This window comes from Halichoeres trimaculatus, unplaced genomic scaffold (assembly GCF_033239565.1).
Source record: "Halichoeres trimaculatus isolate MK-OKI-2021-1 unplaced genomic scaffold, fHalTri1.1 fHalTri1_scaffold_16, whole genome shotgun sequence".
Lineage (NCBI taxonomy): Eukaryota > Metazoa > Chordata > Actinopteri > Labriformes > Labridae > Halichoeres > Halichoeres trimaculatus.
Genome location: NW_027437194.1, coordinates 27577028 through 27630502, shown reverse-complemented (window position 1 = coordinate 27630502; position 53475 = coordinate 27577028). Strand labels below are relative to the sequence as shown.

The following is a 53475-nucleotide window of genomic DNA, read 5'->3' as shown; positions in this document are numbered from 1 at the left end:
GAAACTTTGGTCCCCAAAAGAGATAAACTGCACATCCTTGAAAATGCAAATCTTATCTAATCAAGTCTTTCCAGATTTCAAAATGCAAAACAGGCTTTGTATGTTTTCTAAATCACTGTGCAGGTTGAGAACTCTGCCAGTGAGATACGTTAAGTTGAGGAGGCTCATGATGCAACAGCCTGGCAATAAAATTCATTAGTGCAGGTATGAACGTGTCTGCATTGTTGAGGTGAGATGTTAATATGAAGTAAATCAGAGTATGATGAGCTACCTGTTTCTTTGTAATGGACCAAAATCAATCACTTAAATGTTCATTATTTATTTTAGACATTTAGTTATTTCTATGTCAACAAACAGGAAAACAGAAAAGTGAGAGATTGAAAAGACTATGACAGAGATACTCACTCATAGGTATGTTTGTAGCACCAATATGTGGACAATATCCTTTGAAGTATTGACCCAAAGCAGGTTATGGCTCCAGTTTAAAGGCTAGGAAAGAATGTGGGCAAGGGTATGTAGTCTTCAAAAAGTCAACACAGGGACATCTAGTGGACAAGCTCCATTATTACATGTCATTTATTCGGGAATTGTATTTAAATTTACACACACATAAAAACAAACTAAACAAAGCAAATAAGTCAACAGAAAGCATGTGGGTTTGGACATAGTAGAAACCTTAAAATTACCAAGGACTACACCTAGCAAAGGTTCAAAGGACAATACAAATCTTTCAAAACAATGTTAATTAATTTTAATTCTTCAGTTCACATAAAATCTGAGAATCTAAGATAGAAATAAAACTTAATTACCAATTATTAAAAAAAGGACATTGTATCATTGTGGATCAACAATTTTTACGAGCACTTATATTTGGAAAACTAAAACAGAATTTGCCTCCACATACAAGTCCCGACACTACAAAATACTTGATTTTACTTGCCCAATGTTTTATTTACTTGCTTACATAACTTAACTCAGCTCAATATCTTACTTCAGAGACATACATCCATGTACCCTACATGTAAGAACAAAGCTATCCTTTAAATAACCAGAGTGATTGGTTTAAGGAAATCGGTTGAGAAGAAATCTCTTAATATCTTTCATCAGATTTCCATGAATCAGATTTCACAAAATGATAACAGTGGCTCATTGATTTTGTTTGATAATACAACCTTTAATCTATGTCAAAGTGCAGCAGAGGTGAAAAAGTGAACTTTTTAACTTCTTTTCATGAATGCAATTGTTCTCTGAAACCTCTGGGTTTGTTTACACCCAGATAACCTGAGCTCAAGCCCTTTTCAAATAGGTCATGTAAACATTGTATCTAAATCAAAATCAAGGTTTGGACTTAATTTTAAATTATTCTGAATACACATCAAGAGAGGGGACACAGATAAAGCTGTTTAAACACTGCTTGTGCAAGCAAAGAGATCGTCTCCTGAATACCATGTAAACAACTTCTTCATGTTTGTTCTTAGCCTATCCTTTTATTAGAATCATGTGCAAATTTTTATCCAACATTGATTTTACCGATTTAAACAACTTTAAACAAAGCACATTTATGCACATTTGTACACATATGTGATCACATCCATGTGCACAAACATAGATGTGATCACACAAACAAAATCTCTGGTACAATAATAAGGATAAAGAAATACCCACCCTATAAATTGAAACTAATTATTATTCAGGGATAAAATGAGTAGGAGTATTATTAACAGGTATAACAACAATTATTATTACAATACCTGCAAATTATACATATAGAAATAAATCGAAATAGATAAACAAGATTGAGAAAAGAAAAATAGTTCTTGCACTGGAAGTCTGAGTTGGGGCGGTAACCGACTATATTCTCCGATGATTTTCAAACAAGAGTATATACGATTGGTGATAAGATAAACAAAATGACCTATTTAAGCCAAAATCAAAACAAAAGTCCGCAAACAAACGACTGCGGTTTCATAACGACGTCACGGACATGTGATTACAGCCAAAGAGCAACTGAGTACAAGATAGCTATTTACTCAGCGACAACGACGTGTCGTGGAAAACAACATGATTTCGTCTTACTCACGATTGAATCTAAAGTCTTGTCTTAATATTTTACAATACAAATTTCTTAACATTTTGAAGAATATAAGTGAAGTACTGTTAAGTTTTCGGCTCGGTTCGGTGCCCCGGGAAGCCGCCCTCAGTCGTAGAAAGCGGAAGTGGTGAGGGAGAATTGTCTTATGCCGGATGTGACTCTTTGCTTCATCGAGCAAGTTCCTCGGCCATCAAAACAAACACGCACTGTGGCTAATGTCATTGACGGAGATAGCCGTCTGTGCTAAATTACAGCCTGCTGTGTCATCATGCCACTGAAATCATGTTGTGTATACATCACCGGACTTTTTTCTTTACTGTTTTTGATCCTGGGAATTTCTTTGGTCCTCTCCAGCGTGTTTCCTCACTTTTTAGAGTCGGTGGTTGAAAAGGTAAGCGTATGACACCAATGTTGTGTGACAACGCCAGACTAGCTTTATAAAAATGAAGTTGCTTTATTCATTTTAGATATAGGTTATGCTGGCTGCCTTTAACCGAGGAAGCAGAGACAAACTGTGCCGTTTTGAATGCGTCAGTTTTGCTCAATTATGGGTTAAATGCGATTAATTTATGCCTCCCATTTGAAAGTGTATCATGTAAAAATTAAGTAAAACACAAGCTGGCAGCTTCTGCTAGTACCTTGTAATACAACTATGAGTCTAAAAACATGTCGGGCATTCAGGGTGTGGTGTTTCAACTCTACACTGAATATCCTTTTGTCTGTTTTAATTGTGACAACAGATATTTATTTTAAAATTTTATACGAGCAATAGTCTCTATATTTTTCACATTTATTATCCTCACCTGACCGTATACGGGTTAAATAAAGGCACTTATACATTGCAAACCCACATGGTGATTTCATTATGCAGCAGTGGCTTTTGTCATATGATGGGAGGAAAGCCAAGTCAGCAGCAGATTATTTCGTCTGAAGTCATGCCTTTTTTTTCTTTACTGTGCAGAACAAGGTAACCCACTGCTCTTTGTCCCCTTTAGGAAGTAGTTTTGAAGAATGGCACTGAGGCATTCAAGGCCTGGGAGAATCCACCAGCCCCTATTTACATGCAGTTTTACTTTTTCAATGTGACCAATCCCATGGAGGTGCTGGATGGTGATCGGCCTGCTGTGGTAGAGGTCGGGCCATATACATACAGGTGAGAGCAGAACAGAAACAAAGGTGAGAATGTGGTGGGAGAGCTTAAAACAGAACCACATATACATACAGATCCACAACTACTTTTTGGGTGGTTGAACTTGTTGTCTCACAGCATTTACAAGTCCCATGTTCAGGTGGAACAAGCCCAACCAGCCCTCAAGGCAGAAAAGTGCCTGGGAGCAGATGATCAGATCCAGTAAAACACAGAAAGAATAGTGAGAGCCACAGGTAATTAAAGAAATGAATGAAAACATGCACAGTCATACAGAAGTCCATAAGACTTCATGAGACCTCTTCGAACAAAACTTCAGTTTTCAAGTTTGGGGTCAAATTCCTGCCCAGAATAAAGATGCTAACTTTTCTGAGTGTGAGATTTAAAAAGTAACAGCAGCGAAGTCCCACAGGGTCAGTTCAGGTCGTTATCATATCGAAATGAGACTTAAGGTCTTTTTGCAAAGTTTTATTTGGGATTTATTTTTTCCATTGAGGGATGATTGTGCTCCAGTATTTGGTTTGCTTGGGGCCATTTAATCGCCCTTATCTCAGTGCTGAAACTTGAAGCTTTGCACAATAGTTTGTTTCACTGAAAAACAAGAATTACATCACTGAGATGTCTATATTGGTTCTTCCCTGTTTCCCAAAGCATTTCTCTGTGTAAAAGGACAGCTGTGTCACAGTTTTTTATTTGCCTTAGTTAGAGCGCTGTGATCTATACTGACACACTTCTGGGAGTTTCTGCTATTTATAAACCTAGATATGGTAAATATTGCACTCTTGCTATGAATGTCTTCTCTTTAAAGTTGAAGCAGTTTACCACACCTCGTGTAGGTTTGGGTGATAGACTTTGTTCTTTTTGGAGAAAGTTTCAGATGTTCAGTGAATGCATCACATGAGCCGCAACATTGCTCAACAACTGCAAAAATGCTTACTTATGAGTTTCAAAGTCACACTAACTTGAATCAAGAAGCAAAATTAGAAATAGGAGAAGCCTTTTTGTTTTTCATCGTGGTAAATCAGAATAAATAGACGGGCATCATTTTTATAACTTCATAATTTGTAAATTACAGCATTTCTCTGTGCTGTACGCTGCAGATAAAGCATGTTTTTTTAGCTCTGGATTTACTTTTATCTTCCTCAGGGAGTACCGGCCCATGGAGCAGGTGAACTTTGACAGTAATGGCACTAAGGTCGGAGCAGTCAACCCAAAGACGTACATATTTCAACGAAACATGTCCCGAGGTCCTGAGAGCGAGCTCATCAGGACTGTCAACATCCCTGCAGTGGTGAGCCACAGAAATACAGGATTTACAGCTGATGTGTACATGTTTAAAGAAATCAGATTTGTAATAATCCAGAATTTATAGCACAGCTTGCTATAATTTCATTTGCAAATTGATGAATTTACTTTGTCAAACTCTGGTGAAACTTTGTGGTTTATCCTTTAGATATTTTGCCTTAAGACGTACAGTACATGATTCATTTTGGTGTGAAATCTTTTTTTTGACTCTCTTGGGATTTAGTTGATCATATTACGTGTTGTCTTGATAACAATCATTTTTTCCACTCCTTGTAGTCGGTGATGGACAAATTCAAAGATGATTTTATCGTAGCCAATCTGATCGCCTCCTACATGAGGTCCACGGGCACAGGTCTGTTCACCACGCACACAGTGGGAGAGCTGCTGTGGGGGTATGAAGACAGTCTGCTCAAAGCCCTCAGAAATTTTGAGCCTGATCTGGACGACGTGTTTGGACTTTTTTATAAGGTGCAGTTGAAGCTGTTAACTTTATTTTACATTTTGTGGCATTAAGTGATATAACGAAAGTTTCATAAGTTCATTGTAGAGTTTTTAAAGTCTGCTTGTTTTCTTCTCACAGACTAACGCTTCCAACGATGGCAGCTATGTGTTTTTCACCGGCCAGGGAAACTACAAGGACTTTGCGAGAGTGGACACATGGAAGGGTGACAGGTAATCATCTCTGTTCACTTCAGAGACACAACAACAGTGAAAGAGAGGGAAGTTTATCAGACAATTGCTGATTACTTGAGATTCAGATAGATTAGAGCAGGATTACACAATGACTCTATCAGCACCAGACAGAAATGTCATCAATGTTGATTTGTCTCTTTAATCAACACAACACAATTACAAGACGCAGTTTCCAGTGTATTGTTCCTGCCTTAAAAACTCACAATAAAGATAAACACAATCAATCACAGTTAGTGTGAAAATATCCATTATTATTTAGTCAAAGCTGTGATTTTATTACCCATGCTTCATCACTGTACATTGTAGGTTTTTGAATTTGTTCTGTTGTGAGATCTCTATTTTTAATCCCTTATTCCACCCTTTGCATGCATACTTAGATTTCTCTATAGAAAATTGTTGAGGTGTCCCAGTCCGATATTGATATCGGATATCGGTCCGATATCAGCAAAAAAACAAGTATCAGTATCAATAATTAATAACAAATGGGTCAGTTTTTCCTCATACCTACTGTTGCTGACTACTGTTCTTTGTTTGAATAATATCACTTAATCAAGCCTTTCTAACATGACAAACATACTACAAAATAAGTAATAAAAGTATGCATGTTTAAAGCTGATATCGTATCGGATTAATATCGGTATCGGCCAGTACTCAATGCTGCAGTATGGGCATCATATCGGAAGTGAAAATGTAATATCGGGACATTCCTAGAAAATTGTCCCCAGGCTCCATTTGAGCAGAATAATTGAAGCTTTTTTTGTAAACATATGTTTATTGATTTTTATGCTGAACAGTTTATGTGTAAACATATAAAAACAAATATGAAACACTTATTCCCACCCAGACCCAAAGGGGCAGAATGTCAAATATACTAAACAAACCAATCAGAAAAGAAAACATTGTAGAGATTTGTTTGCCTTGAATGAATTAAGAATAGATAAAAGTTGTGTTTAAACTGTCAGAGTACATTTATTCAAACATTTTCAGAACATTTATACACTGACATACACTTATACATGAACTAAAATAAAGTAAAAATGACTATTATTACTATTGTGTTACACTGTTGAGAAAATTTCAGGAATCTTGACACTTGATGAAAGAGACTCAGGAGACTCAGATGGCTTAAGTTGAAATAGTTTATATAGCTCGATTGAGGAGAAAATGACAGACAGTACACATGGGTGTCCAGTGTAATGCAGAGTCAATTCTAACAGACCAGTCCATGTGCTCAGTATTTATCATTCTTGAGATTGGGATTGCTAGGTCTATCTATGAGCCAATGGGTTCAGCTCAGCTTGGGAACTCAATGTGAGAAACAGTGTTCAAGGAGACAGAAACGTGTGAATCAGATCCAACCCAACTAGGAAACACACTGTCTCTGTGTACAGATGACTTTAAGGTAAATACAGGTATTATTGTGACACATATAGAGGCAATTTAGAGAATTGACTAAGGAAAGTCATAAAGCAATATGAAAATTCCACCACACTCACAGAATAAAAAGACAATGACATTTGCATCATGATTTCAGTACTCAATATTTCTGATTAAATTTTGAAATGTCTCTCAGACTTTATCAAATAGCATGGGTAAGCTTTTAAAGAGGCACATATGCTGTTCTTCCAACCAATGACCAAGGGAGGGGCAAGTCAGTTTACTTTTTTTTTTGTCTTTGTCACAGTTTTCTGGAAACAAACCTCACAGGTACATTTTCGGGTTAAAAACAGTCAAGGCCGAAGTGACCTGAGAAACAAAACTCACCACTGATCTCTTAAATTTTTTAATCTCTATAAATTTTCTTCAGCTGGGGTATGAGATGTCTGGATATGCCCTGCAGTTAAACTAAGTTCAGGGACATTAAGGTCAGTCTTATTCAGAGTCAAAGGGGCAATGTATGTTCTCATAATCCAGTTGTATTGTATTAACCTCAGATGTCATTGATGTATGTATTGTGCCTGATTCATCAACTAAAATTTCCTCTCAAAACTCTTGAATCCACTTCAGTCTCTTACTTCCACTATTGTCTTTACAACCATCAGAATGGAGACCGCTTATTGTAAATTTGCAAAATGTTTTCTTTCCCAAGACCTGATGGCCGGGGTGACATTTGTTTAGATTTACAGTTTGTAGAAACAGATTGTCTTCTTGCTTTATGCTGCTGGAGGCCACAAAGTGACGTCATCATTCAAGTAGAGTTTCATTCTAGATGAAAACCTTAAACTCTCAGTGATGTTTTTTGTTTTTACCACAACAGCCAAAATTGTTTGAAGACTGTGTCAAAAGAAGAAGTTTAAGTTAATCTTTTTTTCTTTATCTTTGTGTCTTTTCATCCTCATTGTTTTACAGTCTTCTGTTGTGTTTGTCAGTGAACTATGACACAGATTAACAGTTCTGGGTTTGTTCCTTTTCTTACTTCTCTATTAAAGGACTAATCAGAAGACGTCACATTCACTGAGATAACTGTCAGTTAAACATGAAGCCTTGGCCTTGAGGTGGCTAGCTTAGACTGAACAAATTACTTTTGGGTTCACATGCAAATGACATTTATTCAGTTAAGAAAACCCGTTGCTCCGTCAGTAGTAAAAGTTAAATAGTAAAAGACAACAAGTTTATAGTAAAACAGCTGATTTTTGGTCATTTTAAATGCTTGAAGACAGTAGTAATGATGATTTGTTTGTGTTTGGATGCAGCTCGCTGAACTGGTGGACAACTGACGAGTGCAACATGATCAACGGAACCAACGGAGCATCTTTCCATCCGGTCGTCACGAAGGATGAGACGCTCTACATGTTCTCCTCTGACCTCTGCAGGTCAGCGCACTGCAAAGAGGAACACACACACAACTGAGGCTGTTCACACATCACTGAGCATGTACCAGAGATGATATGCACATCGTTTTATGTACATTTAGATCTGAAGTTCAAAGCAATCTTCTTTTTTTTTTATACAGAAGTTTCTTTATGACGTATCAGTTTAAAAACTTTGTGGCACTGCTTTGAACAGATAGCATCAGCTCCCTGTTCATAAATCAGAGCTATGAGTGCAACAGATGCAGCTAGTGAAAGATGCAAACAATGATTTTACACATTCAGTATGAGGAAAGCACTTTGTGTTTTGATGCTTGACAGAAAAAAAGAGAAATGGATTTCGGGGAAGAAAGCACCTCTTGTCTAGAAACTTGAATGAAATAAGATCAGATATAAAAGGCTTTAACTGATAATGTAAGGTTTATGTAACTCAAAGGGCAGAACCAGATGAGTCTGCATCAGAAAAGAACTGTTTGCTTTGTTAAAAACTGGCTTTACCCCTGTTCCTCAGGTCTATCTACGCTGTTTTCGAGAAGGACGTGTCAGTGAAAGGGATCCCAGGGTATCGCTTCAGTCCACCCAGTGAGGTCTTTGCCAATCTGACTGTGAACCCAGCCAACGCGGGTTACTGTGTCCCTGCTGGGAACTGCCTGGGCTCTGGAGTCCTGAATGTCAGCGTGTGCAAACAGGGTGGGAAGCTAAACTGTGTCATGGAGCTCAAGACATTTTTTTTTATCATGAATGTAGTCTCATGATCTTTTGTGAATCTGTGCTGCTGATTTTTTGATTATTTATTATTTCTAACAAAATCGTTTTTTGTTTTCAGGAGCTCCCATCATAATGTCGTCACCACACTTCTATCTGGCAGATGAGAAATTTGTGGAGGATGTTTTTGGAATGAGGCCCAGGAAGGAGCTGCATGAGACTGTAATTGACATCAACCCGGTAAGAATTTTCGATTTACGTCCTAAAGCTCTCCTTTTTGCATGTTTTTGTCTAAAGTCAAGTTTTACACTGAAATGCTGGTTTAGCTCCTGACTAGTGCAGCACGATTTGGGGAAAAGGTGCGATTGGCGATTAGGTGGACAATATTGCGATTGCGACTGTACTTGCGATTCAATAAAAAAAGTTGTGTCATAAGTCTACAGACTTGCTTGGTTATCATGGAGAAAAATCAAGAAAAAAGCAGAGATGGTTTACTGAGGATTTTAGTTGTGTAATAATTCTCAAAATATCCAAACTTACTGTATACAAACAACAATGTACAGCACAACAGTACTGTTTTGTTTGTATTCAAAATAGCACATTTATGCCACTTTTGCTTTGCATGTTTTGAAAATTACATCTTTTTGCTGTGTCATACAACCGGTAACCAAAATAACACCAAATAACAGAGGTAGAGTTTCTTTTTGCCTTGAGCGCCTCACTTACTTCTTTGTGCTCCATCTTGTCTGATTAAACTGCCGTACCAGGGGGGCAGGTAGTCACATGACAAGTTGAAACAGTGACTGATTAGTCATCTCATGCTCGCTCTCTTACTCAGTCACACACACACACACACACACACACACACACACATCACTCACACAAACACGCTCATTTTTTTACATTTTAAAAAGATAATTTTACAATCCCACCTCTTTTGCAATTATGTAATTGCATGTGCTGACATTGCGATTGCGATTGCGATAATCGTGCAGCTCTACTCCAGACTTAAGCCACGTTTCCACCAAGCAGACTGGTTCTGTTTGCCTCGGTACGGCGCGCTTTTTGCGGCGTTTCCACTGACTCATCCCAGGGCAGATCCCTAAAAACTGAGACGAGCCGACCTACTTTTTTGGGGCTCTTTCATATGGGTGCCAGACTGAACCGATCCACTCTCGGAAGGTGGAGCAACACACTGCAGTCTGTTGATTGGTCAAAAGAATCATCACTCACCCCGACAGCGGCTGCATTTCTCCTGGTGGCACACAGACTTCTCTGAAACTAAGCTTGATTGCACTTTGTAACAGAGAGGACGAAATCACAGAGAGGACGAAATGCTACATGTCTTCCATCTGTGCTCTTTGTTTACTGTGTCGCGTTTTCTTCTTTGTTGGATTTAATAGCGCGGTAAACTGCTACGGCGTTGCGCTATTGTTTAACAGCTGCGGCTTTCAGCATGTGGCTTACACGCCGCCTCCACGAGAGGGTACAGTTTGCTGTGGAAACACAAACGGGATCAGGCTTAACTGTACCAAACCGTCCCAAACCGTACTGAACCGACCCGGACTGCTTGGTGGAAAAGCGGCTTTAAACACCTCACACAAAGAAGCTGTCCAAAAACTTCAGATCATTCCCCACATTCTGTTTCCAGTTTCCTTCTGCTCCATCATCCTATCCTTAAGAGAAAGGAAAAACAGACTTAAAAAACCACAATGTTAGAATACAGTTAAGTTATAGCTGTCTGTCTGGGTTTTATTATTTTAATTTTTTTTAATTGTTTTTTTTAATCAAACTTTTTTAATGCGCTTACAAAAGTTGTAAACATATTGTTACAGTGGTAAACAAAAAAGAGAAATTATTAATATTAATATTGTATTAATTGTTGAATTAAAATAAAAAAAAGGTTTAAAAAGTTTAATAGACCCTAGGTAAAATTAGGTGCTTCCAGTCTTTGAAATTAAAAAGTTTTAGAAAACTTTTAAAGTAGTAAAAGTTTTAAAGTAACATGTCAAGATGTTTTTTTCAGAAAACTGAAATATGGACTCAGAGTTTTTCCCACTTAAAGAGCATATTGCAGGTTGAAGACAACTGTTAAGAAATTGATAGGAAAATAACTTAAAAACAATATCCTGAAATAAATTCCTAAATTAATAAACCACAGGGTCTCCTGGAGACGTTTTAGTACGAGTTTTTGTACTTTCGCATTAAAAACCAGCATTTGAACATGACGTCACAGGGGGGTCCCTCTGCTTCTGCCTCTGTTTAACATTAATAAACATGGATCAAACTGTCACTCCTGTCAATGAAGAGGAAGAAAATCTGTTTTCCTAGCCATATGATGGTCCTCAGGGTTATAATTATGAGCCTGTTAGGAAAGATGGAGAGCAGGAACAGGGCAGGATTAGGAGGAATAATGGCGGTAGGAGAGCAGAGGAGTTGTTGTGTGAGGAGAACCAGAGGAGAACCAGAGCAGGTGTCCCAGTGAGTGAGCGCTGTTAGCTAGTCATATGTAGCCTAATGCTGTGTTCACATCAACATTTAAAGTTTGAAATCAGACACTGACTTCAAAAATAAGTATTACATGTAAGAGCTGATCACTTAGCAATCCGCTTTGAGCCGTCATGATAAATCCCCTTAGAGAAATACAGAGAGGCCTATCAGAGGTCTATCCACTGATCTAGAGCCAGAAAACCAAGACTTCGCTACAGTGCTCAGCTTACGTTTCTGTCAGGTTGAATCTCGGGCTGCATCTCTGACAATCCCTGTTCACGTTTATCATTGGGAGCCGAGCTTGAGGCTGCTGGTGAAGCTGCAGTTATCTGACGGGACAGTAGCCGTGTCAGTCTCACCCGGCTCCAGTGTCCCATCCTAAACTCCATCCATAGACTTTATAAAATAGACTTCATCATATCAATTTTCCTGTGGAGAAACAGGCACCAAGGATGACTGCGTTTTGTGTGACCGATGCAGAAATAAAGCCACATATAGTCAGCTGCACAAAACGAATCCAAGCACAAAAGCTAACTCACAGAGTCCGAAAAAGTGGACTGGATGCCCTGTTAAGCTAATACTTCTGCATCCATCCACCCAAACACATTTTAATCATCTTTAAGAAAGGTCAAATTAAATGATAATTTGGCAGAAACACAATAAACACCACCTGAAATGCCCAACCTCACTCATGACAACCTGTTATTCACATTTGCTCAAAGTGGAGTAGAGGAATGTGAGCCCCTTTTGTTACGACAAATGAAGCAATGGTGTAAAATGAGCGTTTTTAAACAGTTATACTAAAAACTACGGAAGCGTATTGCATTCACTTGAAGAAAAAAAAACTCAGGTTTTTCAGAGTAATTTATTCTTCGGTTTGTTTTTTGTGGTAATTAATTTTGTTTTCCTGATTAATATTTTTTTATTGGTTTGTTTTTTTGTTATAATTTTTTCTGTTTTTATGAGTAATTTTTTGTGGTAATTAATTTAGTTTTTCTGATACATATTTTTTTATTGGTTTGTTTTTTGTTATAATTTTTTCTGTTTTTATTGGTTTGTTTTTTGTGGTTATTAATTTAGTTTTTCTGATAAATATTTTTTTATTGATTTGTTTTTTGTTAAAATTTTTTCTGTTTTTCGTGGTAATTTTTTCCTCCTGTTTTTAGGAGTAATTTTTTTTCATGAAGTATCGAGCTACTTCGAAATCCCGCGAGAACCTGCAGACACTCCCGTGGATGTGTGGTGGCTCCTGTATCCCGCACATAGGCTATATGGCTTATCCTTAATTTTGTACCGGTCTGTACCGGGTCAATAAAAGTAAGGTATTAGCCACACACAGGGTATGATACCCTTGTTATGTTTTCAACTTTATCCTTATATTTTATATAAGCCTATTGTTCAATGTAATACTTAAGGAATAGACGAAGATGTGGCATTAAAAAATGCATTGCTTCTACACTGGAAAGCGGGTAGAAAGTTAAGGATGAGGCATGTGCCGAACAGGATCTCTTATCTGTGCGGGACACAGGAGCCACCACACATCCACGGGAGTTGTCTGCAGGTTGGAAGTTCTCACGGGATTTCGAAGAAGCTCGATACTTCAGGAAAAAAAAATTACTCCTAAAAACAGAAAAAATTAAAACAAAAAACAAACTAATAAAAAAATATTAATCAGAAAAACAAAATTAATTACCACAAAAAACAAACCGAAGAATAAATTACTCTGAAAAACCTGAGTTGTTTTTTTTTCTTAAAGTGAATGCAATACGCTTCTGTAAAAAACAGCCACTTCTTCCTCTAAATACGTGCTTTTTTTGTTGAATGAATAAAATCAATGATTGACTTATTCTGCTGCCATAATCATACAATGTTAAGTGTTAATCTAGAAAAAAATTAACCTACAATATGCCCTTTAACTTCAAAAATCCATACTTGGTAAACATTTTTTTTTATCTCCATGTCATTTTACTGACTCATGTTCACCACTAGATGGCGTACAGTTTCAGCTTTTCAACCTCAGCCCAAGCAGACAGGAAGCAGACAACCTTATTGTTTCAAGTTAAAAATTAATTCAGAGGTACATGGAACGGAGCTGTCACCAAAGATAAGCTCTTATCAGGTGTTATCCTGTTATAACGTGTTACAGAAAGTTGTAAATCAATGATAGGATGAAGCAGAGGTGAAAAAAAAAACCCTTCAGGAGCAAAGGGTGTCGCTGGATATTTGGATTCATGCAGGTTTAATTCTGTGAGGAAAAGTTAGAATTTAGAGAGTTTATTTTTCATATACATCTGCAGCAGTATTTTATATTTTGTCTTCTTTTGCATCTTATTAGCTGAAAAAAAAATAAAACAAGATATTTTTGCTAAAAACAAACATGTCAAAGCTATAGTTTATTATTAAAGGAGAAAGATGCAAACAATGAGCTGATTGTTAACTTTATTTAACCCCCTTTTAAAGCATGTAATGTCTTTCAAAACCAACTCAGAATACACACAGAGAAAGAAAACAAGCCCAGGTCTTAATTTAGAGCTTGTAGCAGTGCTTGTGCCTTTACTTGCACTGATTCCTTAGCATGAAGACTTTATTTATGTCTTTTCATTTGCTTGTAGACTATTGTTTGAGCTCCGTGCACATTGTTAGGATCCTCTTAGCTGCTGCTCAGGCTTGAAGCAGAAAAATGAAACGGCTTGCAAGATAATAAAGGTGCTAAGGTATTGTAGGAAGTTTATTTATATACTCATCCATCTGTATATATAACCGTGCCTCATAAACTTTCACTACGACAAGCTCCTGTAAGTTTTCTCTATCTCATACCCTCACCTTAACCCTGCCACTGCATGAGATAATGGTTAGATTATCATCGGGGTCAAACTCCAGCTTCTGCCATAAATATCTAATTGTGGTGTCTTGTACGTCCAAATTGTTGGACAAACAAAAAACTAAGTCAGCTGAAAGACAGTAGGCTGATTTTATTTCAATCTGCTTACAGTTCATAAATGTGCAGGAAAAATGTTTGCAAGCACTAGAATGTCTGCAGAATTCACAAGATTTGGATATTTTTTGCTCTTTTTGCAGAATGTGCTGTGGTGTTTGAACATCCGGAGTGAAAGGAGCGTAAGTTTTTTCTGAAACCATGTGTCTCTAATATCAATCTCTGTTCTCAGCTGACAGGAGTGGTCCTGCAAGCAGCAAAGCGACTCCAGGTCAACGTCCACGTAGAGAAGTTAGCCAGCTTCAGGTAATCAGGTTGTTGCTTTCATTACTCTCTTCACCACTTCACCATAACCCTGCAGAGCTCTGATGAAGCTGTCGTAATCCTACAACTACCTCCGACCAGGAAGTGCTGCCAGTGTGATAGGGTGACACTCTTGTGCCATCATCATCATTATTAATGGACTTTTGGACAGACCTGCCCCGCCTCATATGAGTGTACTTGGCATCTGAAGGAACAAAGAGTGGTACAACCTTTGGCTTAGGCCATAAACATGATGCAGAACAACACATGTTCTAACATTTAAAACCTACAACGAAAGCTTGATTCAGTTTAGAATTAGGTTCAGTATAATAACTGTATATAAATATGGACAGCATACCTCCATGTTCTCCCATTCTCAGAAAGTGAAGCTACGTTTCTGCTGCAGTAAGCACTGACATACTGCAGCAGGGCACGGGAGCAAATTCTCACCAGCAGATCATACTTTCATTCTCATATTCACAGCAAAGATCCCTTAGGTTGGCACAGTCAGTAGACTGGACATGGACATGAAGCAGAAATTCATTCTTTTTTTGATATATATTTCTTTTATTAGGGTTATCAACATAGCACACTTCCGTTACAATGTACACAATACCCTTTTTTTTGTCCCCCCTGAACAACCAACATGTTAACCCCACTCCCACCAAGATATCAAAATAACAAAAATAATACAAAATAATTAGAATAAAATAAAGACATTGCAAATACTAAGTAAAATAACAATGAAAATAACTGATAATTCTTATAATAAATCACACTTAAAAAATAATAAATAAATTAAAAAATAATAAATAAAAATTTAAAATAAAAAATGTACAAGACAGCTGAGCACAGAAATAAGATTTGCTCAATGTGATTGTCAAACAGCACATTAGTCATCCAAAGACCTAAGAGAGTCAACAAAGGACATAAAAGGACCCCATATCTTATTGAAATTGTCAGAGCAACCTCTAATGCTGTATTTCATTTTTTCCAAGTAAAGAAAAGACATGAGGTCCCTCAGTCAAGAATAAGGAGATGGTGGTTTTTGGTCCTTCCAATGAAGTAAAATTCGCCTATGGACCACAAGAGAAGCAAAAGCTATAACCATCCCCTCTCTGGGGGAGATACAACCAAAATTGTCAGGAACACCAAAAATAGAGATTAGAGGGCTGGGAGCCACCAGTCGATTAAGGACCTTTGATAAGACTTCATAGAAGGTGGGGCAGAATAAATTTAGCTTAGGACAGAAGAAAAATATGTGTGAGTGATTGGCAGGAGAAATAGAGCATCTATCACATGTTACACTAGTGTTGAATAATTTGCTTAATTTGACTTTGGAAAGATGCGTCCTGTGTAAAACCTTGAAGTGTATTAGTGTCAGACTAGCACAAGGGGTAGTAGTGTTGACCCTTTCCAGGGCTTTCAGCCACCAGTCGCTGGAAAAGGTAACACCAAGCTCTTCTTCCCAGGTATTCCTGACCATTAAAGATGGTGAGGCTGAAGAAATTCATTTCATCACAGTTGAAATAAACCTATGACCTGAGGGGTAGGACAGAATTGAGTCAATGAGTGTGTCAGGTGGCAGATTGGGAAAGAGGAAAATTATGTTGAACAAAGTTGCGGATTAGGAAGGTTATATTTAGCTCTCAGAGCATCAAATATATAATTGTTTAAAATGAACCAGGCCTTTGTTTTTCCAGAAAGAAAAAGTTTAATCAGTTGTTGAAGGAAAGAATAAATTATTATCACAAATGGGCATTTATAGAGCGATAGTGGAAATTTTGAATTGTCTTCTGAACTGTTTCCAGATCGCAGAAATTCATTCTTATTGAGGTTTGGGGATTTTTGTTTTGTTTTACTCTCGTCCTTTCTTCTGTACTCTGCTGATAGAGTAAAAAAAGGCTTCAGGGCTTCATTTCTTAACAGAGTTGTCAATGACCCTCTTTTTTTCACCTTGACATCTTGAAATAACGTATTCAAACTCCTTTCCAAAATATGCAGTTGCCCTATAATCAGCATGATAAGACTTAAGGATTTTCATAATCTCCAACTAGACTATGACTGACTATGTTAGCAGAGCTAGCAGCAACTGTATTCAGGTCTCCCTGCAGGTTAGTTAGCAGTGACAGCGCTCACACTGGCCATTTGAACTGTGCTGTACTCAAGCACAGTTGCCTAAGCCATTTCCCAGCTAAAGAGTATAGCCTGTGGTCACACCACCCCAATATGAACCAGACTTAAGATGCATGCATGGCTCACCTAGGTCATCGTGAAGCGTCTGTTTACACGAAGCATGAACTCATCAGAGTCAGCACAATGAGACACAGAGAGCACTGCTACAAATTTAAAGACTTCATGGTTTATGTTAAGTCCCTTTGGTCCGACACAGCCCTCTAACACAGCTGTTGTTTAAAACGATTGTGGAGAGGAGCGGTCTCAACGACTATGGTGTCCATGAAGTCACCCATCTGTTTCTAATACAGAGCTTTAAAGCACATCTCTGCAGAAGCCATATTGGTAATGCTAAGTCAACCTAGCTTTGTTGGAGTGATGATGAGGTGAAAGCGGGCTTTAAATGGGCAAAAGACAGCTGATAGAAAAATTACAGCCAGCTTCAAGTGGACACTTATTGAATTTCAGTTTTTTACGCTTCTACATAGGCTTCATATTTTTAGACTGAAGGTTGCTGCTTATTTACAAACAGGAAGTTGTCGTCATCAGCTGGAGCTAAAGCTAGTGGCATGTGGCTGGAGGAAACAGAATTTACCTGATCTCAGGCTCACATTGATAATATGAATAACATGTTTAACTTAGTAGTAATTCTGAGGTCAGCTGGTGATTGTGTCAATGTTTAATCATGTGGTTGACTAAATGTTTACATATAAAATAAGAACTGTTCCACATTTCAGGAAAAAATATTAAGTTAGTGTTTTGAATTTTCCTCTTTGTTTGAGCTTGAACTGTGGAGGACTTTAGCTTTATAACCTATACTGTGGCCATTCTCCAGGGGGAGCTCTAACACTTTTGACCTCTCTTTGAGGAAGTTAGCAGTCAGTCCATGTGTCACAGAAAGATTAGAAACTGCCAATAATAAATAAACAGCAGCACAAATATATATACAGTCATTTGTACAAAACGCCATTATTTTGACAGTGCTTTATCAAAAATAGAAGCAGTGTCAAAAATTACTATGACAGGTTGTAATCAGCAGGTACACTCCCTGATTGTTTCATTGAAAACAGAGTGCCTGTTAGTTTTGGGTCTGCAATAATGACCACAGAAACCAGCTGTGTCTGTGATGCAGTGACCAAACCCCAGCTTAACAACGTTTTAATCCAACCACTTATGAGAATTAAAGGTCCCAGAGAAAAAACAGCATTCAAAAATCTTTGAGCCCCAAAACAAGCGTGCAGGAAAGAGGGGATTAAAGAAAAATCTTCAGGGCAGTTTTCTCTATTTACTATTGAAAGAGTTTCATCTTTTAGAAACAGTCAAAATTCTAAATTCTTGCTTGTTTTGTACATTCCTTTGGACAAAAGTGTCTGCAAAATGAAATTGTAGAGCTGTACAACAAAAACTGTGAACAAAACAAGTGATTCTTACATTTACAAACTTTTTTACAGCCTTTTGTAGATACTCATATGCTACATATACAGCCCTAAAAACAATAAGAATATTATCGTTTTTAACCATAAACGTCTGTCCATTTCTGTCTAGGAACTTGTCAAGAAGATTGAATAACATTGTGATATTTTTTTCTCTCAGTCAAACAGGAAACGTGAGGACAGTGGTGTTTCCAGTGCTTTATCTTAATGAGGTACAAACACACACAACACACACACACTCCGATTCGTCATTCAGAGCACACTGCACTCTTACACCTGCACAGATCACAAACACCCCATCAGCATCTAAATCTTTTCAAACAGACACATTTGTGATCAGACAAGTTGCTCACGCTCCATGGATCCATTAAAGAGGGGGTATTCTGCTGCCCCATGTTGTTAACATGAATATAAAGTAACAACTGTTTAGACTAAATGTGCAGACTTTCAAATCTTGACATGTTGAAGAAATCCCTGAATCTGTCTGTAAACCGATCAAAACGTTTTTCACAGGGCTTTCTGAAATGATAAAGTCATCACTTAAGTATAACCTAATTGATTCATGGAGATTCTGGCCAATCAGAGGAAAGGGGGTTTGTGGAGCAGGGAGTCTTAAAGGGACAGTTGCTATAGAGGCTTAAATAAACATTTTCTAAAAGGAAAACTTTTTTTTTTTAACTGTAAATCATTTGAAGCTACTACAGGGGTACCAAAAAAAGCACAATACCCCCTCTTTAAAGCTTAATATCATCACCCACACCATTAAAAAATCAGAAAATGGATTTTCTTTGTCTTTGTTTACAGATTAAGATGTTTTATTGCGTCATTTGTGGATTTGTGTTATCGATTAATCTTATCCCTCTTACCTTTCTCCTTTCTAGAGCGTGGTCATTGATGACACATCATCTCTGAAACTGAAGACGGTTGTTACCCAGCAGAACGTCGTGGACAACATCCCGTTCATGCTGGTTGGTGTCGGCGTGATTCTGGGACTGATCTTCATGTTCCTGATGTGTAGGCAGAAAATCCCAGAGGTGAGAGTTTGAAACACAGATTACTGTTTTTTATTTATTTGTGTATTTATTTTTCCAGAGGAATAACTATTATATATCTTCATTTTTAATTAATTTGAGATTCTTGTGTGGATTTAATCTAAACAGGAGTTGATTTTTTAAATTTGGTTTTCAGTATAATGACATTAAACAACTGAAATGCAAAAAAAGATTTGTGTAAGTTGAACGAACTGAAGTAACAGTTTTTGAGAATATAAACATTAAAATTAAGGTCGTTGTAAACCTGTACATGTGTTAATGAACACTGAGGATTGCAGTGTCTTATGATAACATTGTTATGTGTGGTTTTATTTTTAGAGCACTGAAGCCGAGCGGCAGCCCCTTCTGTCATCGTAGCACTGAACAGATGGTGAAGGGAAGAGGTTCATCACGTCTGCAGTATCATCCATCATTTCAAGCTTTCAGTGAATCCACTATTTTTACTTCAACCAAGTAACTGCTTCCATTATACGCTTTTAATAACTACAGTTTCATTTTATTTTGAAACAATATATTTATTGTTTTTTCTTATATGCAACATTGTGAAAAACCGCATGTAAGGAGAAGCAGGAGTCAAAAAACAAACAGACGAGCAAATAGCAATTTCTGTTCAAGTACATAAAGGACAACATGTACAATACACAAAAACAGGAACAAACCACCGGGCTCACACAGAAAAGTGTAGTCTCTGGAACAATAACATATCTCGACCCCTGTGTAAGAGAAAGGACTTCCAGGTTCTGCAGTGAGCCTGGTCCTCTATCAAATGGTTTTATGAAACTGATCTTTAAATTCATTTGTTTTTAAGATGAAGCCCTATTTTTCTAATCAAATCTCTTTCAGGAGTTGAAATATTTTACCAATGCCCAATTTTTGTGTGAGATTGCTGCTTCACACAGTGTGTGTATTTGCTTGGTGTATTATTGTTTTTTTTATTGTATGTGTTGTCAGCATTTGTTTGTAAAAGGAGGCGTGACCCTTAGAGTCTTCATTATTTTTCTGAGTTTTTTTTTTTTTTTTACATCAACATTAGATTTTTTGAGTACTTTTGTTGAAAAGAGGGCATTCTGCTCTCCTTTATTCTAAACAGATTCATTTGTTTAGAAATCCCTGATTTTGTCTGTGAACTGCTCAGAATAAGATCTTTTCAAGATCTTCATGAGACTTGCTGAAGTGATGAAGTCATCACTTAAACATATCCTAACTAGTTCATGGTATGTTACAAGACGGGCCTCAAACAACAAGGTCTGGCCATATCTCTGCCCCTAACAAGCCTCAAAACGGCTGGCCAATCAGAGGCAAGGGGGTTTCAAGAGCAGAGAGCCTTAAAGAGACAGCAGTGTAAGAAAATCTGAAAGGGCTGGGTAACAGGACTGAGGTCCATCTGGTATTACTTCAACTAAATCAGTATAAATGAAGGATTTTCTTTTCTAATGGTGGTGTGGTGTAAAACTTCCTTTCCCCAAAATTTTACGATGAGTGACTTTGAATTTCACTGATCCTCTGCTGAAATCAGTTTATAGAGAGCCTAATGCTCACCAACTACTGATAAAAACATTTACTGCATAACCTCCATGTGTTGTGTAAACCACTAAAGTTTGTTCATATTTAGTTGGATAAATTATGAAGGTCTGAAACGTCATTTTTTAAATACTAATGTCTTTGAAAAATACCAATGTTCAATACAGCTTCAGCATGCAACATTTTCTTCAAGTTGTATCATCAGTTTCTCACATAACTGACAGGTGTTAGTCATTTTTTATAAGTAAAAGAGAAAATTGTTTACACTAGTATTCCTTCATGGTATTATCAGTTTACACTATAACTTGTCATATTTTTAACATTTTACACTGTCTTGTCATTTGCAACAACTCAAATAAACCTGCCTCACATTCTCTGAACGTGTGTTTCCTTCATCACACAATTTAAAGTGTTTTCATACAGTGTTTCTCAAAGTGGGGTCCCAGGACCCCAAGGAGTCCACGAACCATAGCTTGGGGGTCCACAGACTGACAGACAATTTAAAAATGGTTTTAAAAGTGTGCTTTATCTCAAACTGGGATCTCTTGCACAGCAAAAATATCAGCCATTTTTTCCAATACTCCTGCCCGATTTAGTTTCAATTCTCATATGATCGTGACATTTTCATCACTTCATGGTGCATAATGATAGAAACAAAAGCTCAAAGACAGGGGGGAAAAGAAGGAGAAAAAAGGCACATGCAGTCTGTGTTTTTGTCGTCCAAAAGGGCAGTTTTTTGAGTTTTTCTAACTATGAGGGCACTTTGGCACACATTTTGGCTCCTGAAGACTCTTTTTTTTTTTCTGACTCAGCAGTTTAAAAGATATTAAGAACAAGAGTTTAGCCAATCAGAGGCAGAGCTCAGCTAATTGACAGGAGGGCGTCCTATACCTGTTAGTGAGGAGGCTCAAAGCCCGCCCCCTTCTCCAAAATGGCCCCAGCCAACAGTTGCTTCAAAACGACGTCATTTATTATACAGTGTATGGTCACTCCCCACTCTCACCCTGTTTCCTGCTCTATCCACTGTCCTCTCCTTTTTGATTAAAGAAACAAAAGCCTAAAAAAATCTTTAAAAATAAACATTAGCTGCTGTCTAATGAAACATGGACTTAATGTTTTACTATCTGGCACAGTTCAATCTGTCTCAATCAATCAGCCTTTATTTGTGTAGCGCCAAACCACAACATGTTATTTCAAGACACTTTACAAAAATATTAACAGGTCTAGACCTGTAAATGTTAATAAAATTTTATTAGCAGAAACCCAACGTCAAGACAAGATAAGGAGTCTTATCTCATCTTAATCCACCAGGAGTACAGGACTTTGAAGCATTAACAAGTTACAATGGCAAGGAACAACTTCCCTTTAACAGGCAGAAACCTTGGACAGAACCAGACTCATGTTAGACAGACATCTGAGGAGACTGTGCTGGGGTTGGAGAGAGATAGATAGAGGAGAGAGACAGATAGAGAGAAAGGGAGGGGGAGGGCAGAGGGAGAGGGAGACACTCGCGCACGCACACACACACACACAAAGGGAGAGAGATAGACTCATGCACACACACAGACACAGACACAGTTTGAAGTTTGGTGTTGTGGCGACGGTTGAGGTGAAACCAGCAGGCCATCCCAGCTGGAGTCTGACAGGAGCACAGCGGCAGGCCGTCCACGTCACCGATCCAGAGGAACCTACAAGACAAACTCAGAGCCTCCCAGAGAGGTGTATGGTCAGTAACTACAACAGAACATTAAGACTAGAAGTTAGACTGACAGATAAAGTGGGAAACAAGAGCCATGTGTGTCAGTTTCCCCCTGACAGTCTAAACCTGTAGCAGAATGACTAAGATCTTTCAAACTTTCTAGGTGGGTTTGCTCATTCTAGGATGAGTGAAGCTAATGTGTGGCTAAGCTAATCTACTGACCAGATGAAGCATTACAAAAGCATCACAAATGCTTTAAAACAAGAAAAGAACTTGTTTATAAACAAACCAGGTATTTGTTTGAGGATTGGAGGAACATTAAGACTCCAGAAATTGACTGATTACATTTGGTTTGAGTTTTTGAAAGATAATTTCTAGTTAGCGATGATGTCCGAACCGGAGATGTCAAAAGTAGTCACATCCATTGCTTAAGTACAAGTATAGATACTGGGGTTTTAAAATACTTTTGTAGAGGTTGAAGTATCAACTCAAGCGTTTTACTTAAGTAAAAGTGTAAAAGTACTGGTTTCAAAACTACTTAAAGTACAAAATTAAAAGTAACCTCTTGGGTCTCTACCATGGACATCTTTATACTATGCTACATACCGTACCTCTGTTATGTTTTCGCTGAAGACTGGTGTGATTGGTGTCGTGTGGAGGTGCAATGGATCGCGTACAAACCAATAGTGTGTTGGAATGATATTACATTTATACACCTCATCCATCCACAATCTAATTCACTCTTTCCAGATCTTGCAATTTCAGCGATTTTAGGATCGGTTTCTTACTTTATTTGGTGTTTGTATTTTTGAACGATGACAAGCTGGAGTAGCAAGGCTATTTTTAAAAAGTAAGGAGTTGAAAGTAAAAAGTCAGCTAAAAATTAATTACTGAAGCAAAGTATAGATACCCAAAATTTTTACTCAAGTAAGGTAAAAAAAAAAGTTTTTTTTACTTAGTTACTTGTCACCTCTGGTCAGAACTATCTAAAAAAAACTTTAATCCTCATTAAACTTGTTTTTTGGGAATTTTCTGCTCACTGATTATGATTATAGCTAAACTATGAGACAGTGGATTGAATGTTAGAATAAGCACTTGAGTAATAGCTCATCAAATGCTGTTTCACTTTAAATAAAGGGTGTTGTTACCATCCAGTTTTGCAGTTTCTTTTGTTGGTGTCATGTTTGTGATTTTCTCTTTTTTGCACCCTGGATCTCAGCTCGACTACTTCTGACTGCATTTGAGCTCCGCACCAAGCAAGATGTACAGAAAGTTAATCTATAAAGTCGGGAAATGATACAGATCTCTGGTCTCTGACAGGTGTAAAGGTTTTGCTTCCGACGTGGAATTGTCCTCAATTAGCCGGTCAAAGTGTACCTTGGCCCCCCCGCTGATAACCTTTGACCTCAGTCGTTGTTATAAAACTGATAAGTGGTGCCGTTCAAAGAGGTTTACATCTTTAGCTCCGACTTTAAAACAGCTTTTCCGCCAAGCCTCAGCCTCTGTTTCCACCCTGGAAATTTAGGAAATAAGGGTTAGGGTTTCATATCTGTGAGAAGCTAGCTCCTCCCCAACCCAATTAAAGCGTTTAATTTAAGCGGCATGGGACAAAGCTGAGCCCGAGCACAGAGCAGCTTCTTTTTGATCCTGATCAGCTGACAGGATGAGGACTCTTCAGGAAAAACTCATTCTCCTTTCCATTGCTTTGTCTCTGATCTGTGCTGTTCAGGTAATTATGATACGTTTTTATTCATCACCACAACATGACGTCATGATGTGACTGTTTACTAAGGATGTAAACGTACCTCCACAGGTCAGCTCAATGCCTGTAACAGAAGACTGGAGAGGTCTGGTCCAGCGTACCAAACGCTCTCTTCTGTGGAGGTGGAACAGCATGAAGCCTGTGGGTGCCAGCTGCAGGGAGCACGCAGAGTGTGGCACGAAATACTGCAGGTTTGAACCATTGCAAAAACAACTTTAAAAACTTATTTTAAAGATTTTTGTCATATTTTGCACTGAATGTTAAATCACCTCTCATCTCAAAATAGTAAAATGGCGTTCCATTTCACATTTTGTTCAAACTTTGTGCATGTCTAGTGCAGCAGGTTTTGTCCACGTGCATTTTACATGACAAGGCAAAAGTCCTCCAGCTATTGAAGTGCAATAAATCTGCTCCTTATCCTTATCTTTGCAGGAGAAGTATCTGCTCCTTCTGGATCCCCATGGGGGACTCATGAACAAATCTCCACTGAAAAAGCAAACATTTCTCCTTTGGACCACAACATCTCAAGCTCACCCTACATGGGATCACTCCAAGAATATTCGTGCATGATGTGAAGTTCTGCAACTCCACTTCATTCAGTTCACGTAATCTCAGAAGACTCCAGTTCAGCACAGATTTCCACATATTCATTTGTTATAATTACTCTGAGGACATCAGACGGTATGAATAAATGTTTTTAATGCATGATTTTAATACAGAATATAAATGTTCCCAACAGTGTGTGAGGTTTTTTGGCTTAACTTGTTTTTACATGATATTTATTTGTACATATTGTATAAATAATGTAAATATTTAGATATTTTTTAAAAGGTTGTCTTGCTCTTCTTTTTGTTAACAAGCTTAAAAATTAAAATGTTCATCACTTCTTCTACTCTTTCAGTGCAATGGGAAAAATGGATAAGAGGTTTGATGTTGGCTGGTTGAAAAGAAGAAAATATCCAGAGGTTTGCTTTTTTTAAAACTTACATGAGAAAAATATTCATCCCAAAGCTACACACAATATTATATCAACATGTTACAGTGAAGAAAAAAAGCAACTGACTTAAAGTTACTGCAGCGTTTCTCTTGTGATTTGATTTAAATATACTCAAACCTCTGATTCAGTCTTTCATATTCCAAAAGTAATTTTCACTCACACCCACTTGGAGATAAGTAGCTTTGAGTAATGCCTAATATAGTTTGCACCTTAATGCAAAGAGGGCGTGTCTGGTTGGTTTTGGATCACAGGGAGAGAAGGTAAAGATACTGAAGGGTCAGTCACACCTTGGATTTAGGAATAATTGAAATATAAAACTAACAAATAGCCAAACTATTCCTTTCTTCACAACTAATGTAGTTTACAGTGAATCAAGAAAACATCAGACAACAACAACATCTAGAATGGCTAAGAAAAAAAATAAAAAATAAATAAAAAAAAAATCTGCCAAGGTGTATTTATTTAAATGGGGTGGTGGTTTTGGAGTCCAAAACCCAAAACGGCTGTCGTGGAATTGATCTTTTTTAAGACTTGATCTACAATGATGGACAATTCATGTTTTCAGATCTTATTTTTTTGTTAAGAAATACATATTTCTTCTCATGATGAATTGAATAATATACAGTTAAAGTTCACATAAACAACATATGAAGTCAATAAAGTAGATCTTTATGTGTAAACAACACTTGATGATTGCCCATTTTCCATTAAAAAGGACTATGCAGCTATGACATTTCAGGTCTATACCACAATTTTTTTGGCTATATTAGATTTTTTGCAGTTTCAGACCAATGGAAATAAATAGATTCCTTTATTTCGCTCCCATTGAAATGAATGGAGATTTACCATCACCATGAAAAACCACAGGAACAAAGACATACGTGTGATGGCACAAGGAAAGTGCAGGCCGTTTTCGAATTTGCCTACTACATACTGTGTATCAAAGTAGTACTCAAGTGGAAGTGAACGTCCCAGTCTGCAGGTCTACTGAAGTAGATGTAAAAAACGTATACAAGCTCTAAAATACGGTCAGAATATCTCTTTCTAGTTGGGTCATTTTGGACTGAAACGTGACCACGGTGAGCGAGGGTCTGTTTCTCAATGGATTTGTCATCTAGAATGGCTAAGAAACAAATTCTGTGCTGATAGTTGAAGTCTAACCAACAGGAGAGCATTAATGAAAAAACAAAACTTATTTAGGTTGAAGTTCCTGAATATTTAAGTTTCCTCTTTGGTTTGATCTTGCACTTTGTAGACTCTCCCTGCATCAAGAGTTAACAATGAAGTGTCTGGATTGCAGGACCACTTGTTTTAATCAGAATCAGGTTAAGGCTCCTATTTGAGCCAAATGCGGTTGGAAAGAGATGTCAACTTTATCCGGTCTCTGTTTCTCTGAGGAGGTAATGACCTGTAGGACCAATGTGAGGAAGGATTTGTTGCATAATTTCAGCATAAGCAGCGTGTTCTTGTTCTCATTTTTCAGCTTGTATTCTTTCTGCTTTTCATTTATTTTCTTTTTCTTCTTTTCTACACAGTAACTGATTTCATTCATTTATTTAACCCTTTTTTGACCAGGAAGAGACTTGCTGAGTTAAAAATCTCTTTTCCAAGAGTATCCTGGCCAAGTTAGGCAGCAGCATAGCTACATAGTTCCAGTGTTGGAGAAGTTACTATTAAAAAGTAGTGTTTGCTCGTTACACGTTACTTCTTGAGAAAGTTATCCCTTACTTTACTAAGTTACCCTTTATGGAAAGAAACTTTTTACTAGTTACTTTAACGTTACTTTTATGGTGCTCGACTTTGGGCAGAACCCCATCTCATTTTCAAAATATGTATAGGCCTACATAAAGTTCTACCATGGAGGACATAAGAGGTAATTATTTTGTGCCTATTGTTTTGAAAAATGTCACAGAGCACTTGACAAGAAACACAATAATACCATGATGACTAACAGCTCTCTGCATGCTACTGGGAGTACCAGCCTCAGTGTGGGATGTGAGCCTGTGACTATTGCACATGTGCGCAGCTGAGGCAGTATGGCTGTCAAACCGGCTCCTGGTAGAAGTAATGTTGTGCCCAGCTGCAAAAGGAACTACATTTCATTACCATATTTTCAGTAGTAACACATTACACTACTTTTTTTTCCCCGAAAAAGTAGTTATGTTGCCATAACACGTTGCTGTATCTCATTACTTTGTAACCCACCCAACACTGGCCGATACACACTCAAAACAGTTAAACAGAACAACTACCTCCAGCATTCAGAACATCGTATATTAGACAAAACATTAAGTTTCAAGTCTTTCTGTGGGTCGTTCCAGCTGGAGGGAGCAGCAAACTTGGAAGCTTTTCCCCCCAAGTTTAGTCCTGACCCTCAGAAACAGATAGTAAAATAAGATCCAGACCTAAAATACACCTATGAATGAAAGACACTAAAAGAGAATAAAAAAAAAACATTAATGTAAAACTCATTAACTTCAAAGTATCCAGAGTGACCACTCAATAAAAATTCTCAAGTACAGTCAAAGTTCTGATTTTAAAATAACTCTAAAAGTTGAACTTGATTAAATGTATTTAGTTACTTCCACACCTGTTTGTCTCCCTCCCTTCAGCTTTATGACTACAGATCTTTGTTGATCACACAGAATAGCATTGTCATGATGTCATCACATTATTTATGAATGAAGCTTTTCCTGAGAACATATAGGCTGATGTATATTCTCAGCTGTACAACATTACTCCCTTTCATCACTAGAGGGCGACACAAGCCAGGGTGACTGAGATATATAAAGCCTATCTGGTAATATTTTTAACAGACTGTAGCTATAACAAATACTACAGTCGTGCTTTAAGTCATTAGTTGTCATATTTATAACAATCCCGTTTAAATTTAGGAATAATGTTTGTAGAGATTTAAATTCAGACCAAATCGTCTCACACACATTTTCCTTAATTATGACTGATGGAAGTAACAATTAATTTTATTTTAAATTTTGGCTGGTTTACCGAACAGAATATGTTAAAATGATGCAGCGGTGAAATAATATTATATTACATACATATATGATCTGCATGCATTTCTTTTGCAGGCTTTTTAAAGAATATATTTCAGATCTATGTATCTGTGAGCCATAAATTCCTCTGGTTATATCTAGGTCATAAGTGATCCCCTCCTCATGTTTATTTTTATCATTCTGTTAACTTCACAGAGCTCTGTGTCGAGCTCTCCTCCTACCAGGTGTCTTGGATACTTCTAGCGGCAGCCGCTTCCTCTTCCCCATTGGTCCAAGCCGCCGTGACGTCAGCTCTCCATCAGCGGAGCGGTGCCGGAGCAGCAGCGTGGGGATCCGTTGGGTCAGTCCGGATGTCGGTGTTGGGCCGGTTTCTCTCTCACACTGCTACAGTTGGACTTTTCATTTGACCCGCGGACTCTCGGGTGATGCAGCTGAACATGTGGGCTTTCTGATGGACTGTTTGCGTCAGAGCTCAACGCTCTGCATGACTTACTGTGAAATTCAGCCGGATTTTGTGATATTGGACCTCGATATCCCTTTTAACGGAGAGTTACCTGGATTCTGCTTTGCTGACGGCTGTTTCCAGTTAAGTTTTTATGTTTAAATATATATTTAACGATGTGGATGTGCTTAGGCTAACTGCGCCTCATTGAGTCAATTATCAGCTGTGTCTATTTTAATCTTTGTTTCCTCTGGGGTGGATCTGTTGGCATGTGTGCACACTGTTTTTCTGTAAACATGTCCTTCTAAAGCCACTGTAAACATTTTTATTACAAACATTTACAAAAACAACCTAAGCAGCCTGTTCTACACACTGTGTTATATTGTGCAGTTTGAATTCAAGACCTTCCTCCTCATTTTGATGCCCCTTTGATTTTGTTTTCAGTACATCGAATCTGATTCCTGGGCTCTTATTTAATCTTTCTCTTACATGATGAAATGAACAGCCTGTAATGATCCCATTAGATCCCATTAGACAGAGGTACCGTGCAGTCTGTTTATTTCAAAGCAGGACACAAACATCGACTCTTGGTAGACCTAACAGTCCCCTCTCATGTGAGCTGACTGACATGACCTGACAGCTCCATCCACCACAATGATTCACTAAATCATAACCAGCTCCATTTGCTCCAGTTCCCAAACCACAGACATGTTCTGCAAAGATTTTCATCTTGCTGGACTTCAGCGGTATCCGCTTTGCAGTGCATCCTCTGCAGACAACTAGTCAGTCACAGTGGCCTACTTTTCAGGGGTATTGAACCACTGAACTGTTTGCAATGAGCGGGGACAGGATACACTCAGACTCACTGTAATGTGACCCCTCTAACTGCTGCTGCTGTGCTGATCTTATCTTCTTTTTAAAGGTTTATTTACCTGTTTTAAGATGATAGTTTTAATCTGGAATCATTTCATTACATTTACATTCCCCCTCCTACTCCTCTACTGGCAGCAATTGCTCAAAGACAGAACACCAACCCTCTGACTAAAGGCCCACTGGCTCTATCTCCTGAGCTGCAGCCTAAAAAAAGATAGTTATGTAATTAGGTGCTTAACTTCAGACTTCTTGTTCCAGTAAGAAGCTCAAAGTGTGAACAGACTGAAATGTAGATATTGCACTTTATCTAAAAATACCTGCTCATACCAGAAGTGTCAAGCCAACAAACCAGAACTCAAGTTTTCTTTTAAGCTTGTTGTGTGGTTTTTTGGTCTCACTGAGGCAGCTGCAGCTCAGTGGTAGAGTCGGTCATCTAGGGTTTGTTTCCCACTTCCAGGTTCCAGTGTTCACAGGGTGGATCCATCTAGGGCGAGACACGAAAGCCCAAACTGATCCGCCATCGTACCATGAACAGAAAAGTCAAATATGATGGGTGCGAGTGAAAAGGCTTTAACCACAGAAAGCGTCATGTAAGCAACATTTATCATCTTTAGGAGAAGGAGCATGGAGAGGAGGCTGCTTTAGTTTTGTATCCAATCCTCCTCATGTAGCTTTTCCACAAGAGAAGGACTCAGTCATTTGCACACTGCAAAAACTGAAACCTAAACAAAGTGTTCACGTCTTATTTTTAGTCAAATCTGCCAAATTCACCTGACAAGTCCAGGAAAATGTCTTATTTCAAGATGTTTAAAGACAAAAACGTTTTTATACACAAAACTGGTGTTTACACTCTTGTAGTACACAAAGGCCACAGGACCAGTTGTATAATTGAAAGAATTTACATCTAATAATCTAAGTAGAGTTTCAGAATGCAAAAAGAAGAAATGGAAGTGAAAAGCAATCAATTGGAAACAACAATTAAAATGAAATAGTCTGTTCATCAGCTGATCAGAACTTGAAGACCACAGGCCAAATCCCCCAAACCGCTTAAAACTGTGAGTGTTTCCAGGAGCCAGTGTGAACGTTGATCCAAGTGATGAAGATGTCTTCATGGAGGATCATCCACTGTCTGAACTGATGTCCATTTCTGTAAACGTCCCTCTCCATCCATCCCCAAATGTTGTCAGAGTGATTTAGATCAGGGGAACATCAGGATGGTCCACAGAGTGAGCTGATTCCTCTGGAAGAAGTCCTTTGTCAGGCGCCCATTGAGACCTGCAGCGTTGTCCTGTTGAAAAACCCAGTCATTCCCACACAGACCAGGGCCCTCAGTCATGAAGGAGGCCCCCTGTAACATCTCCACAGAGCCAGCCGCCGTTTGACGCCCCTGACCAACCTGAAGCTCCATTGGTCCATTGAAGGAAGAAGCCCCAGATCATGATGGCGCCCCCTCCACTGTGCCACCGTGAAAACATCTCCAGTGGGATCTCCTGGTCATGTCAGTAACACTGAAGCCATCAGGACGTCAAGGTTCAGTTTTTTCTCCTCAGAGAATCAAACTTTCTTCTCCTTTCAGTGTCCCAAGTTTGCTGCTCTCTGAAAAAGTCCAAACGGTGAGTTTGTGGCATTGAAGGAGACGAGGCCTTTGAAGACATGTTTTCTTCTTAAAGCTCTTCTCTCTCAGATGGCGTCTGATGGTTATTGGGCTGCAGTCAGCTCCAGTAACAGACTTAATCTGGGTCAAGGATTGTCCTGTGACTTGACGGACAGTCAATCAGATCCTTTGGCTCAGCTGCGTTGAAATGTTTTTGTGTCTACCTCTGGACTGTTTTGTTCCCTAACCCTCAGGATCTTTGAAAAAATTCAAATGTCTGTCTTGCTGCGTCCAACCTCAGACATTCAAAGAGAAAAAGTTTTTTAGCCTTTGTCATCAGGAGGTCATGACAGAGTGAATACCTGACAGATAATCACACTGAATCCACGTTTTAGAGCAGATTGTATCTTTTAAAGGCTGTGGTCTTACACTTTGAACAGTTTGTTGACAGACTATTTCACTTTAATTGTTGTTTTCAATTAATTGCGTACATTTATTTTAAATCTCACACCCATTTCTTTTTTTTTTTTTTCTTTAAACCCTTTTAAGATCTGATTGCAAAATGTAAATTTGTGCAATTTTCCATCTGGTCTTAAAACTTTAATCAGGTGAATTTTTCAGCCACATATCAAGTGGGCCCATTGCTTTGCTCAGGGGCACCTCGGCAGTGTGGGACACACAGTTCCAGCTACCAGTCCTGTTTTGATACTTTGATCGCACCAGGACTCCAAAGCCAAGTCCACAGGCTGAGCTGATGTAGAGAGAGGACAGTGGTGGGATCTGAGGCCTTCATTCAACCCTTTGAAAACACAAAGTCGAGATGGACTGAAGTTTGCCTCTGTGTGAAATAAGAGTGCTGAGCCCCAAACATGAAGGAATCAAACCGATGATTAACATCAGTGAGTAAATAAGAGGTTTTTCGTGCTGGTTTGAGTTGTTAGTTATCAGTTGTTGGTCTGTCTCTGAGCAGCCCGTTCAGTGGAAGTCTTAATAACATCTTAAAAAAAACAGGAATTGACTTCTCTGCCAGCCTGTAAGGCATTGAATCCACATGTAATATCCATAAAAAGCCTGTCGGAAATGTAATCCGCCCTCATTATGCCTCCCTGTTTTAACACTGATTAACACCATTAATGAGACATCAGAGCGCTACAAGGCTTTCACTCCCTGTGAGCATCTCTTTGTTTACTCTGCTTCCCTGAAAAGGAAGTCGTGTGTTGTGATGCGTCGTGATAAAGAGGATTAAGTCTTTATGTTTATCTGACAGATGTTGTTTAGGTTGTTTACCCAGAATCCCCAGAGAGGCATGAAGCAATCTGACCTCCATGAACCCATGACTGATTGACACAGAGCTCATAACACCGTCTGACAGCAGGCGGAGCTGCATGGAGAGTATTGTTTTTCTGGGTAGACAACAGGAAGAGGTGCAGGGTTTAATCTTAGGGATATAAATAATTACTGATGATTTAAACAGTTTTATCTCCGTCTCTATGTTTACTCCATAGCTGCTGGTTGATATTCCCTAATGTCAGAATTTTAGTTTCAAGCTTTCTGTTTTTAGAATCAGGAGAAATCCCTGTGAGTACGCCTTGGTGTGTGAAAATTAAGTGAACTGATGTGAAAGTGTATTTACTTTTAGCCGTGCCGGCAGAGCATCTCTGCAGTGCAGCTGCCCTAGTTACAGAGCAGCGGAGTGACTGCGGATGGACCTGACAGAGAGAGACAGAGAAAGAGAAGAGGGGTTTGTTCATGGTCGGCTGAATTATGGGGGTGGGGGGGGAGACACCAGAGCAGGACTCTGACCAGTGGTGTGAGACGAGGTAACAGACTCTGCCAGCTGAAGTGTCTTGTGTTTTCATTTTTCTCCACTCTGCTGGGACGCTTTAATCCAGAATTAAAGATGCATCTAATTCCACTAAAATCTGTAATTAGGTCTCTAAGGCTTTAAGATTGTCATTAAATTACAGCTCCGAGGGCAGAAAGGCATGAAAAGCTAACATTCCAACCAACAGAGAGCAACAAAAAAGCTTCATGTGTACACAATAACAACAGAGAGTGAGCAGAGTGCATTAAAGGGATAGTTCGGTTTTTTTGTCCAGTGTCCGCGGATGTTTCCTCTGTATTCCTTTCCGTCGCCATCTGTAGCAGCTCTGTGTGCTCCGGTTCATACAAGTATCCTTTTGGCTCCAAAGTGAATGGAACTTCACTTTGCTGTCATAGTCACTCATTTTGAATTTCCTACGCTGCCTCACAATCCTTAGAGTACAAACAAAAGAATTACGATACTTGATCAAACTTACACGAGGCTACAACCGGCGCCCGAAGCATAGCTTGTTTACATTCCCTACAGCTGGAAGGAGGAGGGGGGACAGAGCGCACTAACGCTGCGCGGAAGGACACACGACCAGTTAGTTCGGTCCGGATAAATGTTTATATTTCTGAAGACTTAATGCACTTAAAAATATTTTATGTATCGTACTCTTAAACTGTGGTATTACTTTTTGATTTTAGTTCTTGTAGGCAGAGAAAATAGCCTTTGAATTTGGTACCGTCTCTCCCTGTTAGCGTCTATTTCCTCGTCACCATCGATTAAAGTTTGTGTCTAACTGAGGGAGAGGAGACAACTTTCTACTGTATCTAATGTCCTTAGTGGTCACATAGAGCTCATACAACCCCACTTCAAAAAAACTGAACTATCCCTTTAACATGCAGTGTTTAAACACTCTTCATGCTCCATCTGTGCAGAATAATCAATTTTTTACACTGAAATTAAAACTAATATGGTCTGTAACTGCAGCTGTGCTCAAAGGCAGAGGTTCCTCAACTTTTCAGCTGCCAACCTTCAAAACAGAAAGCAACCTCTTGGGGAAAAATCATGAAAAATCAGCCCCAGCCGATCAGGGCACGGTGTGACCTGGAAAATGATTTAAAAGTGTTTTTAAGCCAGAACAGCTCTGATTCTTTCCATTCTTTTCTTTTAGGATTTGATTTCAGCGACATGGAGACGGTGTCCATGGTCCACCCTCATCCAGCATCATGATTGGAACCTCCAGTCTCTCCGGGGACACCCTCATCGCCTGCCACTTCCCCGTGGTTCAGCTCCCAACGTGGCGACTTCCTGTCCAAGCCCTGTGCAGCTCCTCTAAGAGGCCTGGCCGGCTGTGTGCGGCGGGCCTCACTCGAGCCGTGTCCCTCCCTGAACAGGACTCCCTGAACAGAGAGCACACCTTCACCGGGGGCCGGAAACACTTCTCCAGCAGCTACAGCAGCCTGAACGAGGAGCGGGCGGAGGAGGAGGGAGGCAGCGACAGCAGCGGGAGGTACGACTCCACTTCCTCACCAGAGGAGATCACTTCCCTCCTGAAGAAGGAGAGCTCTGGAGGGAAAGGAAGTCTGAGGCTGCACAACTCTTTCCTCCCAAACTCAGAGCTGGACGAGGAGGACGAGGATGAAGATAGTGATGGAGGGAATCTGCACAGATATCACGAAGACTCCTCGTTTATGTTGCAAGGGAATTCAAACTGGCCTCCAACCAATGGGAGCAGACATTACAGGCTGGACTCAGAGAGTGAATGGGGCAATGAAGGGACTATGCTGGAGTGTTTTCACGTTGGCAGATCAGGAAACGTGTCATATGGAGAGCAGGACTCAGACAGGATGAAGGACAACATGTCTTGTTGCCAACAGAAATGTTCCCCAGAGCTCTTCACCAACGGCCACACGGACTATGTCAGTGACTCTTCCTGTAACAGCTCTGATGGTGTCCTGGTGAACTTCTGCACCATCTACAACCGCAGCAACAACCCCGCCACGCCTCATGACCTCAGCAGCCCAGCACTCCACCCCTCCGAGTCCTCTGAGGGATCCGTGTTCCTCAACCTTCAACCTGTTCCCAAGACTCCGGCTGAGGAGCTCCAGCAGGATGACACCGCCGTGATTTCTCCCCAAAAAGAAACCTTCGAGACCAGTCCCTGGTCTCCTCAGGGGATGGACTCTAACTGTAACCTTTACACCCTGGAGCCCCTGCCCCCGGGTCTCTCCTCCCTGGAAGTGTCGGACCTTACAGCCTGTCTGCAGAGCCAGGGCACTCTGACCATGGGGACCAACCAGAAGTACTACAAGCTTGTGACCTGTGACCTGTCGTCCCAGTCTCCCAGCCCGGCCTGGTCCAGTCTCACCAGCTGCCCTGAGGGTCAGAACTCTCAGAGCAGAAGTAGCCCGGGTCCTCCCTCTGAGACGCTTGGTGTTGATCATAAAAAAGAGGAACAGCATGAGGAAAACAAGAAGGTAATTCTGGGAAAAGGCAGCTCTCCTCTCAAAATACAGGTTTGGTAAAAAATATCACTGAGAAATATATATATATATATATATATATATATATATATATATATATATATATATATATATATATATATGTGTGTGTGTTTTAATAATGATGCCAACTAAAGGAGATTTGGTGTAATTGAAACAAAAATGAAAAGATTGGTTTCATTTTTATCTTAAACCGTTCAAAATGTCTAAATTTTTCTTAAATCTAATTTCAAGCTGAAAGAGCTTCATTTTTTTTCTTAGCTCATTAAATTTTCAGAAATACATTTTAGATAAAGGCAACAGACGCCAAGAGGATACAGAGGTAAAAAGAAGACCAAAAATTCCCTTAAATGACAATAAAGCTACCATGAGGAACGTTCGGTTTTGATATTGGCGCCCCCTGTTGACAAAGATGATCTTACAGCTTTGCAGATCCTGTTAAGTCCACATCAGGGTGGTGATATCTCAGGGATTTCTAAACATTTCAGCCTGTGACTCCCCCAAAATAACGGTAATGGAGACCAGCAACCCTCTGCCATGGAAACTTACTAATAAACCAACCCACCAGCTGATACTTAGTTTAGTCATAGGCACTTAATTTAGCCGAATGATTTCAATTCAGACTAACCATGTTCGCATATTGCTTCCACAAGTTATCTGCCTTCACTGATACTGGTGTTATCCTGGTTTAGTCACCTTGGGGTCTCCAACAGAGAAATGAGTGAAACTGAATCAAACTTATTCTGTTTCAATGGTTTAGTATAGAATTGTCATGACATTTCTTTTAAATATTAAGTGAAAGTTTTGATTTTGGAAGGGATTTAGCAGCACCCACTACCACTGTTCTGTGACTCCCCAGGGCATCCAGACCCTTACTTTAGGGAACCCCTTTTTTTATTGACTAAAATACTTTTTCTTCTATCCTCAGACAAATGTGCAGTTACGGCTGCTTACATCTGCAGAGTACAGTGTTTAGTCAAGCGACATGTGGGTTTTAACCACCAAAAAACAATGTTTTTACCCAAAGAACTCTAATTGGTGGTGGAAAAGTTTAAAAACACAAGTGTGTCAGTGCTTATAAGAATGGTTAATAGTTTGATAATAAACCCTAGTTTTACTTAAAGCATAAAATTTGTCAGTTAAAATGATTTCAAAATATGTTAACTGATGGTGGATAAAAAAGACATGTTTGATAACAGCCACAGCCATCGCTGTTGTTTCAGTGTAAAGCCCTGACATCTTTGGCTGTAACGTGGTTACTCTTATCTCTAAAACAGTGGTTGCTCTTCAACGTTTTGAATTTAATAGACGTTAACCCCACGATATAGTATAATTTCTGACAACTGAGATTTAAAGGGGACATATCATGCTGACCCCTGATTAAAACTTACATATAATATAATAAATTTGAAAACAAGACCTTTCACCCCCTGAATTTTCAAAAAATGAGATATTGTATTTTTTCTGATATCCTAGAACGAGATTTGATGCCTCTGAAAATAGGTTATTGCCAGTTGGCCGTGAGATTTCAAACGTCGTGACGACACGAGGATCCTTTCTTTTTATTGGAGTAATCTGATAAAGCAGCTCCTCCTCTGTGATGTCAGTTAGTCACACAACCGCCACCGAGGGATTCACCCACCAAGAGCCGACTGACTGAGGGCTGAATGCAGGGGACTCTGCTCTGCTGAGCAGCTCGGCTTTACATGGTGAATTAGCAGTTAAAACACTGTAGTTTTAGCAGATGTCGTAATACTTGTGAGACTGTGATATTTGCATGTTTGTTCTGATGGTAATAACATAGTGAGAAACTGACGGTAGAGGCCATCTTTAGACGACACTTTCAGCATGATGGATAAAACAGACAGAGAAAAGTGAAGGAGCAGGATGGAGCCCTGTTATAGAAATAGTCTATTGGTGAAGTCTGCCTGTATTTCCACGTATAAACTCTACATGTTACAGTACCGGTTTGACTCACCACCCTGAAGCGTCCTGACATGATTTGTGTCCAGGTGGATTTTCTTCCTCCTGAGCTACAGAACTGTCCGGGTCTGACTCGGGGTCCAATACAAAAGGACGTATCCTACACTCTGCCATTTTATTAGTGCTATCAATGCATTAGGGTGAAGTTTTGGCAAACAGCAAACTCACTCGGTTGATGAAGTTGATGAAGTTGTGTGTCAGAAACTCAGTGCCTTTTAGGAAAAGCTTCTAAAAAGGCTTGTTAAAAGTTCCTACTGCGACTCAATGACCAAAGTTAAGTAACTGTACTTGAGTAGCTTTTTTTAGTACTTGTACTTAACTAAGAACTTGTGCTTATGCTGAAATCACAACAAATCCTTCCACAGGTTGGTCCTTCAGGTCAGTAGCTGCTCAGAGAAACAGAGATCTGATAAAGCTGACACCTCTCTCCAACCACAGTCAGCTCAGATGTGAACCTAAACCTGATTCAGATCAGAATGAGCCGTCCTGCAATCCAGACACTTCATAGTGAACTCTTTGTTTAGGTAGCGTCTACAAAGGGACAAATCAAAAAAAAGAGGAAACTCAAATATTCAGGAACTTCAACCTAAATCTGTGTTGTTCTCACATTAAAGCTCTCCTGTTGAGTAGACTTCAACTATCTGCCCAGAAAGAGATGTTGTACTTTGATATTTTGTAGTACTCTTGGCACCCCTGTCACCAAAATGTTAGTCAATGGAGAATGTACAGAATAGGATCTAAGGGGTGATTGAGGTCATAATTAACAATGAAAAATGTACAATGAAAGTTTTTTAGCCTTGTAGTGATCTAAAAACTTAAATAGATTCTTTTCTATTGTTTGATTAGGAGAAAGAGGATCAACAAAAGGAAAAGAGGCTCTCGTCTACTCAAAGCAACGCCTCCCTGTTTACAGCCTATGATCACCAAGAAGCCAGCACCTCCACTAAACAATCCCCGAGCATGAAGAGAAGCTCACACAGCATCCAAACCTTCTCCTACACTCAGTGTTCAACGTGCCCGAGCCCGTGTAGCCCACGTAGCTGTAAATGCCAAGGAACCAGCTCGGCATCCGCACTGCCATCTGTGATTCTGGACCAGGAGCACTGTGATACTGATGCTACTCTGAAGGGTAATGTGCTCCACAAGGGTTTTTTCTGCTTCGTTTCTAGGGAACAATAATGAAACACATTTCTATTTTTAGTGAGAGGACATGTTACAACTTTCCTCTCCTCTCTGTGATCACAGGAGCATGTTCCATGGAAGATACAGTCGTTCGTTACAGCAAAGCCCAGAGACCCACCTCGCTTCCCATCCAGCCCTTTGTTCTGGTCCCTGCAGACAAACCTCAGCCCCAGCACCTGGGCTGTCTCCTGGACCAGTACATAAACCAGAAGACCAACAAGTCCAGTAGCACTCAATCTGGCTTTAAGTTTAAGGGTAAGAGGAGTCAGTGCTTCACGAATCTGCAGCTGTCACCAATGGGCAGCGCTTGCCCCGTCTTCCTGGAGGCTCCGTCCAGTTCTGATACCTGCTCCACCTGCACACCGAGTCCTGAGTGCTTCAGCCGCAGGCACACATGGAGCCAGTCCAGCAGGAGCCAAGTACGCCAAAGTCCATGTGCATCCAAAAACAGCCTGGATCCAAGACACACCAGCCCAAAACCAGACCAGGTGCAGGATAAAACAAGTCCACACTCAGGCACCACTCAGGGCGACACAGTTCTTAAAGTGACCCCGACCTTAAATCAGCCCAGCCTCGCCAAGGTCCCCACCTACCAGGACCTTATCAACCTCACCTCGGAGCAGAGCCATGAAAACATGAAGGCCAAAAGTCCCAATCCGTGTCACACCTCTTACCATCCAGTGTTCACAAACACACCGCCCACTTTACCCCTGATCGCAGACGCCCGCCACCCAAACCTGCAGGGGTCCCAAACTCCTCCCACATTCATGAAACCAGAGAAGAAGGCAGAGCCTGTGGCTGACTCCGGCTTTTTTCACAGCAGTTTCACAGCAGCTCTGTCCTCAGTCGCTCCTTTCTCATCTCTGAGTTCTCTGCTATCGATGGCTGCTTCAGGGCTGCTGCCGCAAGAAAACCCAGACTCCTCCACGCTCAGCGGGAAGCCGAGTCAGAGTCAACACGCCGAGTCTCTGATCATGAGTGATAAGCCGCCGGCAGAGTTTTGCCTCTCGCCTGATACATCTTATGAGTCCATGTCTATCAGCCATCTTCAAAGGAGAGGTGAGGAGGATACAGGGTTTTTCATGCAGGTCGTTTTTCTATCACTTCTATCTGGTATGCAAAATTAAGCTAAGCGAAAGTGCAAGAAACTGTAGTTCTTTCGAGATTCCACTTGAGGCTGGCTGCAGAAAGACCAGAAACCATGTACACACCAAGCCAAAAAAAAAAAGTTAAATCAAATTAAAAAAACATGCAGCCTGTTTCAAAACAAGGATAAGGTCTGAAAACCTTGTTCCTCCATCGACACACACAGTGCTGCAGGTTAATTTGTTTCTATCTTTGGAGTTTGTAATATATTAAGATCACGGGCTCAACCAATCAGAGGCACAGCTCTGCACGTGGTGCAGGGCATCCTCCAGTCCCCCAGGTCTGAGGGATCTCCTGGACGACATCCCCGTGGGCAGACCAGACACAACCCCCAGTGTGGAGGGCCCCATGAGGAAACACTGGAGCTAAAAACTAAAAGATTAAGACAGCCAATAATGATAAAATGTCTAGAAATGAAAGGCTTTAAATAATATAAAAGTAGTAAAATGCACAAGACTTAAATAATATAAATATAAATAAAAATACAATAAAAACCATGAAAGACTTAAGAAAAGTAAAATGAGAGAAAAAGATATTAAAAGAAAACAATTAAAAGCCAAATTAAAAAGGTGAGTCTTAAGCCCCCTTTTGGAAATATGGCCCCATTGACACAAGGCTTCAAAAAGCTGCATTAGGACGCCGTCACACTGGCAAACCGTGACGTGCTTAAGCACGCTTCAGCTCTAAAGCACGTTATGCTTGAGCACGATTCACGTCTCTGCTTTGGCACTTCTCAGAGAGGTGGGCTTCAGCACGGTTTACTTCATGCACGAGCATGAGCACACAGACAGCACGTGTGATCCATGATGTATGATTGCCGCGGGTGCATCTCTCGACAATCATTTTAAACGAAGCCCGGTGTTAGAGGGCTGTGTCAGGCCAAAACGACTAAACATGAGTCAAAAAGTCTCTAAAGTTGTAGTGGTGCTCTCTGTGTCTCATTGTGTTGACTCTGATGAGATCATCCTTCATGTAAACAGATGCTTTACGATGACGGGGGCGGGCCGTGTGTGTTTGCAATACCTGCTAAAGTCTGGCACGGCACGGTTTGGATGACCAGTATGACCACACCCTTAGAAACAGACGTGAGGGTGACGATGTCAGTATTATCGTAATGACCTCAATATATAACATGTTTTTTTGTATTAAATAATATAAGGAAGTCGGCCCTCTTATAATCAGAGCCCAACCATTGGCACAGTCTTTTTCTGAATACTGGTCTTAAAAAGGGGGGGGGGTTGTTTTATAATCGGAGTTGTCGTATTTTCGGGTTATTATGGAATTGATAGTCTATGGTGTTGCTGCAGTTCTTCAAAAGTCGATTTAACAGCCAAAATACACCTTATACTCTGGGGTAGGGATAGGTGGGGGGAGCATGGCTCACTTGACTGACAGGTGGGCACCCTTTAGCTGTCTGCAAAGATACTATAGCCCCGCCTCTTTACCTCATCCTGGCTGCGGAAGGTTAGTTCAGCTGAAGGTTAGTTCAGCATTTCCAGTATGACTTTGTTGGATGATGAGTTTCAAAACTCTGTATCAGTAACAGACAGGTGACGTCACAAACACTACATCCAATCACAGTCACTGGTCTGATCCATACATTTTTAAAAGTATCTTATTTAACTTTAAGCTTGACCCAGTGACTGGATGTTTCTTTTTTTTATGCTTTTATGTTTTTCACAGTTGTGAATGGCACCTGCCCTTACCCTCAGTGTAGTTCACGACCTGCACCTCAGCAGTTTATTCTTAAGCAGCTACAGAAATGAAGGGAACATGCCTGTCTGACTGTCGAACCAGAGATGAGCCGTGTAGAGCAGCAGAATAAACTCGGCGTGCTGCAGCAGTGTCTTCAATACCCTGAAGGGGCTTCCTCTCAAACATGACCTATTTTTATCTCTCCCTGCACACGATTGGCTGAGCCTGGTGCTCTGTAGCCTATGTGTGTGCGACTGCAAGCTCCAACAGAGGAACATGAAGGAGAATGATGCGGAAGAATGAGTGCTAATGATTCAAGTCAGCATTCTGTTTCAGTATCACCATAGTGTCTGTATTTACTCGTATAAATGTGAACCATTTGGTTAATTGAAGAGTGCGCCTGCTGGTGCAGAGGTTAGAAGTCAGTGTGGTGCTGCACTGCAGGCAGCTTCAGCGTGCATTAAGAATTTACTGTGACATTTGCAGAGGCGAGCTGGTATGAGATGGAGGAGGGAAAAAGGGGGCATAGGAAGTCTGTGAGGATCAGCGCTAAAATGGAAACGAGCTCTATCATCTTTATTTCACGTCACATTTGCATTTCTGTTCCATGGTAATGAACCTTCAAAGAGCGCTTTTATAATGTGGAGCATTGACCCAGATGGAGAGGTAAAAACCCCAAAAAGGAGTCGTTACTGTTTTTCACAGTGCCTTACTGAACTAAAACAAGTAAAAATCTGCTTGTACAGAAACACTTAGGCTAGCATTCCTGTAACAGAGCGTGTTTCTCACCTCTCTCTTCCTGCCTTTGTGTCTGCAGGTTTGCTGAGAGCTGTGAGCCGAGCCGTGGATCTGATCATGGCTCATTTTGGCAGCAGCAGAGACCCTGAAGAAAAGGTATGAACTGTTAACACCAAGCAGCTTGAAAGATGTGTCACTGTAGAAAGATGCCAGTTCATGACTAAAATCTTGGGAGCAGAATCAGCAGCTTCTGTTTGTCTTATTTGTCTGGCCTCAGATGCGTCTAGGTAACAGCTCTCGCAGTCCCACAATCGCAGGCCTGGTCCTGGAACACTTGTGTCCAACAATCCAGAACATTCTGGAGGATGGACTCAGGGATCACAAACTGGATGTGATCATCGGGCAGCGCCGTAACCACTCATGGGGTGTGGTGGAGGTCTCCACAAGGATAGGTAGATAATGGAGCTATCATGACTCACAGAATCAAATCAAATCAAACTTTATTTATATAGCTCTTTTCATTCATATTAAAATGCAACTCAAAGTGCTTTACAAGATAAAACATAATGGAACATTAAACAATCTGCAGAGCGTGGCTCAGAGGAGTTTGTTGACATCTTCTTTCTCTGTGTCAAAGGTCCGTCCACCAGGGTCCTTCACAGCCTGGTCTCCAAGATCCGGCAGTGTCCCCAGCTGAGCAGCCACTGCATGAGACTGAGAGCGTTCATCATGGGGCTGTTGAAGTGAGGACAGCAGCAACCTCTGAACACATCATAAATTCTTCATGAGAGTGAAAAATCTGCACATTTAACGTTGTTCTGCTCCTTTTCAGCCTGAGAGCTTTGGAGTTCTGGCTCAGTCACCTTCAGAGTCAAAAAGGTGAGGGCATACTCTGTAACCGTCTACAACTTCAGTCCACATACCTCAACAACAGTGTTGATACAATTACCCTGAAAATTACTGTTTACTCCTTTTAGAATCAAGCTGGTTACTTACTATTAGTTACTCTATTAGCAGCTGCCGACAACACCTGCACCTACATGATTTGACAAAATTGTGTGTTTGTGATGAAAATGATTAATAGTAATGAGTCTACTGTCAAGAGAACACCAAGAAAACAAAAGAGGAGGACCCAATCCTAAATTAAAAAAAAAAAAAAAAAAACTCAACTCAGATTCAAAATCTCACAACAAAGAAACCAGAAGAACAGGGAGCACGAGACATGACACAGGACTATATAGACAGGGGAATGATCAACCCAGGTGTGAAACAAGACACAGGTGAAACACATGAGGAGCAATCGACAAGGAGGGAAACACAAGGAGAACCAAACCAAACACAGGGAAACTCCAGACAGAGACTAAATACCTAAAAGACTAAAGATAACCACAAAAAGACATGCACGTGACAAGAACCAAATCAAAACCACAAGGGAAACAAACCAAGGACAAAAACAGGAAACACAAAAGGGCAGCACAAAAGGCATAGTTCAGGAGGCCGACCCGGGGCCAGGCCACATGAGAGAAAATGTTCAGGAGGCTGGCTCAGTGGCGGGCCACACAAAAGGGAATGTTCAGGTGGCTGGCCAGATTGCAGGCCACACAAGGGAGAACTTTCAGGAGAACAGCCTGTTAGCAGAACCACAGGAGGGAGAACTTTCAGGAAGCTGGCCTGTTAGTGGACCGAATAAGGAAGCTGGTGTCAGCCTGGGAGCTGAGCAAGGTGCTGGTGTCAACCTGGAAGTGAAGCGCTGTGCTGGTGTCAGCCTGGAACCCAGGCGAGGCGCTGGTGTTGGCATGGGGATGGCCAAGCGAGGCGCTGGTGTTGGCCTGAGGACAGCTGAGCAAGGTGCTGGTGTTGACCTGTGAGCCGAACAAGGTGCTGGTGTCGGCCTGGAAGCCAGGCGAGGCGCTGGTGTCGGCCTTGATGCCAGGTGAGGCGCTGGTGTCGGCCTTGAAGCCAGGCGAGGCGCTGATGTTGGCCTGGGGTGGCCAAGAAAGGCGCTGGTGTTGGCCTGGGGACAACCAAGCAAGGTGCTGGTGTCGACCTGGGAGCCAAGCAAGGTGCTGGTGTCAGCCTGGAAGCCTGGCAAGGCGCTTGTGTCGGCCTGGAAGCCAGGCGAGGCGCTGGTGTCAGTCTGGGGATGGCCGTGAAAGGCGCTGGTGTTGGCCTGGGGACAGCTGAGCAAGGTGCTGGTGTTGACCTGTGAGCCGAGCGAGGTGCTGGTGTTGACCTGTGAGCCGAGCGAGGTGCTGGTGTTGGCCTGGAAGTGGAGCGAGCCACTGGTGGTGGCCTAGGGACGGCAGAGCGAAGCGCCGGTGTCGGCCTTGGAGCAGAGCGAGGCGCTGGTGTCGGCCTGGAAGCCGAGCGAGGTGCCCAAGAAAACCTAGAAATACACGAACCAAAAAACCCAAACCACATCTACATGTTTTGTTTTAAAGGAATATTGGGGATTTTTGGTAGTTGTGAACATTACATTGTGTACATTACAATTTAAAACAAAAATGTTTATTTTAGACATTTTCAATTTCACAATAAGACTAAAGAAAGCTTTTACAGTACTATTTTGGTACACTACAGCACTGTTCACTTACATTTAAATTAAAAAAAAAAAAAAAGAATTTTACAAGTGTAGTTTGTTTTTATTAGTTTCATTTTTTGTTAAAGCTGTAGTCTGTTGATCATGTATTTGTAATACAATAAGCAAAAATAAATGCTATTAGAGAGTCAGCTCACATAATCCTCAGTACCCTGCTCGGGGCACCCTAGTCTAAAAAGTCTGGACACGCCCCTGCTTGCCACGGGGTGCCTTGTTGAAGCTTATGTTACTCTGCCCCTCAACGGATAGATTTGTGCTTAACATAGGGTTCAGAATAGAGGGAGTTACAGTAAAAGCCAGAACTCACTTTTACCTTAGGTAAAAGTCAAACAACTTCTCAAGCGTTAATGGCCGCAGTGCGCTGATCTCTCTTTGATTGATTCCTTAAAGTTTCAGTCAAAGATCTTAAGCAAACTGCCAGCACAGGGTGAACAACCAACCTTAGTGCTGTCATCTTTAGCTGACAAACTCAACAGTGACTGTGTTTCCAGCCAAAAGAACGCTCATCTCTCTCGCCTTCCATTGTTGTTTACGTTTGTGTAGCTGGCACGAGATGTCCTCGTGTTGAACGTGACTGTGGAACACGGGACTCCTGTCACTCCCTGAGACGGAGAAAATGAAAATTGTTGCGCACAGCGTCTTGGATACGTAGCTTTAATCTGATTACTGGTTTGTAAAAAGGAACGTGTTATATTACTCGTTACTGAAAAATGTGCTCAAATCACTGCTCAGCAATGATTGAAAGGGCTGTTTTAACCCTTATAAACTGTATGCTCAAGTTTGAGGCACCAATTTGATTTTTGACAGCAGTAAAGTACCCTTAACATGATTCTTTTAGTCTGATATTAGATGACTTTTCAGACAGTGATCCTAAAAACACAAAAATGAAAAATACTTTGGTATAAAAAATAGAAATAAAAATACCCCCCCCCCTCCAAAAAAAAAGAAAAAAAAAAAGGAAAATAAAAGGAAAATAAAAAAACTGAATAAAAAACATTTTAAAAATGCCTACTCAGTAAGTGTTCCTAGGTTTGCTGAAGTCCCTCAGAGCCACTGTTTGCATTTACAGACACTCGCTAAAAACACCTCAGTAAATCTTTTCCGTGTCTCGACAGATGTGGTGACAACGTACTACCACTCTTGGGGCTTCCTGTCCATGTCCCTGGGTCGGTGTCAGCCCATGTTCGATGAGCTGCTGCTCCTGCTCCAGCCTCTCTCTGTGTTACCCTTTGACCTCAACCTGCTCCTGGAGCCTCGACTGCTGCGCAACAGACAGCTGTGTCTGGACCAGCAGGGCGTCCCTCCACCCCAGCCCTGCTCTGCTCTCCTGGTGACCAGCTGGCCGCTGCTGCAGGCGGACAGACAGGCAGCGGACAGACAGGCAGCGGACAGACAGGCAGAGAGCAGCCGCAGCGTTCATCAGACCATCTCACACAAGACAGACCCACATCAACAGCAGTATTCTCAGAGCGTGAGCTCCTTTAAACACGACACAGGACCAACTCAAACCAGCAGGAGTCCAGTCTTAGCTCCTATTCCAGAGTGGTGGCCCAAAGAGTCGGATCTACTGGACAGTGGAGCTGAAGGAGGGGACTGTAGCCAGAATAATGCAGACGACTGGTCTCAGATCAGTATGGACAGCAGGCAGGAAGAAAGGAGGGGAGACAGTGAAACTCCAAATGCATCAGCTTCTGTCCAGACTGAGAGTCCCTGTCAGGGTGGACTGCGCTGGGCCAAACTGTTTGGAGCGGCTGACACTTCCAACCAGATGGGATCTGTTTACCAGAGTCAGGTTGGAACACAAACCAGGTGAGGAGCACTGAAAGATCTGCTCTTTAAACGCTGAATACTCAAACTCTCCATCTAAAACCTCTTCATCTGCACTTTACAGGTACAAGCGGCCGTCACAGTGGCTGAGTTTGGACCGGTCTCAGCTGGGACACCTGGCTCAGTCCATCAGGTCCCTGAGGCTGGGAGGAGCTCAGTCAGACTCCTGAAAACAAACCTTCTGTTTGTGGCTGTAATGAAAAAGTCTTAACTGCATGAAAATACAAACACACACTGCTGTACTGACCAGAAAGCACAAGAAAAACAAGCTCACAGCTCTGCGGATGGCCCTGATTCATCAAGCTGCGCACTCCAACAGCTGAATGCAAAACCATGATGAAGTTTTAGCCTCCTCAGGCTTCACTTTGTCATTTGACACATTTTTATGGGTTTCTTTCTTTATTTAAAAAGAGAAAGTACCTGAGAGGCTGAGGAGTGAGGCTGACAAACAGCAAAGGCAAAAAAATTCCAGCCTCTGTGCACGGGTCACACGCTCTGATGGGTGACAGACGTCAGCATCTTGGTGTGTTCAAGTTACACAATCACATCGAATTGTCAGGGAGAGCAACAGATGTAGCATTTTCTCTGCTGACTGTCATCTTAGGATCAAAACCATCAGATAAATCTCTGCAGATCTTTGTGTTATTATTTATATATATATATTATTTCTATGTTTATAAAAAATGAGAGGTGGTATATAATGACTGAAGAATTATGTGAATTGAAGTTAGACAGAGTGAACATGACTCTAACTTAGGGGTGTAGAGGCACCAAACTGTGTCGGTGCAAATTCAAAACAAACCCTCAGGTAGTCATACTGTCAGAAAGTCTTAACCCTTAAACCCGGCTTTCAGCGGGCTCACATGACATCCTGAGTCCTAAACACTGATACATGGCGTCCTGAGTGTGCATTTGTACGCAGATGTTTGTATGTGTCATCGTCCTGAATGAGCACCAGAGGAGCAGCCAGTAATATCAAGAACAGAGTAAAACTAGAGAAGCAATCAGAGAGCAGACCTCCACCAAACAAACTGTGATTGTCACCAACACTATTTTCCTACTTTAATGTTATACTCCCTTTCAGCAGACTGTCTGCTACAATTTGGTGTTAGTTGCAGGTTTGTATGATAATTTGTTTCATGACAGTGATGAAAATTATGATGACCCAGTACATATTTCATATTCTGGATCTTAGTATCCAGAATATTGCCAGGATCGTACTTTTACATCTGTCAGAAAGTATCGTGATCTTGTCTTGTATTGTTTTGCAAATCAATCCGACCATTTATCTTGGAGTTATATACACATATAGTGAAAACGGCCCTATCTCACAATGATAAAGAATCCTTTAAATGAGTCCTGGATCCAGACGGTGATCTGGATCACCTCCAAAATTTAATCACTTCTTCCTTATCCTATTTTGAACATTTCCTGAAAATTTCATCAAGATCTGTTTATTATTTTCGAGTTATGTTATTCACAGACAAACAGACAAACTCTCCCAAAAAACACAACTTCTTTGGCAAAGGTTAAAATCAGCACCCTGCAAGCTCACAACCTGAATCCTTTTTTTTCTTTTTATATATAATTTCTTCAATAATAATAATGTTAATGTTTCATTTAAAATGTAAAAAAGCTGCAATTTCAACAGTGTTTAAAAATATTTAACTCCCTCATCAAAGGAAATGGTTTATAATTCATTTGTATTATTTTATCTTTATTTGTTGTAGTGACCCAACTCTCCAGAGTTGTGTACCTAACCTAAATAATTGTTTACCTATAGACTCCCACTCCAGGACTCTGTGTTATTGTTAAATATCACATTTAATAAATTTTTTTTCCATTTTTAGATTTTTAGATGAGGTAAATCAGACTGAGACAAGAAAATCCAGGTTAAACTCTCTGTTCTCATTCAGCTCTCCTTTGAGTTTTGTCGTTGACACGCCTTTGAGAGACTTTCTAATAACACCTGTTCGGATTTAAGTGACTTTAAAGCTATTATGTGATTATGGGTCTATTTTATTCTATCTCTAAATTAGACTTTTATTAATGGAAAAAACACAACAACACTTACTCACATGTCAGTTCTCACAGTGGTAACAGGCCCACATCGTAGCCGGGTTTGTACCTCTGCTGCAGACGACTCCCTGAGTGTTTGACTCCTGTTTGAAAAGAGTTTGTCATGGTTTTATTGTTCTTTTGTGCTGAAACTTTAAAGCTGTGAGATGAAGCGTCATGATTTCATGTTAGTTATCATTTCCTTCCTTTAACACTGAGCTGTTTTCAGGCTTGATGAATTAGGGCCGAGCTCCCTTCTTTGTAACTTGCACTCTGGAATAACCGAACGTAAGGTGCTTTTGTTACCTGTTCCTCTCCTTTGTATCTCCTGTTGATGAAGTGTGACCTGCCATTTGACTGTTCATGTTAGAAAACCTTTCATATCTCATGAATATCTGCATAGCCGTACCTTTCATGTTCATGAAAAGAAAAAAGAAGCAATACTTATTTAATAGTGCCAAATATTCTGCACACCAGCCTTGTGAATGTTAGTGACTTTTTCTTTATTGTAACTTCCGCATGAGTTTTCCTGTGGATGCATGACTCAACAAAAAACAACACAGTAGTACTTCCTTAATCTGTGACTTCCAGTGAGTGTTTTTTATAGAGGTAGGGTTCAGTTTTGTAATCTTCTTGCTCTGAAACTTTAAAGTGTTGTTGAACTCAGTAGGATGTCTTCCAGTGAGGTGTTTTGCAGTTGCACAAATCTAAGCCCTCTGGTGGCTGTTTCAGGTATTACAGTGTGTGTCAGGTATATTTTGATAGTGGTGTTTAGAAGAGAAGAGGGGAAAGAAACAAAATTTGATCTCTGAATTTGTTGAGCAGAGGTTTTGTAATGTGAAGTCTGTGAAATGATCCCTTCAGCGTCTTTTTCTCAGTCTCTGAATCCTTCCTCTGATGTCCGCTGACAATCAAAGTCTGTTAATAAAGACTTTCTACATTTATCTGACGTCTTCTTGTGCCTGCAGTGTAGGTGTAACTGCTCGATTTGTTTCCTGATGTGTTTCAGACTCATGTTGCATCTTGCTGTCAACATTGTATTTTTGTTTACATGACTCATCCCAAGGAATCCTCCTGATCCCGCTCTTTTCCACTGCATCCTTGGAAAGCTGACCAAAGGTTTGTCTATACTTGCAGTGGTGGCTGCTGGTCAGTCAAGGAGGGGAAGCTCTTTTTTTTTTTTTTTACAGCCTACATCATAAATCTACTTATTTATTCAAACGTAAATTCTACCCTCTGTTCCTTTACAAGAAAATGATCTGAGACCCTGTCGTACCAACCAGGTGTTTTTTCCAGGGATTTTACCAGTATTCTCTCAATGGCCAGCAGAGCTAGAGTGCTTAAACGGCCTTGCCTATTGTGTTGCGGGTGTAAGATTTGAGCCGCTTTAAACAGGAGAAGTTCCTCTCTACACCTGCAGGCTGTAAGTGTGAGTGACAGGGGGAGAAGCTCCACAGCTGTAGCTGTAGCTGCTTATTGATGAAAAGAGAGAGAATCTTTAAACCCAACACGTCGTTTTTAAGAAAAGTAAACTCGCTGGGGATCGATAAAGCCTCCAGATCAGTCCAAAACAACTGAATGTACAAGTCAGAAGATGCTCTAGTGGAGGGTTATACTTCAAGATCGCTGACTGGCTCATTTCAATGAAGCTTAGCGGAAGTTCAGTCAGAAAGACTATCTTCCTGGCATGCCCTTTTCTGTCTCTGTCTTTAACCGCTTCCTCATAACTCCACCTCTCATCTCCTTTTTCTCCCAATCACAGTCAGTCACCTATTCTCTCTCAGCCAATCCGTCGTAGCTGTCATATTTAAATATGCTCTCTCTCTCTGCAGCCGGTCAGCTGTCATTCAGCGAAAAAGGTCCTCAAACCCACCTCCACCCCTTCACCACCCCATCAGGTCTCGGTCATCCCTCAAGTCTCAACTCAAGCATCTCACTCCTTCACCACCACCAGTGTCTAGGCTCTGGGGGGAAGTTCACGGGAGCATCAATCATTCCTCATGCTCCTGAAACGATCACTTCCTGCGGGGTCTAAGCGCCAAAGACTTTTTCACTCATCAATTCTTTATCTGTTTCATTAAAATTGGTCACTCATACTATTTGTCTTCTCTTCATTATTAGTCTTTCCTGATTGAACTGTCAATCAAAAAGGGATTCAGCCTCAGACAGATCATCCAGTCATCATGCAGAAGCCCAGCGTCCAGGCCAGCCCACTGCCTCATAGACCCCCAGAGACGCTGAGCGTCCAATGGGCGGGACAAAGCCCAGCGTTTATCCAATGACCGTCCAGTTTCCACAGTGAAACAACCAACTCTACACTCCCCCCCTGAAGTCAGAAGATGGTCAGACTGTGTTAAAGCGCTGAGACGCTGCGGGGATGAATGAGAAGGAGGTGGAGCCAGTTACCTGTGATAGGTAGCTGATTCTGAACAAAAGATGAAGGAATTCTAGCGCATATTTTTCAATGAAATGTACACACAGCAGAACATATCAGCACTTTCTTGGGGGGCATTTTAGGGGAAGCTGAGCTTCCCTTGCAGTCTTGGAGCAATCACCACTGATGAAGCGGTATCCTGTGAAAGGCAGAAGGTTTCATAACATGCTGATTTAATGTTCAGAGGACTTTAAAGGTGCATTGTGTAGAAGTTGGTAGCATTTAGCCAAACAGAAACGGTGGAAATGAGATGAAATGTTTATATACATATGTGAAGTATCTTTAAATAAGTGAACAATAGTTCCCAAAACTTTTATTTTCTTTTTTATTAAGTTAGAAAAAATCTTTTTATATTTACGTTACTGCCCTGTTCCCAGAGGCAGACATAATGAACCAGCCATCTTTGTCTACAGCAGATTTTGGGGGACAGAAAGAGTGAATTGCGGTCTTCAATACAGAAATCTACCTTGACATCAGGCGAAGAAGAAGTGAAGGGGCAGTTGTTTTTTTACAGTAGAAGAAGACAAGAAGACATCAGTTGTAGTTGATATTGATAAAAAAGAAGTAAGCGTATGTTTTTTTGTTTTGCACAAAAGAATTGGTATTGAGAGTATTTTATGACCGAGAATCACAAACATGCATCACATGAGTGTAAATCATCACATTTTGGTCCAAAGAGATCAGAAAAAAATGAAGAGAAACTGGGAGACAGCGACTAACAGGAGAGTAAACAAGGGTGTAGAGTTTCCAAGCTGGGAGTCATCAATGAAAAAGTTGGGTCTGAAGGACGACGCTGAAGTTGGCTCACATCATCACTGTTTATTGTTTATGGTACAATGTAACAAACGTCAGCGTTTCTCTGTCTGAGAGTTTTCTTTCCTCTCTGACAGTCAGAGGTGGATTGGTGCTTCAGTGTTGAAGGCTAACTCTGTCAAACAGAACAGGAGCTATCAGAGGGAGATGAGGCTGTCATGGAGCTTTCTGCCTGTTGTTTCTCCTGCTATGAGACATGTCCCACAGCATCAACACCATCAACATGATGATCAGAATAAATGGCGCCATCTTCAGGATCCCCTTTGATCTGCAAAGGCTGAGACTCACTGAGTGATGGGATGTTTTAGTAAATGAATGGCTCAATGTTGCTAAAATTCTAATTTCCACACATTGCACCTTTGAATCACAGCTTTTTTAAACTCTAAATCTGACCTGGGATGTGTCCTGTGAACAATGGCACCACCCCATGGTGTGATGAATAGATAGTTCCTCTGGGGACTGATGGCGCCGCGGATGGTCGCCTCAGTACTGCGCTCTCTTGTACTTTGTGGGTTTTTGTGTGTTTTTAGTGCACTCTGCTCTCCTTCTCTGGTCACTTACACCAGGGAAGAGCTCATAAACATTGGCCTGACATCTGGTACAACTTTTTCACCGGTTTTCATTGAACCAGGGAACTTTACAGATGTTTTGGTCAGAGGAGCAGCAGCTCTGTATGGAGTTTACAGAAGACGCCGGCGTGGGAAGCGAGCAGGCGCGTTCGTGAAACTGAGGCAGCGGGGATTACGCACTGCCCTCCCGTCTATCCACCTGGCCAACGTCCGCTCTCTGTCAAACAAGATGGATGAACTGCTGCTCCTCAACAGAAAAAACTCAGACTTTGGCAGATCCGCCGCCCTGTGTTTCACTGAAACTTGGCTCAGTGAACACATCCCTGATAGCGCTCTACATATGCCCGGCTTCCAGCTCCTGCGCGCGGACAGCGAAATAAACTCCGAAAATACAGACAGCACGTCACGTGTCCCACCAGGGACACGAACATTCTCGACCATTGCTACACCACAATAAAGGACTCATACCGCTCTGTTCCCCGTGCAGCTGTAGGACTCTCTGATCACTGTCTGATCCACCTTATTCCTACCTAAAGGCAGAAATTAAAATCTGCAAAGCCTGTAGTGAAGTCTGTCAAGAAGTGGACGGACGAGTCAAGGCAGGAGCTCCAGGCCTGTTTTTCCTGCACAGATTGGAGCGTCTTTGAAGCTGCAGCCACAGACATTCATGGACTTTGTGACACTGTGACATCTTACATCAGTTTTTGTGAGGACCTGTGTGTGCAAACCAAGACCTTTCGCACATACAGCAACAATAAACCTTGGTTTACAGGGAAACTGAGGCAGCTTCGCCAGGCCAAAGAGGAGGCCTACAGGAGTGGGGACAGGCTCCTGTACAAGCAGGCCAGGAACACACTGACAAAGGAGATCAGAGCAGCTAAGAGGAGCTACTCTGAGAAGCTGAGAGGACAATTCTCAGCTAACGATCCTAACGAAGTGTGGAGGGGCCTTCAGGAGGCCGTCAACTACAAAAGACCATCCCCCCACCCTGTGGAGAACCCTCAACTGGCTGAGGAGCTGAATCTGTTCTACACCAGGTTCGAAACAGACTCCTTCACACCCACCACTCATCCCAACA

At 40.7% G+C, this 53475-nt stretch overlaps 3 protein-coding genes across 3 annotated transcripts; all 3 read left to right on the top strand.

Moving 5' to 3' along the window:
* The first annotated feature begins 2251 nt into the window (after positions 1-2251).
* On the top strand, positions 2252-21025 carry scarb2c (scavenger receptor class B, member 2c). The gene is made up of 12 exons (XM_074690586.1): positions 2252-2483; positions 3088-3245; positions 4386-4530; positions 4821-5012; positions 5125-5216; positions 7931-8050; positions 8559-8737; positions 8874-8992; positions 14410-14483; positions 18249-18300; positions 18970-19122; positions 19459-21025. The coding sequence occupies exons 1-12, from the start codon at positions 2361-2363 to the stop codon at positions 19495-19497; spliced, it is 1446 nt and encodes a 481-aa protein (XP_074546687.1). The 5' UTR covers positions 2252-2360; the 3' UTR covers positions 19498-21025.
* A 2998-nt stretch (positions 21026-24023) lies between these two features.
* On the top strand, positions 24024-24677 carry LOC141805796 (liver-expressed antimicrobial peptide 2). The gene is made up of 3 exons (XM_074690987.1): positions 24024-24089; positions 24174-24313; positions 24555-24677. The coding sequence occupies exons 1-3, from the start codon at positions 24024-24026 to the stop codon at positions 24595-24597; spliced, it is 249 nt and encodes an 82-aa protein (XP_074547088.1). The 3' UTR covers positions 24598-24677.
* A 9350-nt stretch (positions 24678-34027) lies between these two features.
* On the top strand, positions 34028-49667 carry LOC141805848 (AP-4 complex accessory subunit RUSC2). The gene is made up of 9 exons (XM_074691050.1): positions 34028-35329; positions 38183-38465; positions 38582-39577; positions 42177-42253; positions 42375-42549; positions 42735-42840; positions 42930-42976; positions 45812-46505; positions 46588-49667. The coding sequence occupies exons 1-9, from the start codon at positions 34079-34081 to the stop codon at positions 46691-46693; spliced, it is 3735 nt and encodes a 1244-aa protein (XP_074547151.1). The 5' UTR covers positions 34028-34078; the 3' UTR covers positions 46694-49667.
* The last annotated feature ends 3808 nt before the right edge of the window (positions 49668-53475 follow it).

Excerpts from the sequence above, each read along its gene's own strand:
- LOC141805848 (XM_074691050.1), top strand. The coding sequence starts at position 34,079 with ATGATTGGAACCTCCAGTCTCTCCGGGGACACCCTCATCGCCTGCCAC. Across the intron at positions 38,466-38,581 it reads TACTGATGCTACTCTGAAGG|GAGCATGTTCCATGGAAGAT; the intron begins GTAATGTGCTCC and ends CTGTGATCACAG. Across the intron at positions 42,550-42,734 it reads GGAGGTCTCCACAAGGATAG|GTCCGTCCACCAGGGTCCTT; the intron begins GTAGATAATGGA and ends TCTGTGTCAAAG.
- LOC141805796 (XM_074690987.1), top strand. The coding sequence starts at position 24,024 with ATGAGGACTCTTCAGGAAAAACTCATTCTCCTTTCCATTGCTTTGTCT. Across the intron at positions 24,090-24,173 it reads CTCTGATCTGTGCTGTTCAG|GTCAGCTCAATGCCTGTAAC; the intron begins GTAATTATGATA and ends GTACCTCCACAG. Across the intron at positions 24,314-24,554 it reads TGTGGCACGAAATACTGCAG|GAGAAGTATCTGCTCCTTCT; the intron begins GTTTGAACCATT and ends TTATCTTTGCAG.
- scarb2c (XM_074690586.1), top strand. The coding sequence starts at position 2,361 with ATGCCACTGAAATCATGTTGTGTATACATCACCGGACTTTTTTCTTTA. Across the intron at positions 14,484-18,248 it reads GAGAAGTTAGCCAGCTTCAG|TCAAACAGGAAACGTGAGGA; the intron begins GTAATCAGGTTG and ends TTTTTCTCTCAG. Across the intron at positions 18,301-18,969 it reads CAGTGCTTTATCTTAATGAG|AGCGTGGTCATTGATGACAC; the intron begins GTACAAACACAC and ends TCTCCTTTCTAG.